Source organism: Haliotis asinina, chromosome 1 (genome assembly GCF_037392515.1).
Source record: "Haliotis asinina isolate JCU_RB_2024 chromosome 1, JCU_Hal_asi_v2, whole genome shotgun sequence".
NCBI lineage: Eukaryota > Metazoa > Mollusca > Gastropoda > Lepetellida > Haliotidae > Haliotis > Haliotis asinina.
The window spans coordinates 20,219,891-20,277,212 of NC_090280.1; the positions used below are offsets into that span (position 1 = coordinate 20,219,891).

A 57,322-nucleotide genomic window follows, 5' to 3' on the forward strand; every position below is an offset into this window, starting at 1 on the left:
CTCACATGTGAGATGGTTATATTACGCAGTATACGCTACCAAGCGTACACTGTGCCAGTCCTTTCCTTTTCCTCTGGAGCAGTTGATTGGGCAAAACAAGTCTTGACCGCCTGACCAGAAGGATCATGTCTGATAACAGAGCCCACCATCCGCTCTCCTCTCTTAATCGTTTATGTGTGCCAGTTAATTCTGAGGTTGGGGCTTGACTAATTTGGAGGCTCTTCATGATAACATTTTATTGTGCACTGTTACACATGTCTATTTAAGAGAATTAGTCACAAACAATAGATAATATGATGAAAGAAAGGAATTCTACAGCTATTTTGAACGCGCCAAGGACATTGGACAGAATCCGTTCATGGCATGACGGCAATGTTCTGCTGGACGGTAGTAAACAAGGTGAAGTCCTTCACCAAGTCTGCCCAGAGTCTGTCATTTGTGGAGGAACTCTCTGAGAAGCCCTTGCATGTTTACATGCAGTGTGTGGAACAGAACAGCAACAGAACAGAACAGAACAGAACGTCAGTTGATTTTGTTACCGTTAAGAATTTACCGTGACAACAATGTAAGAAATCCCCTGTGAACCAGCAAAACAGAACAAAGACAAGTCGTACACGTTCAAATTATGTATTGTTATTATGCAATGAGAGCAAGGTATAAAAAGTCACAAGTATATAACATTGCAGATTTCAGGTACAATTCAAGAGAGACAAAATCTAAGTCAATGAGTCACAAAATACAGTATAGCAAACTCATCAAAGTCTTGATGTGAGAGAGAATCAACTATGGCAGAATGTCAACACAGCGATCGGTGCGACAGCAGATAATGTAGGTCAGGCGTTGACGGGTTTTGATGACCAATAAGTAACTCCAGTATATATGAATGAGTGTGAGTGTCGCCCTCAACACGGCAACCAGCCTTTATATATTTACTAAGTCATTTCCCGAAGGTTCGGGCACAAACGAACATCGTCATCACTGTAGAATGCCCTCGAATAAGTCTCCCGGAAGTAGATACAAAGAAAACTAGGAGCAGATAAATTCCGGAAATACCAGAACTCTAAAAGTGTTGACCAGCTATTAAAACGAAATGTGACCCATGATATCTAATATTCCAAACACTAAATGTTGTGACCCAATATGATTATTACTTAATTAATAACAAAAACATAAAGCAAATACACACTCGTAACAGTCTCAAATGTGAAACTTATTGATTGATGAATTGATCATTGAAATACATTTACAGCAGTTATACATTTATGTACTTCAGTACATTACTTATAAAAACTTAAATCGACACTGTTTTTCAATAAAACAGTGTATAGATTTAACATTTTGCAAATTTGCAGTTTCTGATATTTTAATATTTCCATATAAGACAGAATTGAGGTATTCATTTGTTAAATTATCATAACTTGTAAATTATCGCCACAAATAGCACCAGAACAACAAGGTGGGTCATGAGATATAAAACTATATCCTAATCGAAGGCTACAGTGCATACTTTCACAGAATCTTCTTTCAAAATTTGCATAAATAGCTAGGTGCTTTGTTGTGTATCATTTAGTGAACAATGTTTTACTTTTGTACAAGTCTCCTTTCAGCTGGAGGTAGGAAATTAGTTTCTTCATACAATATGTTACAGCTGGTACCCCATGTTACCCCTCATAGAGTTCCTAAAGCGCCAAGCTGTAATTCTTCCAAACATGTCTATTTTTATGATCAATTGTGCAAGGTAGTATAAAGGATGTATACACAACGAGTATTTCTTGATAAACAATATTTCCAACGTCTCAAGCGCTGTTTATTTGAGAGGTCCAGTTTCAGTCTGCTTGAAGAACGAGTCCTAAATGTTTACGTTTATTTACCTCTTTATTAGGGATACCCTGCATAGTTGATACATCTATAAAACATAATGTGACTGTTGGTTTCTAGGTTTCATAAAATATCACTTCAAAACGACAATTCAGAATCTTCATATATTCCTGTTTAATTCTGTCGACAGACAAGGTATTCGACCTTATAAGTAGATTCTCTGTGAAGATTGACTGCAATACAATCATAAAAATCTGACTTAAGTAAAGACAGTCAGTGTAACATATGAATACAAGTTCATGCTTCTACCACGACAAATACACTTTCATAGTTAGAAACGGAATATCTAATACAAGGAAATGTAACTTATATTACTGGACATGTATAAAATGATAATTTACCGTTTATATGCTGGAGTGTCGAAACGAAGGTCCGAAGCATGGCGAATCGAAAAACGTGTGCAAACAAATCCGAATTATTTCCCTTTGAGAGCTACAAGTATGCAGAGTGCACACCGCTAAGGAAAACTTTGCTAGAACAAGAACAAGAACAAATTCAAAATTCCTACATTCCGACCCACTAATTGTGAAGAATAAACGAAAACAATTACTATCTGAAATTCAAATACAATCTACACAGCTGGATGATGTTTCAAACAGTCACTTCTTAATATCGTCATTTTCAGTGATAACGCATAGTTTGTCCACAGGACGCCGCAGCGTCGCATTTTGTGTCTTCACAACCACAACACGAACGTGTCCCTTTTTGTCTGGGAATACCTCAAGGATTCGTCCCAAACACCAGGCATTACGAGGCAAGTTGTCCATCACAAGAACAATATCATTCACAGCAACGTTCTTCTGTTCACGAGTCCACTTTTGTCGCTCTTGCTGCATTGTGATGTATTCTCGTGACCATCGACGCCAGAAGACGTCTGCTATATACTGAATCTGTCTCCATCTTTTTCTGGCGTAGCATTCATCTTTGCAGAAGAGTCCAGGAGGCATCAGTTGGTTGCCATGTAACAGGAGCAGGTGATTCGGTGTTGATGGAGTCAAGTCTCTGAGGTCACTGGACACTGTTGTGATTGGGCGATTGTTTATGGTCGATTCCACCTCACAAAATACTGTTTGAAGGCCTTCATCATCAGAGTGAACTACTTGGTCATGTAACAGAGAATACAGAATCCGTCTGATAGTTCTAATCATCCTTTCCCATATGCCACCGTGATGTGACCCTGAAGGTGGACTGAACTCCCATACTACATCTCTCTGAGTACACACCTTGTTGATTTGGTGAAGATTCCACCTTTTGATCTCCTCTCTCATTTCTTTTTCACATCCAACAAGGTTTGTGCCGTTATCTGATCTGATGCGTTTCGGATATCCTCTTCGAGCAAAGAAGCAACGGAAGGCATTGATACAGGAGTTTGTGTCAAGAGTGAAGGCCACTTCCAGGTGCACGGCTCTCTCACTGTCAGGCAAGTAAATACGACACCATATCGCTTCATTGTCGCACGACCTCTTTTTATGTAAAACGGCCCAAAGAAATCAACTCCGACATTTGTGAATGGAGGCTCATTTGGAGTAAGTCTATCAAGTGGAATGTCTGCCATCTTCTGTATCTTTTGCCGAGCACTGTACTTTCGACAAACGATGCATCTGGAGATAATGCGTTTCATCAGGTACCCAGCTCCAATAATCCAGAATTGCTGTCTCAGTTGACTTAGCATTGCTGCCTTTCCCATATGCCCAACACATTTATGACAGTCTTTCACAATCAATTCTGACACATAAGAATTTTTGGGCAACAAGACAGGATGCTTTACTTCATATGGGATGAATGCATTGGACAGTCGTCCCCCAACCCTAATCACATCATTATCAAGAAACGGATCTAGTTTTCTAACTTGCTTGTCGAGTTCAAATTGTCCTGAATGAGAACCTTGCAATGTGCGAAGAAGCTGTGGGAAGTGCCTTTTCTGAACGTACTGAATGATGGCTATCTCGGCTTTATGAAACATCAGAACCGAGAAGTAAGTAGCTTCTTTTGCTGGCAAGGTGCAGTCTTCATGTTCGTGTTGAGAATTCAAGTTCTGTTTTTCATGCACTTTCCTTTGCAGAGTTTCTTTCAACAGCAAATACACGCTGACAACCCGTTTCAGTTTCATCCAAGAGGAGCTATAGTTGAGAAGTCTTTCAACTGACTCTATACATTTACTTGTCACCGCAGCATTTACAGTTTTCTTTACTTCGGGATCATCAGGGCTGATCTCTGGTAGTTCAGTATGTGATGGCCACTTACTCTCGGGATTCCAAAGGAATGAGGGTCCATGAAACCACTGATCCATCTGAATAAATTCATCATAGTTCAAAGCCCTGGATGCTGCATCAGTTGGATTCAACTGAGTTGGGATGTACTGCCACTGTCTGGGTTGCGAACCATCTCTAATGACTTCAGTTCTGTTGGCCACAAATGTTCTGAAGCGAGAAGATTCATTCTGGATATATCTGATTGTGCTTATACTGTCTGTCCAGAAAAATGTTTTATTCAGCTCATACTGAAGTTCTTTCTTGATAATGTGAGCCAATCGTACACCGACACAAGCAGCTGTCAATTCCAGTCTTGGGATTGTAACACGCTTCAGTGGTGCTACTCTGGCCTTGGACATAATCAGATATGCAGCTACACCGTATCCTTGATTGCTGGCATCTGCGAAGATGTGTAACTGACTAGAAGTCACTGCATCAAAATCACATGGCTTGTAGCATCTTGGAATACTTATTTCTGTCAGTCGAGGAAGCTCCGATATCCACTGTTTCCAAACTTGGCAGTTGGAACCAGTAACTTGTTCATCCCATCAAAGTCTAAGACGGCACATGTCCTGAAGTAGTATCTTTGCTTTCAGAATATATGGTGAAACCAGTCCTAGTGGTCATATACTGATGATACCACAGACAACACTCTCCTTCGAGTGCACTCAGTCGATTTAAGGTTGACTGTAAATCCAAACACGTCATCGGGTATCCTCCAGGTAATTCCCAATGCTCTCTCTTCAAAACCAGCTGTGAATTTATTAAGTTCAAAGTCCTTAACTTTCACAGCCCTATCTTCAGGGGGAATTTCTCTCAACACTTCTTCACTGTTGCCTGTCCACTTTGTAAGATGGAAACCACCTTTCTGACAGAGAGCAGTTACTTGCTTTACTGTAGAAACTGCTTCGGTCACAGTTGCTTTAGATGTCAAGCAATCATCAACATAAAAGTTATTTCTTATGACCTGTGATATCCCAGGGTTGAAGTCTTTCTCGTTGTCATTTGCAGTTTTCAGCAAAGCAGCATTGGCACAACTGGGAGATGAAGTGGTGCCAAACATGTGAACCTTCATTCTGTACTTTAAAGGTGGTTTGCTGAAGTCCCCATTTGGCCACCAAAGGAAGCGTTGGTAATCCCAGTGACGTGTAGGCACGAGAACTTGGTAGAACATGGACTCTATATCTCCCATTATTGCATAGGTTTCCTGTTGAATCTCATTAGAACACCAATCAAACTATTGGTAAGGTCAGGACCAGACAGCAACTGTTTGTTGAGGGAAGTTCCATCGTATGTTGCAGCACAAATGAATACCACACGCAACTTCTTCTTCTTGGGATGATACACCCCATGATGTGGAATGTACCACTTATGTCCGTTGCTTGGTTCTGGCTCGTCACCAGGAATAGCTTCAGCATAGCCCTTCTCACACACCTTCTCAATGAAGGCAGTGTATTCTTGATGAAACTGTATATCCTTTTCCATCCTTTTCTTAAGTTCAGTCAACCTCTTGTAGGCGAGCGAATAGTTATCTGGAAAGTGTACTTCTTTGTTTTTGAAAGGAAGGTCAATTTCATAGTGTCCATCTCTTAACTTGATTGATTCTGCAACTCTGGTGTGAAGGCGTCTGCAACGTTATTGCCTATCAAGAGTCCAACTTCAGCATCTATTTGAGGGATCTGACTGAATGTCATGGAGATGCGACCATTGAGAAACATCTTCCATGGTGGGAATGTGTGCCTTTGACACAGATAGCTTGTCGATTGTGTACAGAGTTGGCAAGTCCACGTAACTATCCATCAAGAGACTACAAGCTGTTACACCGGACACTGCGTGAGTGTCAACTGTTCTAGGGTGACCCATGCTATCAATACTTATCTTCATTGGTTTTCCGATGGCACCTAGTTGTTTGTTCAAGTCAGTGTGGTACAAAAGGAAGCACTGCTGCAGGGGTCGAGAAAAGCATGTCTCTACTGCATGTATTCCTTCGGTCATCCCCAGCTTCACTGGAACAATCACCATTGTGCAGGCTCTGTATGAGATCTCGCCGACCCCCTTGTCAGGTTGTATGCTGGAACTGAAGGTACTTGCCTGCATCCTTTTAGGTGCTGTTATGTCAAGATGGAAAAGAGTATTATGTCTTCGTTGACACTTAGTACATGTTATGTTTGCATGACAATCCTTACTTAGGTGTCCTCTTTGGAGACATTTAAAGCAAAGTCCTTTGTCTTTAACAAACTGGGTCTTGTCTTCAAATCTTAAGACTCTAAATTCTTGACATCCAGCGACAACATGATCAGCAGCACCACAGTATCTGCAGCTTCGTATTGGATCAGTAGGTGGACCTGTGCCTGGAGGTTCATCAAGCCTGTTTGATGACTTCTCATTCTGTGTCTTGGATGTCTGAACTCCAGTAACCATGGTGAGTTTCGGTTTGGCTTGCCAGTTTCTAGTTATCTTGTTACTTCCCTTGTTTTTTCTGTCATGGATCTGTAAATCATCTCTTCCAAACATGGGGTCATTTGCTTTTCTTCATTCTCTTTTCAGGAGACAGACAAGATTAGCAAACTTGATTGGTTCACCAATATCTCGTAGACTTTGGACCAAGGCTCTGAACTTCTCCTGGTGTGAGTAAGGAAGTTTCATAACAAGCCTTTTCAGGTTTTCCTTGTTATCCACGACATCACTTTCTACAGCATGCTCACACTCTGAGAGAAATACTGTGAATTTATCCAGAGCCTTTGGGTCGTCAGGTTTAATAGTTGGCCAATCCAATGCCTTCTCTATGGGATGTACTGCCACTGTCTGGGTTGCGAACCATCTCTAATGACTTCAGTTCTGTTGGCCACAAATGTTCTGAAGCGAGAAGATTCATTCTGGATATATCTGATTGTGCTTATACTGTCTGTCCAGAAAAATGTTTTATTCAGCTCATACTGAAGTTCTTTCTTGATAATGTGAGCCAATCGTACACCGACACAAGCAGCTGTCAATTCCAGTCTTGGGATTGTAACACGCTTCAGTGGTGCTACTCTGGCCTTGGACATAATCATATATGCAGCTACACCGTATCCTTGATTGCTGGCATCTGCGAAGATGTGTAACTGACTAGAAGTCACTGCATCAAAATCACATGGCTTGTAGCATCTTGGAATACTTATTTCTGTCAGTCGAGGAAGCTCCGATATCCACTGTTTCCAAACTTGGCAGTTGGAACCAGTAACTTGTTCATCCCATCAAAGTCTAAGACGGCACATGTCCTGAAGTAGTATCTTTGCTTTCAGAATATATGGTGAAACCAGTCCTAGTGGTCATATACTGATGATACCACAGACAACACTTTCCTTCGAGTGCACTCAGTCGATTTAAGGTTGACTGTAACTCCAAACACGTCATCGGGTATCCTCCAGGTAATTCCCAATGCTCTCTCTTCAAAACCAGCTGTGAATTTATTAAGTTCAAAGTCCTTAACTTTCACAGCCCTATCTTCAGGGGGAATTTCTCTCAACACTTCTTCACTGTTGCCTGTCCACTTTGTAAGATGGAAACCACCTTTCTGACAGAGAGCAGTTACTTGCTTTACTGTAGAAACTGCTTCGGTCACAGTTGCTTTAGATGTCAAGCAATCATCAACATAAAAGTTATTTCTTATGACCTGTGATATCCCAGGGTTGAAGTCTTTCTCGTTGTCATTTGCAGTTTTCAGCAAAGCAGCATTGGCACAACTGGGAGATGAAGTGGTGCCAAACATGTGAACCTTCATTCTGTACTTTAAAGGTGGTTTGCTGAAGTCCCCTTTTGGTCACCAAAGGAAGCGTTGGTAATCCCAGTGACGTGTAGGCACGAGAACTTGGTAGAACATGGACTCTATATCTCCCATTATTGCATAGGTTTCCTGTTGAATCTCATTAGAACACCAATCAAACTATTGGTAAGGTCAGGACCAGACAGCAACTGTTTGTTGAGGGAAGTTCCATCGTATGGTGCAGCACAAATGAATACCACACGCAACTTCTTCTTCTTGGGATGATACACCCCATGATGTGGAATGTACCACTTATGTCCGTTGCTTGGTTCTGGCTCGTCACCAGGAATAGCTTCAGCATAGCCCTTCTCACACACCTTCTCCATGAAGGCAGTGTATTCTTGATGAAACTGTATATCCTTTTCCATCCTTTTCTTAAGTCCAGTCAACCTCTTGTAGGCGAGCGAATAGTTATCTGGAAAGTGTACTTCTTTGTTTTTGAAAGGAAGGTCAATTTCATAGTGTCCATCTTTTAACTTGATTGATTCTGCAACTCTCTCCATGAACACTTTGTCTTCTTGTGAAAAGTCTTTTTCATCTTCTATGACCCTCTCTGGAAAGTCAGTATTATATGACTGTCGTACCATGTGATCTAGTTTCTGTAGTTATTCAAACTCTTGGATTGCAACTATTTCTGTTCTGTTCACAGTGTATCTTGGGAACTGTGAAGATTCATTGGTCACTCCATGTCTTGGTAGGTTCCACAATGCCCAGCCTAGACGGGTCCTTGTTGCATGTGGTGAATGTTCCTCTCCTATTCTTATGTCCATTGGTGTGTAGGCGTCTGCAACGTTATTGCCTATCAAGAGTCCAACTTCAGCATCTATTTGAGGGATCTGAATGTCATGGAGATGCGACCATTGAGAAACATCTTCCATGGTGGGAATGTGTGCCTTTGACACAGGTAGCTTGTCGATTGTGTACAGAGTTGGCAAGTCCACGTGACTATCCATCAAGAGACTACAAGCTGTTACACCGGACACTGCGTGAGTGTCAACTGTTCTAGGGTGGCCCATGCTATCAATACTTATCTTCATTGGTTTTCCGATGGCACCTAGTTGTTTCATCAAGTCAGTGGTACAAAAGGAAGCACTGCTGCCGGGGTCAAGAAAAGCATGTCTCTACTGCATGTATTCCTTCGGTCATCCTCAGCTTCACTGGAACAATCACCATTGTGCAGGCTCTGTATGAGATCTCGCCGACCCCCTTGTCAGGTTGTATGCTGGAACTGAAGGTACTTGCCTGCATCCTTTTAGGTGCTGTTATGTCAAGATGGAAAAGAGTATTATGTCTTCGTTGACACTTAGTACATGTTATGTTTGCACGACAATCCTTACTTAGGTGTCCTCTTTGGAGACATTTAAAGCAAAGTCCTTTGTCTTTAACAAACTGGGTCTTGTCTTCAAATCTTAAGACTCTAAATTCTTGACATCCAGCGACAACATGATCAGCAGCACCACAGTATCTGCAGCTTCGTATTGGATCAGTAGGTGGACCTGTGCCTGGAGGTTCATCAAGCCTGTTTGATGACTTCTCATTCTGTGTCTTGGATGTCTGAACTCCAGTAACCATGGTGAGTTTCGGTTTGGCTTGCCAGTTTCTAGTTATCTTGTTACTTCCCTTGTTTTTTCTGTCATGGATCTGTAAATCATCTCTTCCAAACATGGGGTCATTTGCTTTTCTTCATTCTCTATTCAAGAGACAGACAAGATTAGCAAACTTGATTGGTTCACCAATATCTCGTAGACTTTGGACCAAGGCTCTGAACTTCTCCTGGTGTGAGTAAGGAAGTTTCATAACAAGCCTTTTAAGGTTTTCCTTGTTATCCAAGACATCACTTTCTACAGCATGCTCACACTCTGAGAGAAATACTGTGAATTTATCCAGAGCCTTTGGGTCGTCAGGTTTAATAGTTGGCCAATCCAATGCCTTCTCTATGGGATGTACTGCCACTGTCTGGGTTGCGAACCATCTCTAATGACTTCAGTTCTGTTGGCCACAAATGTTCTGAAGCGAGAAGATTCATTCTGGATATATCTGATTGTGCTTATACTGTCTGTCCAGAAAAATGTTTTATTCAGCTCATACTGAAGTTCTTTCTTGATAATGTGAGCCAATCGTACACCGACACAAGCAGCTGTCAATTCCAGTCTTGGGATTGTAACACGCTTCAGTGGTGCTACTCTGGCCTTGGACATAATCATATATGCAGCTACACCGTATCCTTGATTGCTGGCATCTGCGAAGATGTGTAACTGACTAGAAGTCACTGCATCAAAATCACATGGCTTGTAGCATCTTGGAATACTTATTTCTGTCAGTCGAGGAAGCTCCGATATCCACTGTTTCCAAACTTGGCAGTTGGAACCAGTAACTTGTTCATCCCATCAAAGTCTAAGACGGCACATGTCCTGAAGTAGTATCTTTGCTTTCAGAATATATGGTGAAACCAGTCCTAGTGGTCATATACTGATGATACCACAGACAACACTTTCCTTCGAGTGCACTCAGTCGATTTAAGGTTGACTGTAACTCCAAACACGTCATCGGGTATCCTCCAGGTAATTCCCAATGCTCTCTCTTCAAAACCAGCTGTGAATTTATTAAGTTCAAAGTCCTTAACTTTCACAGCCCTATCTTCAGGGGGAATTTCTCTCAACACTTCTTCACTGTTGCCTGTCCACTTTGTAAGATGGAAACCACCTTTCTGACAGAGAGCAGTTACTTGCTTTACTGTAGAAACTGCTTCGGTCACAGTTGCTTTAGATGTCAAGCAATCATCAACATAAAAGTTATTTCTTATGACCTGTGATATCCCAGGGTTGAAGTCTTTCTCGTTGTCATTTGCAGTTTTCAGCAAAGCAGCATTGGCACAACTGGGAGATGAAGTGGTGCCAAACATGTGAACCTTCATTCTGTACTTTAAAGGTGGTTTGCTGAAGTCCCCTTTTGGTCACCAAAGGAAGCGTTGGTAATCCCAGTGACGTGTAGGCACGAGAACTTGGTAGAACATGGACTCTATATCTCCCATTATTGCATAGGTTTCCTGTTGAATCTCATTAGAACACCAATCAAACTATTGGTAAGGTCAGGACCAGACAGCAACTGTTTGTTGAGGGAAGTTCCATCGTATGGTGCAGCACAAATGAATACCACACGCAACTTCTTCTTCTTGGGATGATACACCCCATGATGTGGAATGTACCACTTATGTCCGTTGCTTGGTTCTGGCTCGTCACCAGGAATAGCTTCAGCATAGCCCTTCTCACACACCTTCTCCATGAAGGCAGTGTATTCTTGATGAAACTGTATATCCTTTTCCATCCTTTTCTTAAGTCCAGTCAACCTCTTGTAGGCGAGCGAATAGTTATCTGGAAAGTGTACTTCTTTGTTTTTGAAAGGAAGGTCAATTTCATAGTGTCCATCTTTTAACTTGATTGATTCTGCAACTCTCTCCATGAACACTTTGTCTTCTTGTGAAAAGTCTTTTTCATCTTCTATGACCCTCTCTGGAAAGTCAGTATTATATGACTGTCGTACCATGTGATCTAGTTTCTGTAGTTATTCAAACTCTTGGATTGCAACTATTTCTGTTCTGTTCACAGTGTATCTTGGGAACTGTGAAGATTCATTGGTCACTCCATGTCTTGGTAGGTTCCACAATGCCCAGCCTAGACGGGTCCTTGTTGCATGTGGTGAATGTTCCTCTCCTATTCTTATGTCCATTGGTGTGTAGGCGTCTGCAACGTTATTGCCTATCAAGAGTCCAACTTCAGCATCTATTTGAGGGATCTGAATGTCATGGAGATGCGACCATTGAGAAACATCTTCCATGGTGGGAATGTGTGCCTTTGACACAGGTAGCTTGTCGATTGTGTACAGAGTTGGCAAGTCCACGTGACTATCCATCAAGAGACTACAAGCTGTTACACCGGACACTGCGTGAGTGTCAACTGTTCTAGGGTGGCCCATGCTATCAATACTTATCTTCATTGGTTTTCCGATGGCACCTAGTTGTTTCATCAAGTCAGTGGTACAAAAGGAAGCACTGCTGCCGGGGTCAAGAAAAGCATGTCTCTACTGCATGTATTCCTTCGGTCATCCTCAGCTTCACTGGAACAATCACCATTGTGCAGGCTCTGTATGAGATCTCGCCGACCCCCTTGTCAGGTTGTATGCTGGAACTGAAGGTACTTGCCTGCATCCTTTTAGGTGCTGTTATGTCAAGATGGAAAAGAGTATTATGTCTTCGTTGACACTTAGTACATGTTATGTTTGCACGACAATCCTTACTTAGGTGTCCTCTTTGGAGACATTTAAAGCAAAGTCCTTTGTCTTTAACAAACTGGGTCTTGTCTTCAAATCTTAAGACTCTAAATTCTTGACATCCAGCGACAACATGATCAGCAGCACCACAGTATCTGCAGCTTCGTATTGGATCAGTAGGTGGACCTGTGCCTGGAGGTTCATCAAGCCTGTTTGATGACTTCTCATTCTGTGTCTTGGATGTCTGAACTCCAGTAACCATGGTGAGTTTCGGTTTGGCTTGCCAGTTTCTAGTTATCTTGTTACTTCCCTTGTTTTTTCTGTCATGGATCTGTAAATCATCTCTTCCAAACATGGGGTCATTTGCTTTTCTTCATTCTCTTTTCAAGAGACAGACAAGATTAGCAAACTTGATTGGTTCACCAATATCTCGTAGACTTTGGACCAAGGCTCTGAACTTCTCCTGGTGTGAGTAAGGAAGTTTCATAACAAGCCTTTTAAGGTTTTCCTTGTTATCCAAGACATCACTTTCTACAGCATGCTCACACTCTGAGAGAAATACTGTGAATTTATCTAGAGCCTTTGGGTCGTCAGGTTTAATAGTTGGCCAATCCAATGCCTTCTCTATAAAGGCGCTAACAATAATCTCTCCATCCCCGTACCTTTCTTTCAATTCCTTCATAGCAGCAGGGTAGCCTTTATCAGCGTTCAAATATCCATAACTGCTAACAATACTCTTAGCTTCTCCAGAGGTATACTGTTCAAGGTAATTCAAGAGTTCATCACAATCGTCAGTATTCATCATAATCCTGGATTGAACTGTCTCATAAATTTCTGGTACTCCAGTGGATCACCGCTGAAAACCATTACTTCGGACACTGGTTTCTTGAGCTGTTGAACAACTGATGCTATCACCTTCCCTGAAGAGTGATCCACAGAACTAGTTGCTTTTATGGTTGTAACTGGATCAGGTCTCTTGAGTTATTGTTCCTATCTCTAAGGACAGATAGAGGTTCAATATGGATTTTACTTAAAACAGAATGTCGACTACTGAGATCTTCTTCAAAATCATCAAGCACTCTGCGTCGAGCATCTGAAATAGCCATCTCAGTTTTTAAGTTCAGCCTTTCGTCTTCCATTTTCAGCCTCATTTTCTGGATTTCCAATTTCTGTCTCTCTTCAAACACTGCTTCTTTTGCTTTCAGTTCTGCCATTCTCTGCTCCTCTATCAAGCGTGCTGACGAAATCTGCGAAGTTACAGATCTTGATCTTGACGAATTATCAAAGTTTAACTTCACATCATTCTCTCTGGCTTGTTCCTGCCTCTCTAATTCCTTATTTTGCAACCACTTGTCCACTGTAATCTTGAAATGCTGCTCCATGTCAATAAATGTTTCTACTGAGGAAAGTTTTGTATGAAATACCTCTGAAATGTCTACATCAGGTGTCTTAATTAATTTAGACAGATCACCTCTTTCCTTAAGAATTTCTTCAAAAACAGTCAACCAGTCTGTACATACTGATCTGACATGTTCATAGTCTATCTGCTCACTATCAGTTTCTAGCAGTGGTGAAAGTGCCCGTTCTACTTTCACTAGTTTGTCACACAGTTGTTTCAAGTTTTTGCTCTTGATTACTAAATTATACTGTAAGCCTTTAGATGTCAAAGTTCTTTTCCGTGTAGATTTATCTGCATTTGGGCTCAAATGCGAGTCAATGTTCCCTTCCTCTGACATAGTGTAAACACAGCCGTTACAACTGGGTTGAACTGTAGAGCGTCATCAACTGCACTGTCAACAGAGGTTCCGCTCTCACGAGACGGTCGAACTGTAGTGCGAAAAAAGCGTGCAGCACGTGTACACTTCAGATAATGCAAAACGTCAATAATGTTGGTTTCTAGGTTTCATAAAATATCACTTCAAAACGACAATTCAGAATCTTCATATATTCCTGTTTAATTCTGTCGACAGACAAGGTATTCGACCTTATAAGTAGATTCTCTGAGAAGATTGACTGCAATACAGTCATAAAAATCTGACTTAAGTAAAGACAGTCAGTGTAACATATGAATACAAGTTCGTGCTTCTACCACGACAAATACACTTTCATAGTTAGAAACGGAATATCTAATACAAGGAAATGTAACTTATATTACTGGACATGTGTAAAATGATAATTTACCGTTTATATGCTGGAGTGTCGAAACGAAGGTCCGAAACATGGCGAATCGAATTAACTCCCTCTGAGAGCTACAAGTATGCAGAGTGCACACCGCTAAGGAAAACTTTGCTAGAAATAAACAAGAACAAATTCAAAATTCCTACAGTGACGTACCATCAACGAAAAGTCTTACACGATAGTCTATATCATCTACAGGACCATTTATGTTTGTCATCCAAAACTGTGCTCTACGGGGGATGTCACGTGTGTCAGATCATATGATATCTCCTATCAGATATCGCTTTGACAGTAGTTTTTGTACAATGGTATGACATCATGAACTTGATGACGTCATTATCCTGAGACATCGCTGCACTACAAGTCTGATGGTAGTAAAGTGTTGAGATGTACATTTTTCATTGAAAACTAATGACGAATGATTTTTGATGATAAATAGAATCTCACTCTCATGTCCACTGATATCAGTTAAATCAACACTGGTTCATATAGATACTTCATAATAATGCAAGCCTCGGATATTTGTAACTTTATCAACTCGTATCTTTAAGGGCGATGTTGACAGCTGTAACAGCTTGTTCGCCTGAATGTTAAACAGATGAGCTATTGAATATGTTTTAAGAGTACTGTTGGGAATTTTCTTCCCCAAACGAACACGTCCAGTGAACGCCACAGGTGTATGTAAAGGTAAGTTAAGATTGCATTTTAAAATACATTTTGTGAAGGTTGCGGAATGTTTTCACACGTTCACAACACGCCATTCTACACTCTTTTTTTTATTACTCAGTGACCAAGCGAACGATAAGTCTGACTGGCTGTTTGCAGTTGTCATCCGAAAACCATTCGATTTGGGATCATATAAAGTTTCATTTCACAACAAACAAAATTAAAAATGAACAGAACAAATGTATGTATGATGTCCCGTGTTTCGTTGTTCATTATTTACGTTTGTAGCTGGAATATTTCTTGCCTCCATGTACCCGTATATTTGTTTGGTATGTGCTAAACTGTTAAAACATTTGCCAGAGAATAGTGATATTTTCACTGCTGTGACAGAAAGTTAATATTTAAACTCGTTGTTCCTGCATGGCAAATGTCCCTTTGCCATAACTACTTGTCGATAAGTTGATCGTCGAGTCCTTGAGCGACCGTGCCAGACACCACGACGTGCGAGTGAGCCAGTTGGCAGCATTCAAAACTGAAATTTTGTGTTGCTGTGACTTTACATCAGTACCAGCAGGAGAGAGAGTTGCACGTGTGAAAATTGAAACTGAAATTTCACAACACACGCTTGTTGATTACTACTTGTTCCACTAACAAGTGAAAAATAGCGAAAAGTAACGACAAAATAATGATCTTGGGGCGTAGTTACCATTTAGACATGATTCTTTCTGAAAACGTTTGGCGAACCCTGAATAGTTTCTAAGTATAAAGTTTGGCAGCCGATCGGGTTTTCACCGAATCAATTTTAGAGCATATTATCGTTCTCAAATGATTGAATTGGAATCGATGGAAGGGAGATAAATCTGTTTTTCATGTCTCATTCGCAAAATCCAGCAATGGCTATGACTCTCTTTCCTATGAATAAATTTTGACAAAACGGTCAAATGTAGTCCCTGTGAATATTGGCGAGTTACATTTCAGCGACAACACCTGTTGGAAAAAACAGCAAGATGCAAGATTCGAATCTTTTGATTCACAGAAGTTGGTTGAAGTGTACGATCCAACACACATGCTTCAAACAGTTCAAAATTAACATTTAGGTGTTCGGTACGATAAGTACATTGTTCACCGGTCCTTAACCCATGCTCCCATCGTGACTAGTGAACAACTTATAATGTACTACCCATCAAAGATTTAGACTCACTTAAAGCACTCACTATATATTATGTATATGGTAACATGGAAGATGATCCGTACCTTCAATGTAATGCTTACTTAAATATACCTGTCTGTCTTTATGACCGTCTAATATCAGGACACAGATAGTACGTCACACCCAGCGTTTGCCTCACAGCTTATCAAAGTTGTCTCATTTTTCTAACAAAGGTGACACGTCTCACTTATTAGCGGTGATAGCACACGTGACAACTATAATCGTAATTTCAGTATACTTTAAAAGCAAATTCCAGAAGGTTAGATTACAATGAATCGCAAGGAGATTTATTGGAGCGTACACCCTGAGGATTACCGAGGATGCCGTTATATTATTTAATTGTATGTATGTTCCTATTTCAATCTGCCTTTTTTTTATTTTCAGGAATTAAGTGGGTGATGAAAGACTGAGGAATAGGTTTGCCGTATATAAGTATATGACGATGGTCAACAAGGGCCTTTCAATATGTACTCATGTAACCACTGGTAGAATCAGATGGACGTTTGGTTTTCTTCTGTTACTAGCGACCACATCCTTCATTGTAACTATGGGCATGTTGAACAAACACGGAGGCAGTTTCAAATTGAGAGCAGCTGCCACCAAAACAAATAATGAAACCTCATATCCACATCGACATTTCAGTGCTCCCTGCTCAAGAGATCCTCCAAACAGATATCTTCCATTTACGTCTCAAGATCTAATAAATCTCGAAAAGTGGTATTTCTCAGTTGATAATTTCTTTTCCATCAACAACACCCTACCGCTGGATCTACCTGAAGATGTTGGACCTAATTTGTACAAAGATTATGATTTGAAGAAGCCATGGAATTTCACACTTTCCGATCATCGTTCCGAAGAATTTGAAATATTGAATGGCACCGCAGGGTGTTTCATACCAGGTACAACAAGTTCCAAATTACGGGGTACTGAAGTAACGTGCAGATGCACTTCCGGTTATGGCGGCCCACATTGCTCTGTGCCTTCAATAGTCCAGGAGTCTCTACCTCAAGGGCACGTCCCCACACCACGCAATAAACCACGTCGGATTATTCTATCTACAAAATTCAACATGGAGCACCATCTTCTGATGCTTAAGATGTTGCAAGTGCATTCAGCCGTGGATCTGTTTTTGATACTAGAATCCAACTATACTGGACATGGAGATCCACGATCTTTAAGGTTATTACACAATTTGAGACGAGGATACATGAAGCGATTCCACCACAAGATTATGCACGTATTCATTGATACATTCCCATCTAAAGGGCAGTTATATGGAGGTCTTGCAGAGGATTACATCAACAAATATATCACCCCTGCCTTAGAGACGAGAGTTTCAGGACTCAGAAATGATGATCTCTTCATCTACATGGACACTGACGAAACTCCAGATGTGAAGATATTGCAGTTTTTGAAGCTTCACAATGGCTATTCTTTTCCGGTCGGCTTCGTGCTCCAGCATTTTATGTATGGCTTTTATTGGGAATATTCGCCTACGAAAATTATAGGCGTGTGTAGCCTTCAGATGTTCAGAGACGTTTACAACGGAAATGTGTATGCACTTCGAGCAGATAGAGAATGGAAATCATCTTCTCCCAAGTCACATGCATGGTTCATCGGATCACCTGCCAACTATGCTGGCTGGCATGCATCATGGTTCTCCTCGCCATGGGAGGTAATCACGAAGCTGACTTCCGCTATTAATGCTGACTTTCCCAGATGGGGAGACTACCCAGAGAAATGCACATTCGACTATGTTGCTACTCTGTTTATAAAGGGGGGATATTTTGATGGAAAGAAGCAATTCAAACCAATTTGTTTTGATGACATTTATGTACTTAAAGATCATTCTTATCTGTTCAAGCATAAAGAATATTTTAATTTCATGCTTCACAATCCATCGTCTATAAAGATGGATTCCGAGGGCCAAACATTATACACTAGAGGGTAGAGTCTATCCTTTCTGCTCGCCAGTATGTTGCTCCAGTCAGCTTTGCAAGTAGTGAGTGAGTGTGTTTTTACGCCGCTGTTAGCAATGTTCCAGCAATACCACGGACACCAGAAATGTACCCATTTGGGAATCGAACCCGGGTGTCAACTACTCACCGCCACCTTCAAGTAACAGACACCGGGTAGTCCTTTTAGTAAACATAATTTCAGATCCTGCAATTCCTAAGGGCTGTATGTACAGAATATCTGTTTTCATATCAGGGCTTGGAAGGGTGTAACTAATTACACTTCTCTTCAATACTGGTGCCTCCCTGAGACGAAATATGCATTTTGTGCAGTAACTGACATGGGATTCTACCACAGTAGCAAACACCTCTATTTATTCTCCTCTCAGGCTCAAAACTGGAATGGTTTGACAAGTTACTATATTGTCACTATATTAATATCATTCTCCACTTACCTGATGAATTTAGTGAAATTAAATACATTGTATATTGCAAGGACAATAAAATTTGATGACACATTTTCCTGGGATTGGGTTCCGTTGTCCTGGAGGTACATGATGCGCGGCTTTTGGTATGGTTTGATGAGGGTCGAGTACCTTAGTACAGCTGCCGCTCCCAATATGCCGCTTATTATTTGCCGTTTTGGTCATGCGCCACTGCACTTCCGCTCTTGTCGCTGTTTGGATTTGTTTTGGGGTGGTGTTCTTCGGGCGTGTTCGGTAAGTTGCCTGCATGTACGTGGGGATACGTATTGGGATACGTATTCTTTTATTTCTTCCTGAATCAGATATATCAAGAACATTGTCAAGGTACATTTAGAATACGGTCAGTGAACACTATTGTCTTATTTTGCCATATTTTGCTGTTTGGTTGCAGCAGTTTATGCTGGTGTTTTGTTTATCCCAGGATAACCCTAAAAAGATGTCACCATAACATGGAAAAACCTATAGGTGGTCTTGACTTAGTGAAACAGACTAGGAACAAGGGACCATGAGATTCATTACAAATTAGATCAAAGGGGCCTTGGCCTTAATGTCAATTTGTGATATTTCCAGTCCTGACTCTGAGTCACAGCATTTTCACTGACTTTGATGTGAACTTGAGGAAACAGTTCAATAACCTGAAGGATCACACGGTCACAGACGCTAAACATTTACCGCGTGGGAAGGAAAAAGAAATTCTTAACTCTGTTTTGCTTACATTTGAAACCTCTCATCTTCCTGGGCGTTTCACGATGTACTTCTAGTCATTCGAGTTCGTCGTTGTGTAGTCCCAGCTGTGAGATGCTCGAGCTGTTCTTCACTGGATTTTCTGGTCCAGACTCAATTATTTAGAGCCCTCTGCCATGTAGCTGGAATAGTTCAGCGTTAAAAACCGATAACAGCTCAGTGCTGCCTATGACAACACCTACTGAAACAATTCCTCTGGCTAAAGTAGCTAATCAAGGTAGGTCAAAAGTTCCTTGATTTCGTGTTCCATGTCGCCGATATTGTGTAGCTTCCAGCTCAAATCAATTTGCGGGTTAACTGTGAAATTTGCCATCCTGTGAGACTTCATCAGAGCACGTCACGTACAAACAAGAGATCAAATACATGTATATGTCTTGCTTTTAAAACTTTTTAACATTTGTATTCCCTTTTCAGCTCTTTATTAAACAAGCATCATATTTTGGTGGGGGGGTTTCAGTTTGTTTCAAATACAGTTGCTTGCTTGATCTTTTAACCAGTTTTACTAAGGAAAGAATCCTGGCAATTCATAAAATGCTTGAACACCATGAACCTGTACTTTAGTGTGTGATGAAAATAGAATTTCATATAACATGTTGCAACCTTTTTATTTTAATATCCTGGGAGATGTGAGATTTGGGTAATCAATTGATGATAAACGTTACGGTTTATATTCTTTTTTCTGTTTTGTAATGACGACATGTCTACCATGGTTCACGCAGCTTATTGCTTGATGGAACGGATATTACGTATGAAATTCCAACTTCATATTTTATATGATAAAGTACATTAATGAATTACCAAAATGCCGACCCTGAGATTCTGTCGATGTTATCCCATAACGCGCATCGTCATGAACGCAAAGGCCAAATTTTGTTCACCTGAAATAGCGAGTTAATGAGTTTAGCTTTATGTTGCACTCAGCAATATTCCAGTTATGTGGTGGCGGTCTGTAACTAATCATGTCTGGACCAGACAATCCAGTGATCATGAACATCGTTTTGCGCAATCGGGGACGGATGACATATGTCAACCAAGTCAGTGACAACGACACAGGACCGAAAACCGGATACATGCTGAAAAACACAACCGTCCGGATTAACGAGGCTTCACTGTAGTACACCATTGAAATAAAGGGAAATACAGTAGGAAATACACGCTATGACCGGGTTTGCGTATGTTTGCAGATATTTCCTAACCACAAATCTACATCTTTGAAACATATGTTCAAAGTACATTTTCGTATGCACAAGCACCTCGTTCATGTACGCCCTGACCAGAATGTCAGTTATTTCCAAACATGAATTGCAAAACAGATATACCGGTAAATACATGGTCCTACAGTATTTCCAATACATTCCTTTGTATATCAGTAGGGGTTGATATCTGATTTCGTTTATTCGGTTGAAAACGTGAATATACTTAGGTGGGAAACACTTGTTAATTTTCTTAATTTACAAATGTTTCCAAACCTTAGATATTATGTATCATACCAGATTTCAGGGGTCTGTAAATCAACAGTTCATGTATGTTCATATTACCTGTGCTCAAGCAAGATGATCATATGTTTCCATGTGAATTTCGTTGTCACATATCATATTTTAGTGCGTGTGAAATAAACGTTCACGTGGCCCGATTATTCTTATTACTAAACAGCCTGACAAAGACAGCGATATTATGCAAGCTAACACGTCTTTTTATGCTGCAATCGCAACCAGTATCAGTTGTCTTTGGTGTTGGCAAATCTTGTGACTTGCATGTTTCGAGGGATTAAAAGGTTCAGTGGTGAACAAAGGAGGCACACGAAGTTTATTACCTGACGAACTGCAGGATCACAAGTTCGTTCGTGAAGCTGCTCATTACTCTACTTCAGCACATGGTTGTCATGCGCACTACCTTTCCATCTGGTCACTAAATCAGTAAACAAACGAGGCTAAACTGTCAATTTTAGTAAATGACATGGTGTCATTGTATCGGGTGCATACAGCAACCCCTCACAGTTTTGCCATAGAATATTGCTTCTGAAAACCGTTCATTTCAGAGTAGTCATGTCTCGAACACAGCATGTGGTGTCAAGATAAAGAGTCGCTTAAGCGTTTCAGGAGTGTCAATATTCCGTCCGCCGACAATGTGACAATGCTGCTTTTCCTTTGTTCAGTCTTGACAAGCAACAGTTTTTAAGGTCTCAAATATTTCTTTGGTTCTTTAATTATACTGAAAGAATGTCCTGACCATATGTTAAGCAATTCTTTTGTTACAAGAGTGTGTTTTCTGTACATTTTATGATTGATTAAGTAATAATTTATAACTGGGTCACAACGTTTAGCGTTTTAAGTGATAGTTTACATGGGTCACATTTCGTATCTTAAAATGGTCAGTGCTTTTCGTACTTTGGGAGAAGGCTTTAAGGTAGTGCTTCAGAGTTACTTCCCTTTGACTAAGTGTTTTGATTAGCGTACTTCCGGGAGACTTCTAGAACATTCTACGTTAATGGCGATGGTCGTATGTGCAAGAGTGTTCACGAATTAGTGACTTTGTATATAAAAGCTGGTTATTGTGTTGGTACATGGTGCACACACAGATTAACTGGAGTACATAAAACTGCCTGCCTCCGTCAACGATTGATCTGCATAACCGCTGCCTGACCGCTCGCTGTGTTACAATCAGTAAAACTGTTTCTCACTCTCAAACTAAGACTTAGGTCAGTTGACATTATATTTTTTACCATTACTTTAGATTTAACACAGTTGCATTGTACATGATGTGAATCTTTCATATCTTGCCTTTGTTCTTGCTCAATATAAAATTACTGAAAATTTTAGCCTTGTCGGTGTTATATACTGAGTCAACAAATAAACTTCACATTGTTTCTTCAGGGCACTATAAAAGAGCAGCAGATGGTAAGATGGTTAAATTGTTATCATTTTATTGCTGAGATCTGTGGGATGTACTCCTCAATACACTGACAGTGCCACAATCAGTTCTATTAGGCTACACCGCCGTTCAAATACATGGGTATACAGAATGTCAAGTCACAAGAATAAGAATTCTAACTTTCTCAGTTCAATAGTGTGTATGGCCGCCCCGCGCATTCACCACTGCCAAACATTGTCTCCTCATCAACTGCCTGATGCTTATGAACACATGGATTCTGCGCAATTGCTATTGCAAGGCAGCGCCAAGTGCATGCCAATTCTGAGGTTGGTCCCTAAGACCACGAAGCCTTCATCCAAGTGCATCCCAAACCTGCTCTGTTGGATTAAGTTCAGGACCTCGATGGCCAGACCATGACGTTGATTCCAGCGTTTTGAAGGAAATTTCGAGTCAACATCGCGGTATGCAGCCGAGCATTATCATGCCGGAACTGTAGACCTGGGCCATGAGCCGCCGTGAAAGGAACGAGTTAGGGGTGAGTACCTGGTCGCTGAAATCAGCAGCCCGCAACCAATTTCGAATGGTCTGTGAGGACAGTCGACCTCCAAACATCTCAGCCCTGGTTCGTGTAGCCAGCAGATATCTGTCACGTAGATGACGTAGAACGATTTGACGGTCCTCTGCTCTGACGTCACTCGTGGACAACCCGACCTTTAGTGATCAGAAGTGGTGCCAGTTTGTTGTAGACGACCTCGCAAGTCATACACAGTGCTGACGACTGTATTCCATTGCTCTTGCAACGTCAATAACTGGTCTTCCTGCTTGCAAAATGCCAACGTTGCACATTTGACAATCGTGGCATTTAAAGTACGGTTAGAACTGTGGTTTAAAAGGGTTTTTTTTTTAAATTCTTGAGGCCAATGTAAACACGTGCAAATGAAGAAAACTTTGATGCAAAGATCACGTGATCGACTGCACGTGCAAACCCTAATTTTGTACTAACGTCATTTGCACGCCGAATGGAGGTGGTTTGAGTGGGGTTTGCTAACGTTTTTCTAGAGTTGAAAGATAGGGATCCCGTTTGGGATACATAGATGTATCATCACAGAAAAATTATTCATTATTTTTTAAAATTACATTTTGTAAAGTTTCATTTTTGACTCCATATTTTTTACATTTTTGATATTTTGCTGGATCTGAGGGGATTTCTTATACCTTTGTCACGGTAAATTATTCACCGTAACATAACTGGGGGCTCATCCGGGATAGAATTCATTTGACATTTGTGACCAATTGTGAATTTTGCAACAAGTTAATTGTGGAAACAGCAAAATGGTGTTTGAACCTAAGAAGTTTGTATGGTACAGTAAATCAACAGCACAAATCAGATTTGTTGCAAATTTCTTCACATCTCAAACGTGATGCCAAACCTGTGGTGAGGAAATTTCGGATTTTGAAAATTGTGCTGAATCACTATTTGGATGAGGGAGTTTTCTCCAAGAGGAATGTTCAGATAAGTTGGAATTAAAGAAACTTGAAATTCAGTTACAAATTTAAAAAGAAGAAAATAGTAAACAGGAAGAACTGAAAAGTATAGAAAAAGAAATGGAAATGAAAACGTTTGAGATGGAGAAAGAATTGAAAAGAGAAATAGAATTGAAAAATTGGAAGTTGAGAGTTAAATTCAACTGAAAAAGCTTGAAAACCCTTCTCTACCCTCAGATTCTTCCTCTTTTGACACTGTAAGGCATGCTAGACTTGTGCCCCTTTAAATGAGAAAGAAGTAGACAAATATAGTTGCTGATAACCTCAAGGGGCCTAGGGAGTCATGGAGTATGCTACTGCAAACTGTTTTGAAGAGTAAAGCTCAGGATGCTTATTCAGCATTGTCGGTACAGCAAAGCTCAGATTATGATCTTGTCGAGAGTACAGTTTTGAAAGCTTATGAGTTAGTGCTTATCGTCAGTTAAGTTCAGAAATGCTCATAAAAGGGACGATGAGACTTTTGTGGAGTTTGCTAGAGAAAGGAAAACATTGTTAGGTGGTGTGGGTCTGAGGAAGTCACAATTTTTATGGTTTGAGGCAGTTAGTTTTGATGGAAGATTTCAAGCAGAGTGTTCATTCTCTCCTTATGCCTTATTTGTATGAACGAAAGGTTGATGACTTGCATATGGCAGCAATGTTGGCAGATGACTGTTGTTTGATTCACAAGAGTTCTTTTAGGTCTCCGGGTAAAACAAAGTTTAATGGCCAAAAGGGCTTTTCCCCGGGTAAGACTTCAAGACATGCAGATTATATTGGTGTTAGAACAGGTTCAAATTCTAGTGGCAAGCAGTCACATACCTTTCAGTCTAAGCCTACGACTACCAATGGTTCTGATCCTGTATGTGCATATTGCAAAAATCCTGATCATTTGATTTCTGCATGTTGCAAACTCCAATTTAGAAATCAGGCTACAGGTTCCCCAAATGCTTTTGTGTCCATTGCACCTAAGCCTTTCTTTCCGGATCCAGGATGTTGTGGGGAGAGTTTTTGCCCTTTGTTTCTAAGGGTTCTGTGTTGCTCGTGGGAGATAATTCTACCCCACAGCCTGTTATTATCTTGAGTGATACTGGAACACTTCAATCTCTGATTTTGAATGACAGTTTGCCTTTTTCTGATGAGTCTTCACATGTTTTGTTTCAGGGTATAGGTGGCAATTCTTCTGCTCCTCTCCATTTTGTGAATTGGACCTCAGATCTGATTCCAGGTGAGGTGAAAGTTGGTGTTCTTGACTCTCCCCCAGTTCCGGGTGTCGATTTGTTGATCGGTAATGATCTCATGGGGGCCAAAGTTGGTGCTGATCCAATTGTCACTGCTTTGCCGGAGAGTTCATTTAGTACAGAAAAGTTGGAGGATGACTTCCTGGGTATTTTTCCTTCCTATGCAGTGACTCGTTCAATGTTGAAAGGCATTTCTTCCAAGACTTTTTTACCGAATGATTCCATTTATGATTTGGCAAGTACTTTCGTGGATGATTTGTGTTAGGTAGAGACTGATGACTTATCTTCAAAAAGTAGTAGCTCTTCAGGTCTGATAAGTCAGATAGTTTGTCAGGTGGTGAACACATTCTTTGCAGAGAGCAACTTATTAGTGCGCAGGTGAGGATGTTGAAGTGCAGAAGTTGGCTAGTAAGGTTGTTTCTTTTGAGGAGGTTAGCAAGGTTCCAGTTTGTTAATACTACAAGGATGATGTTCTCATGAGGAAATATGGGTCGCCGGAATGTCCTGTGGGAGATGAACAGAAATTGTACCATCAAATTGTGGTACCAAATTATTTCGAAAACATGTACTTTCACTGGCACACGAAAGTCCCATGGCAGGTCATCTGGGTATAAACAAGACTTGTGAGAAAAACATTTCTTTTGGCCCAGTTTGAGACAAGATGTGGCTGAATTTTGTAAGACCTGTTATGCATGCCAAATTGTTGGATAACCAAATCAGAAATTCCTTCCGCTCTCTTACAACGTATACCGACTGATGCACTTCCCAAGCTGTAAATGTATTATGACTTGATGATGCTATATGTATGTATTTGCATCATTGTAATTCTGCAAGATGTTTCTCATGTTATTGGTATGTCATGTTATTATGTTAGTTATCTTGCTATGATTGTAACGGAAAGTTTCTGTGAAACTTTTTTTTTCCTTAAGAGGGAGAGTGTTATGAAAGTGTATTTTTGTAAACTGTATCATTGATTAAGTAAGAAGTAGTATTGGGTGACAACGTTTAGTGTTTTAAGTGATAGTTTACACGGGTCACATTTCGTATCATTAATGTTCAGTGCTTTTCGTAGAGCTTCAGAATTACCTCCCTTTGACTAAGTGTTTTGATTAGTTGAGCGTACTTCCGGGAGATTTCTAGAAGATTCTACGTTGATGGCAGTGGTCGAATGTTCACGAATTAGTGACTTTATATATAATGGCTGGTTATTGTGTTGGTACACGGGACACACACAGACGAACTGGTGTACATAAAACTGCCTGCGTCCTGTCAACACTTGACCTACATAACCGTTACATTCAGTAAAACTGTTTCGGTGACTTCGATGAATTGGCATATTTGTGTCCTATTACTTTAGATTTCATTCAGTTGTATAGTACATGAAACCTCTGTTGTGAATCTGCATATTTATGTACTTGTTTGCGAAATATAAAGTATCAATGAAAAAACCGTAGACTTGTCAGGGTTATATTTTACTGGTTCGGTGGGGATTTCTTACACCTTTTGTCACGGCAAATTTGTAATCGTAATACAACTTTGAGCGGATAAAGAAATACCATTGTTCAGGCACTGTGAGACTTTTAAGGAAGGTCATATGTAGTGCTATAATACATGTATTCCAATTGTGTACTGTCACAAAATTGTTGCAGTAGTAAGTACGAGTTTGTTCGTATGATAAAGTGCTTTTCTGTTTGGAAGCTGGGGACACTTACGTTAACTGCCTGCCTCCTGTCACCACTTAACGTACATAACCGTACCATTCAGTAAAACTGTTTTTCGGTAACTGCGGTGAGTTGACATATATTTGTGACCCATTACTTTAGATTTGACTCAGTTGCATCGTGCAAGAAACCTCTACTCTGAATCTTCTGTATCTTGCCGCTCAATACACAATTATTGAAAACTGTATACTTGTCAGTGGTTATATTTTGCTGGTTCTGAGGGGATTTCTTCTACCTTCTTGTCACAGCAAATACTCACCCTAAAACGTGACAAAGAGTTGGCTACCAGCTGTAACAACTGATTATTCTCGACGTAAACGCACTCATACAAACATGTTATCGTCACATATGGCGTCGAAAAATCGATATATTGATGAATGCTTTCACATCGCGCATCTTTGTTATTCAAAATTGGACAAGTGATATTCTCTTTGGCATCTAAACTAACTCTGAGCAACGTGTTTGCTTCAAATACTACGCTTTGAAACTCTATACAGTGATATTTAGGTAGATATAATGCACATTTATGGATTTAGACACAATTCAAGATACATGTGTGAGGTTTACGTTGCTCTTGACGGCCGGGCCCAAATCAGAATGATCAGAAACTAACCACTTTTGATTGAGGCTATGTTGGGAATGGACAGGGAAAGGACTTCAAGTGACATTTTGTAACATTGCAAAGCGGTGGCAGATATATATTATTCCTAGAAATTACTGAGAAAGTAAAAAAAATATCTAATACGCGTATATAAACCATGGAAGTTTTACTAGAATGAATATGTTCTGATACGATTGTCTTAAAGTCTTTGTGAGACCTCCTTGCCCTACAATACACAACTACGCGTAACTTATTAAGATTCATTGTAAAACACTTTATATTTAGGCTACCTAGAAATACGTAATGTTTACATATTAGACGTAAGTGTATCACGTTCAGGTTTCTTACCATAATTAAATTCACGTAGTAATTGAATATTTCCTGTTCATGTTTCATTAAAGCTCCATTTATGTCATTCTACTGCCATCCGATCCATGGCATCGCATAACAAACAATATATATTTTTGCAATGTTTAGAAACTGGTCCAAGCCACTTATTAAATCGTGGCCTCGACTTATCATCTCATGGCGTCGCTTTACTAAACGTATTTATTTTCTCATCTGATGTCCCCTCTACGGTTTCATACCTAAACCACTAGTTCTCCGTGAACTGGCAACACATGTGATTGAGCGTATGTAGTGTCACAAACCTGAACCAAACATATCCGAGTACATGTAACGCTAGAAAATGTGGCAAGTCTAGATTTCCACGGCTTCGGGAGAAGTCTCGGGGCTCCTTTTCATTATATTTTCTATGAACATTTTTACTGTAAAATATGACCATTTCAGAGACTAGTTGTCAGTGGGACGGGTTGAAGACAAAAGACAAAATGGACACTCGTGCTCTTAAACTTTTGAATAAACTTTTAACATTCGCTCTTTTGTCGGGATAAGTCTATATTTTCCAGTTTGATCCAAATGTGTATTCGTTCGAAGGTTATTGAAATTTAGGCTAAGTTGCTTTAATCACATGTACAATTAAAAGACCCAAACAAATGTCTGTTGTCATTTTGGGGGTTTGGGAGGGGGGTGGGGGGGTTCTTCCACATCTGGTCCCCAGTCTGTATCATAGTCACACCCAACCCTAACTGTAATTCTTACGCCCTAAATGAAGCATGTGTAAATATTCCTAGCTTCAATGTTTTTTATAATCTGCAGGGAAACCCAATGGAAGGTTCTGGTTCCAATGTAAACACATCAAACACCCTTGGCTTGCAGGACCAATATCTCCAATGTTTAATTTACAGATGGTGAAGCAATACGCTATTGAGGCTAAGGTTTCCTGTACCATGTTTGTGAAATACCTATGATGCTTTATATGAAGCCTATAATCTAGTCTAGCAAGTCTTGGTATGCATGGCGTTAAATCACTACTTGAAGAAGTTTAGTTGGTACATGTTAGTACTTCACTAATTCGTTCAGAGTGTCGGATTTGGAGAATTAGATTCACAGTGACTGACATCGGGAATAAGGGTCACAGCGTCTGACAAAAGGAATAAGGGTCACAGTGTCTGACTACAGGAATATGGTTCACAGTGTCCCACATCGGGACACATCAGGAATAAGATTCACGGTGTCCGACATCGGGAATAAGGTTCACGGTATCCGACATCGGGAATAAGGTTCAGAGTGTTCGACATCAGGAATAAGGCTCACAGTTTCCGCACAGTTCTCGAATATCTGTGAGCGAGTATCATGAATGCATCACCATGGTTCAGGAACATGACCCAGTCTCGAACACGGCTCACACTGACAGGGATACGGTTCAAACAGTGTCGGAAATGTGACATAGTTTGACAACGTCTCTAACAATACCAGGTAGTGGTAGTGACTCAACTGCTCTGCCGACCTGGAGCCCAAGGGATCGCCTCACTCTGAATGTACACATATCTTGCAGCGACTGCGGGTTTGTCACAACCGCCTTTACATACGACATCAACGACTCTTTATTTTCACGGTTCAAGCCAGCAACAGAGAACACAAGCCCGCCATCTTCGCCAGTGGACAGGCGAGACATATGGCCGGTGTCCACTAACAATCTAGCGATGTCCAAATTGCCTGACGTAACAGCAGACCAAAATGGTGTTTTGTTTTTCAAACTTTCCATGTTGAATTCAACATTAAGATGCACGGTTAGGTAATAAACAGTTTCGTATGACTGTTTGACTACTGCATAATGAAGAACTGTGTTCCCATCCGTGTCGTTATCATTTGGATCGGCACCACGCGAATACAGTATTTTCATCAGCTGCCAAATCCCGTTTTTTGCCGCGACTAATATCGGGGTCTCGCCAGACTTGTTACGCGCATGCACATCAGCTCCTGCTTCTACGAGTGCACGTGCTGAACTCTCGTCACCCCACACCGAGGCTGTATGTAGAGGTGTGCATCCGTTGTGATCACGCGCTGTGACGTCAGCTCCTTGAGCCAACAGATACGTACAGACGTCTGTATTGCCATATTTCACACTGGTGTGGAGCAAGGATGATTCATCAATCTCATTTCTCATATTTACAAGCGCCCCAGCACCTATGAGATATTTGACAAGGTCAAGGTTAGCGTTCAGCGTATTGATGGCCCAGTAGACAGGGGTATTGTCGTATCCGTCTCGAGTATTCACGTCCACTCTATGCTCTTCTATGAGGCATTTCACCACAGCAAGATGGCCTGCGTACGAGGCCAAGTGCACAGGCGCCATGTGTAACACACGATCTGTTGGACTTGCATTCTGAAAGGAAAATCCCATTGAAATTAAAGTTTTCATTATGCTGAGACGCCCTGACTGAGCGGCTGTGCAAACCGGACAAAATATATCATTCTGCTCTCCTGATTTCATCCTCTGAGCAAAAGAGTCCGCTGTTATGTTGTTGTCTGTCATATATTGAAAAGCCGCCTCCTCTTCCCCTCTCTTTATCATGGATCGGAGTAAGAGGAAGTTCCGCTGGGGAGGCAAATCCTCTTCGTCAGAACTCATGTTTGGAATCTGGAGAACAGAATACGATAAGCATCAACATCCATTCATCAATATACAGACATGCGGTCACTCACACGTATATAATTACACATTTACCCTCACTCACACATAATCTCTCTCGATCGATCGATCGACTTCATATGTTCAAAAAATATATGATTTCAAATATTGGTGACGCACCTATGATCACAATTCATTGCGCGATAGGCCAAATACACATATTTCGAAATCGGAAGATTTTATGAACACTTTCCTCACCTGCTCAGTCCTAAAATTATGAATCATAAACATCGCTACATGTAGGAATAGAATCAATTAACTATGCCTGAGGTCCGTGGCTTATGTTACCTGCATTACTACCTTATTATTTCTGAAACATTCATCCGGACATCCTCACATCGGCTGATATGGGAAGGACATTACTGCGCTCAGCGAAACCATGATGGAGACATGTTCCAAGGGAGGTAACTCTGTTTTGATTTCTGATTGTGATAGAGAGTTGTGCACTTGCTTAAACGGCGTTCAATCCCGTACTTTCCTCGGGCAATTCAAACGGTAACATTTTTTTCATTTTGGAAAGTTTTGATTGTTTCGACAATAAAGTGGCCTTCACAGTTTCAAAGTGGGTTGATATTTCGGCTTATTGCCGATGTAGGATTGAGTGGGTTTAGTTTTGCGCCGCTTTTAATAATATCACGGTGGCGTACACTAAAATCGGCTTCACATATTGTGCCCCATCCTCGATGTCCGACAGGGTGTACGATACATCTCGTCTATACCCTGGATGCATCTACAGGTCGGTCCGATAATTTCATTACCCCAACATTCTCACAGTAGTCAATCAGATAATCAACCGCTTTTACAACCGAACTAGCTAGTGTCAACAAAGATAGCGGTCGCAGCTATGAAGGTTTATTGGCAGTGCTACTCACATTTGGGAAAAATTATACAGACGACTTGTTAGGTCCGAAAATAATATGCAAGAACCCCTTCTACCGCTTTCAGAGTTCCTCTGCATGAACTGCATTGCCATGATTAATCTGTTAGATAATTTAAAAAGCGAAAATAAGTGGTGATTGGTACGCTCATCATCACAGCGTAGACACATGATTGGATAAAAAGGCATCCAAGGGAGATAATAAAATCATCGGGCAGTAGATGCATCCAGGGTATAGTGGGGATTTATTGGAACGCATACTCAAGAGATGTTGAAGATGATTGTGCCCATGCAGGGTGAGTGAGTGACCGGGTGAGTATGGTTTTATGACGAAACACTTTTGCAATATCCAGACGTGAGTGTGTTGTTTAACGATGCTCTCAGTGATAATCCAGCTACATGGCGACGGTCTGTACATACTCGAATCTGGACCAGATAGTCCAGCTACATGGCGACGGTCTGTACATACTCGAATCTGGACCAGATAATCCAGCTACATGGCGACGGTCTGTACATACTCGAATCTGGACCAGATAATCCAGCTACATGGCGACGGTCTGTACATACTCGAATCTGGACCAGATAATCCAGGGTTCAACAGCATGAACATCGATCTACAAAACAGAGATACGATAGCATGTGTCAACCAAGTTAGGGAGCCTGACAACCCGGTCCCATTAGTCGAATCTTTTGACTAGAATGGGTTCCTGAAGACTAAGTCTAAACCGGATCTTCTAATCCAGGCCAACGTGATCCCTAAGTGTGTATTTAAGGAAAGTGAATCATAATTTGATTTTATATATAGACCTCATACGTGTAGTCGGTGTACAATGACGTGTTATGCAATAACTGTTTCACCACCTTACCCATAAATAGGCCTCCACAAAAACATCAATCATGAGCAGAAAGCCCGCTGTTGTCACCGAATATCTCCATCACGGCTTCACACTCAGCTTTAACACAACTCCTTAAACAGCTGTCATATTCATTATCGTCAAATATTCTTTAATTTGGTTTATTTTTTTCTGTGATTCATACGCCATGTAGAAGAGGGCATTCAATGGAATATGCAGGAGTATGCGAACTGAATTGAACAAATGTATCGCATAACACAATGGGCTAGAACTAAGTGCTGTGACATCACACACAAAATCGGGAATATGCGAACAGCATTTAAGACTTATCACATTATAGATAGAGTTTCGGTCTGGGCGACATGGCTGAGAAGGTATTCAACGAGATGTGTGAAATTAAACGGTCGGAATATCAATACACCTCAACCTATGGAGGTGTACGCAATAAGAAAACCGTTGCAAACAGTTTTATGTTTTATGTTTAGAGTAACACTAACATCAGCAAATTAAGGAGGAAGCCATATGCCGAGTGATTTATGTTTTCACTCGTCTTGCTTCCTTGGCGGATGCATGTATTCCGTATCCCAGTCGATGATGATGGCCTCAGTCACATTGCTGAACTATTCCTGAATACAGTAACAAGACACACAGCATATTTTTCATAAAAAAGACAGCATTTATAAATATACCTGTTACTGGGAAAGCTGGGTACTGGTGAAACTGGAATAAATAATATCCGATTATGCTAAGGAAATGCAAATTTGAATGTAAAACTGTCATTTACCCAACACCATATACTGGTGAAACAAGTTAGATATCCTACAACGGCTGTACGGTCTGGTGAGACGAAACGTCATGAGGGATATGTCTTTATAAACGGGACTGGAGACTACCATATGACAGTTTAAAACGTATTGCTGAAAGGGTATGTATGCATCTTTCTATCTTAACAGTCTAGTTGGTAATTCAGAGCCATGTTTCTTTGGTTTCCATCCCAATGTTTAACATTCTAGGTATCGTGAGGTGTTCCTGAGACCTCTTCTATCATTTTCGATGTACCCCGTTTCACATATATGTCGCTGTCTGACTGGCTGACCGCTCTTCTATTATTTTCAATGTACCCAGTGTACAAGCAAGCTGTTCATTCGGTACTTCGTGGTAGTTATTTTTCTATCTCGAATAAACGTAAATGACGCAAGATGCTCGGAAATTACCGATATTTTGCGAATGGAAATCGATGGAAGAGAGATAACCCTAAATCTGTTTTTCTTGTGTCGTCTGCAAAATCTGACTATGGCTGCGAAACCATTTGACGTTTCATTTCCAATAAATATATTTAGACAAAATGTTCAAAGTCGTCCCTGTGAATATTAAGAACGGGAATTACATCGCGTCGACTTTACTAAGACAATACCTACGGGGAAAAACGCAAGATGCAAGATGCAAGATTCGACTGCAAGTAATTCTTATCTCGAATAACATTGAATTGAATCACTTAAGATGTACGGAAATTACCGATGTAATACCAGTGCAAATCTCTAGATAACTCTAAATCTGTTCTTCTTGTAGTCTGTAAAATCTAGCGATGGCTACAAAACGATTGTTGTTCACTGGTGATAAACATGTTTGTTTATGTAACCACAAACACCATCACTACCACCATCCCGACCTCCCCTACCCCCACCCTCCTTCCTCGATACCAGTGGGTAAGTTATGTACCGTGCTTGTTGACTACTTAGCAAAAATTTCAGATACGTGCCACCAGTATGATAACATACTGAGAGCATACTGTATGCTGTATTGTTATTGCAAACAGATTCATTCCTCCGTGTACATGATCCACATGCATGGGTGGATTCATCTCATGATGACTTTAAAAACAAACTAGACAATACAGAATATCCTCAACACTTGACTACCTATAGGTGTGACAAAATCATCACGCAACACAATGCACACGTGAGTTATACTTAGCATATGTGTCGAGTTCACAAATCGTGTTAGACGTGATGACTGATACGCCATATAGAAGATGTGTCGAGTTCACAAATCGTGTTAGACGTGATGACTGATACGCCATATAGAAGATGTGTCGAGTTCACAAATCGTGTTAGACGTGATGACTGATACGCCATATAGAAGAAGGCATTCAACGGAATATGCAGGATCACTTGCGAACTGAATTGAACAAACATATCACATAACACAACGGACTAGAACTAAGTGTTGTGATATCATACACAAAATCGGGAATATGTGAACAGCATTCAAGACTTATCACATTATAGACAAGATAAGAGTTTCCTTCTGGACGACATGGCGAAGAAAGTATTCAACGGAACTGGTGAGAGTAAGTGAAAACAAGTGAAGTGAAAGTCTTATTCTCTCATTGTGATATGGATGTGTATATAGTAATTGAACGAGGAGACAGACGGCATATCGGGAGGTGTTACGGAAACATGCGGGGATTGCCCACAAGAAGAGAGTGACACAATGAACGTAAAACAGATGTGCATGTTAGCTGTCTAACAGAAACGTGTTTAGACTTCGCTACTTTACTGCTGGACATGCTACTAATGACAATGACACTTATAACTTTGTTCAAGAATAAGCACTGTCCCAGGACTGCATTTGTGCTCATGATATTTTCATTCACAGATGCAGAACAACCATCCACGGCATATGAGTTGGACTAAACTATAACTTTACTCATGATCGTTCCAGAATAGCTACGATGCTGCAGATCCGAGTACAACTCCTTGTTGTATTGTTGGGCCTCATCTGCGCTGCTGAACATGAAGTCAATGGACCCGAACCCTCTCAACCTGACGTATGGAAGAGAGTTGTCAAAGTGAGTGCATATTCATATATGCGTAAAAATTGATCTACCACACTGAACATTCGACCTTGCTCTTCCCTTCATATCCTGTATTTTGTTCATTCTTCTTAAACTATTGTTGATTCAGTCACGACTATCAGATGTCCGACTTCCATTTTGTGATAGCCACGATGGCTTAGTGGGTTAGATGGCTGACTCTCTGTGCTGCTCTCTGTCTCCCGTCATCGTTCTAGTCGGCTCTGTTGATCCATTTAACAATGTGTTAATGTGCTAATGTGTTTCAGCCACTGATGATATTGCTCGGTGATGGCAGAAGAAGATGGGCAGGAGGTAATAATTATGACTGCTTGGTTTGACATGTGGCGTGATTGGTTTGACATGTTATTTAACGCCGCAGTCAGAAATATTCAAGCTACATTACGGTGGTCTGTAGTTAATCTAATCTAGACCAGAAAATCCGGTAATCAACAGCATTAGCGTCAATCTATAGAAATGGGATACGATGATATAAACTCAACAAAAATAGAAACTTTACACTTGTTTCAAAGTCAATAATTTGAGCATTTTGGAAAATGGGTTTGAAATAACGATTGTATTCTATTCTTTTGTCATTAAAGATGCTATAGCATAAAGATCATGCTTGTCATGGAATCGGTTCCATGATCAAAAACTGTGAAAAGCAACTTAATGAAATCATGTCAATATCGGGCGTGTCCTCCATAGGCGTTCACACCTGCGATATAACGTCTCCTCATGGATTGGACGATGCGTCTGAACACAGCATGGGGAATGTGCCGCCATATTTGTACCAACATGGCGACAAGCTCCTGCACGTTCTGTGGAGGGTTCCTTACTTGACGGAGCCGCCTGCCTAGCACATCCCACACATGCTGTATGGGGTTGAGGTCGGGAGATCTTGAGAGCCAATCCATGATACTGATGCCAGCGTTCGTTGTTAAATGGGCAGTATGAAGTCTGGCGGTATCCTGTTGGAAAGTCAGACCTGGGCCATGAGCTGCCACGAATGGCAAAAGCTCTGGAACGAGCACCTGATCCCTGTATGCTGCCGCTTTAAGTTTCCCTGGATGACAATGAGTCGGGATCGAGCATGACCGTCGATAGCACCAAAAACCATAACGCTACCGCCCCCAAATCGATCCACTACCTGTACGCAACACTGGGTGTTGCGTTTTCCTCGTCTTCTCCAAACTGTACAAACTCTAACCCTTCCATCAGCAAAGGTTAATGTGAACCTTGATTCATCACTAAATGCAAATTAACGAATAATTAACATAAAACCTTGCTTTTCTGAGATGACACTCTACTCTGCTACCATGAGATCAATTGCACGTGTATCAATAGGTCACGTGACTTGTGCACGTGAAAACACGATTTTAGCAAGGGGTGCTCTCCCCCTTGCTACGTAGGCCCGACCAGAAGAATGAATGTGTGACGTAATGCCCTTGACAATGCATTTAACCATAATCACAACAAGAACTCTTTCAAGAAGAGTTTCAAAACACTTCTGAAAAATAATGAGTGTCAAGTTTTTATTTTTGCTGAGTTTATATCAGCAAAGCCAGCAGTGAATCCTACCACTCGATCCCGTCAGTTGCCTCTTACCACAAGCATGGTTTGCTGGAGACCATGGCATGTTGCTAAAACGGCTTCAAACCTGTAACATGTATGACTTCAGCGCCCCCGTGAAACCCGCGTCATCATTAGCATCGTCACTACAATATGAAAAGAAACGCCATATCTTTCTGGTGTCAGAACATCAGGAAGTAAATGTCAAAAGTGAGCGTGACATCAGTTTCTTTTGGGTCATCAAACCACAAAAGTCGAACAATTAGATTAGAATGACAATGAGTAACAGAGAACAATTATAAACTCACAATAACGATTTACTCAAACTCGAACTAACCAGAGAACATAACCGAAGTCATAAGATTGTATTTATATACTTTACAAGAGGCAGATACAAAAAATATAATTTGATTCACCCACATTGTCACCATCAGTCTTCTGTACTATAAATATATTGGACAAAATAGGTTTATTGGATAAGGATCTTGGTATTTTTATGACTAATATTTTATCAGTATGTCAATGAAGAAATGCATAATTATTCATAATTTCAAAATTTACAAAGTTGATAAAAAGTGTCTGTATCGAAGACAGACAGTTATCGGACCACTGTAAAGTGAATATTGTGCATCGAAGGTCATAGCATGCAAGGACTCATCCAGTGTTCTATACATCTTCATCTTTGCGTTCATGGGCAGAAAAAAGACACTGACTGTTCTCCCACCAGCTAACACTAATAATGTACTACTTGAAAAGTTCAATACCTTTTTCATGGATAAGACTGAAAAATACGTCAAAATTTTCAAGAAACTTTTTCAGTGAATATCTCCGACACTGATCAAGTACCTGCTCAGTTTGTGGGAGAAAAACTCTACATACTTGAGGCATTCACTGAACAAGTTGTCCTCTTTCTTATCAAGTCCAGCAAGCCAACCACGTGCAGCCTTGATCCTATTCCAACAAAGATTGTGTTGACCTACATGGACTTATCTCTGCCAGTCCTCAACAGGATTGTTAACCAGTCAAGAGGCAGTTGTATGTCCGCTTATTAAACAACAAGGATTGGATGACTCAGATTTAAAGAATTATCGCCCACTTTCTAACCTGAAATTTCTGTCAAAATTAATTGAGAGGGCTGAGGAGTTGAGGCTTTCTTCACACCTCTCAAGATATTTCCTTCCTAACAAGTTTCAGTAGGGTTATCGACCAGGCTGCAGTACTGACACTTTCCAATGAGCTACTTAGAACGTGCGACTGTGGTAATGTCGGCCTCCTGGTGTTGTTGGACTTGTCCTCTGCCTTCGACACAATCGACCACCAGAGACTCCTCGGAACTTTGAAGAACTCTATTGCCACTGACGGAGTTGCTTTAGACTGGTTCACGTCTTACCTCACTGACAGGTTTCAATCTGTTGTTATTCAGGGCGTTTCCTCTAGCAAGACTCTTTTGAAATGTGGTGTTCCTGAGGCATCTTTCTTGGTCCAGTTTTATTTACCATCTACACCTCTGATTTGGGAAAACTTATCTCATCTATGAATATTGGTCACAATTTCTACGCTGATGACACTCAGTTATTTGATTCCTTCCTGCCTCAGAAAGCCCAGACTACTGTCTCTCATATGAGTATCTGCATCCGAAACATTCAGTTTTGGATGAACACAAATATGTTGAAAATAAACACTGACAAGACAGAAGCCATATTGATTGGCACACGTGATAAGCGAAACACTGCAAATGTCTCCTCTCTTAGTGTTGGGCAGTCCAATGTTCTTATCACTGACAGTGTTATAAATCTCGGTATATAATCTCGGAGTTATCCTGGACAACGACCTGTCGATGGATCAGCACATCACTATGACCTGCAGAGCTTGTCACTATCATTTCAAGAACATCGGCAGCACCCGGCACCTGTTGTCTACTGCTACTGCTCACATGCTTGTCAGGAGTTTAGTGTTATCCAAGTTGGACTACTGTAATAGTCTTTTATGCAACATCACCAAAGAACAGATGTCCAGGCTTCAGCGCATTCAGAATTCTACCTCAAGGTAGTTACACGATCAAAGAAATCCGTGCACATCACTTCCATACTGATGAAACTGCACTGGCTATTGAAGCACGTGTTCGGTATAAAGTGCTGTCACTGGCCTATCAGCGTTGTTGCCAGTCAGCACCTTCCTACCTGTCAGAACTTACACTACTCTACCACCCATCTAGAGTTCTCCGATCTGCCCAACAACATTTATTCTCAGTTCCAACCCCACTTCTCAAACGATTTGGTCAGATATCTTTTACTTACAATGCCACCACTCTCTGGAACTCCATGATCATCTTAATGGAATCCAAACTCTCAAAATGTTTAAAGACAGTCTCAGGACATTTCTCTTCACCCTGTTCCATAGGCTTTAATGTTTCTAGTGGCAATCTCTTAACCTGGCAATGTTTGTATCTCTCATGTAGCGCTATGAGCATACAATTTTTGTGTCTGGATTTGGTGCATTATAAATGTACTTATTATTTTATTATTATTATCTCTAACTATTTTGTCCAGTATACTAAGATAGAATAAATGATATAAGGCAGCCTTTTTGTCTTTCGTTTTCTCAATGCTCTAAACAACTCTCTTGTAGGCATGCAGGAAACCAAAAACGACCTTCCACATTACAGATGTCTGCGACACTGGTTGCACTAAACGGTCAATAAACGTCGAAAATGAATGTTTCTCGTGTATGTCTTGACGTCTTATTTCTGTAAATATGTTCTTTTAATGTGCTACTTGCACATGAACACACTGTTGTCATGCTGTTGTACAAATTGATGGGGAAAAGTAGGGGCTTTACTGTTTCTCACAGTTTCAGTGTATGACTGCAATATGGAGGGTTCAGCTGATTCTGTCAGGATGAGGGTGGTCAGACATCGGCCCTTGATAAACGGACTTCTCTGCTGAAGTACTGCACAGTCGAACGGTTCTGAGCATGTGAAGACGCTTGATCACTGCAGTCTAGGGCTGGGACAGGTCCAAATTTTCGACCCAGGTACCCCACCCCTATTACCCTTCACTACCCGGATATCCGTTATGTTATATCCTGTCATCAAATTTGTAAGAAATGGCAATATATTCTTCAGCTCCAGTTTCGAGCTTTTTCAATATCTTACCGTGTGATGTATTCAAATGAAGTGACAGTAATTATGTCTATATCTTCAAAGACAACACAACCTTTTAATTATGAAAGAACAAGATATTTGACAGTTTAATCTGTTAATCTCATGATCATAACGGGTCCGGGTATTGAGACCCGCGTCCAGCTCATAATTCACCCATCCATCGTCTGCGTTACCCAGAGTTTCAGAAGACCTCTACAGTTCTCGACACATAACCTCGATGAAGTGTGTCGTTCAAGGGTCTTCTCTTGACACACCCGGTCTGTGTAGATATAAGATAATACCGAGACCGATTGACGCTCATTTTTTCTTCCTAAATGTGTGCAATTCATTGTTTACAAATCTAATATTATTTCGATTGTGTCTAATGTCCGTGCTTGTTTTCGGAAACTACGGAATGTCTTGTTTGAGTTGTAACATGATGCACAGCAGGAAACAGACGAATAATTGTGTCATGATATAGTTGTGCTTGTGTCGAGGGTAATACGGTCTGATGTACACCTCTTTCGAACAGTATGACCTGACCCTGTGGGCGAGGGATAACTCTTTGTAAAACGGCGTACATCAGACCGTATTACCCGCGAGAGAGGCGTACAACGAATTCATCTTACCACCATATTTAATGTACACAATATCTTTTTTTTTCATTTTAAAGATTCGGATTCGGTGGCAGCGGGTAATATTGTTTTAAGTTGTCACCCGAAACTTGCTAAAACGTCCTTGACCGATTAAATTAAAGTATTTTACAGGAATATGAGATAAACTGTACTCTGTCATGAGGAAGATAGAGGTGATCACAACACCCCCGATTATAAGTAATAAGTCTCAACGTTTGAAGCAAGAGTCAGAGTGGCGCCATCTATTGCCAATCATGGCGTCAGCACGAATGTCTTCTTTCGTCCAATACCTGAAAGAATATGAAAGGGTGGACACCCAATGCAGGGTCGAATTCCAACGTTGTCAAGCAGATGGTGCATATGGTCAATCATGAAACGAGTGAATTACAGCTGGTCACTATATCTGATATCACGTGACGCATTCCCCAGTTCCACAGCCGACACAAAGGAAGCAAATCACCTGAAAAATAATGTATATGCCTTTATACAAATAATCTACTCCTGATTTCATATCAGCTCAGGAAGACATCTGTTAAAAATAGTTTAATTCAAGATTAGTTATAGGTTTGTTATCGCAGGCACTGGGAATGGGAGGACCAAGGGTCATTTTGTACATATAGGATAATAAACGACCCATTAGAATTTTGAAGTTTACTATTGATACAATGGCAGTGGCCCATTCAGAAAATGGTTAATAATCCTGAAAATATCCCATTGTCAAATTTCTCTATCCCAATACCTGTTTTTGAATTTTGTAAACATGACATATGAGAATCCATGCTTACACGTTGCAAGTGTCCTGCTTTTTTAATTACAAAAATCAATAGAAGCATGTCAGAAATGATTCATTGCAACGAATTTGGAAATATGAACGTCTGAAACAAACACTAAATTGATTAAATAATTATCCATTTGTGATTGTGAATGTCAACTCATAATGCGTATGTAAACTCTGGAGACATAGATTTATGCAGTCAGGTGAATGAACGGGTGAATGAGTATGGTTTTATATAGCAACATTCCAGCAATACCACGACTGACTGTAGACATCGGCTGCACACAGAGAACCCATGTGGGGGCTACCCAGCCGCCCCTACCATCCATGACGATTCTATTCTGGTGTTTTATCTATCTATTCTCATTGTTTGTATCCTACTTGGGGCCCTTCTATGACTTTCAGGTCCTAACGTTCTCATTTAGACAGTTGTTTATATCAATAGTTACATACTGCTGAGTATCGAACCTTCAAAGGTACATATATTACTCAATACTGACAAATTAAAAGTCATTCTGGATCGATATATAAAAATTGGTTCCAAACAGAAATATATTATATCCCCAATGTATCTTTAACAAATCTACAACCTTTTCTTTATGTATGATTCCTTACGTTCGCTTTAATAAAAACACATACAGTGAAGTTTTTTCTACTGACGTTTTCCAACAACTAGCGCGACAGATGACACGTGACCACCGTTTCCGTCAAAGGTCATGCTGACCGTGTTGGTTGTGTGGACCTGTGATTGAGGGACCATGAACTCCCACACATTCCATTTTGTTTTCCCTTCAATCGTCATAGCATCGAACAGCATGTAACTTGAGGGCAGCGGGCGGCCATTGAACATAACCTGACGGGGTTTGGAATTGGCATTCTTGTCGCGACTAACTCCCACTCTAAGATGGGCAGTGTGATATCCAGAGCTGGGTAGATGGATGGTTGTCTGCGCATGTTCGTTGCTGATTGGGATGACAATGTTCTTGTCATAGTATGTGTGACTAATTTTGAAAATCATACTGTGTTAAATTGAAAAACAAACTTCATTTTAATGAGTTAAATAAAATGTGCATGTTTCATAATAACTGCCACGGTGTTGCTATCACTGCTCTGCACATCCGTGCAGAGTGTGGCTGAATAATGATTGGGAATCACTCCTGTAGAATTATCCTTAATGTTTTGGATACTTTCTTTTCTCAGATCAGTATATTGGGTAATAGGATAATATAGTCCAAACGAATACGTGAAAACATGGAAGTACAAGCATGCCTTTTCCGGATCTTCATCCACAGTGCTCCACAAAGTATGGCAAAAGTGTAGCAACACTTGCTCTTTTCGTTTCCATGAGAATTTGTGATGTGTGAGTTTTGTGAAATGTATAATACACAGCCTTGCCTTCACAATGACGTTTTCCGCTGTAGTTAATTGACAAAACAGCATCCTTTACATAATATCAATTTTATACAAAAGAACTTACAGTCTCTCAAAATTAATCTAAAGGACACGGTATGATAGACACTTATTGGCCCACAACATGTCATGATTATCACATTTTACAGCATGATAATTTTAGCATAAAAAGGGCTAAATTAATCGTTGAAGTTACCTCCAATTGTTTTTGTTTTTTATATTTTTAGTGTTGTTGTTTTTCCTCTTTGAAGATCTCAAAGTTAACATATTTACAATATCTTCTAGAAACCTACGTTTTCTGATTTTCAGAGTGATAGAAAAGTGTGAGCAAAAACATCACCCATCCCAAAAGTACATTTTTTCTTTTCATGAAATTGTCCCATACAACATCTAAAAAAATAAACATTGACAAAAAAAACATCTTGAAAAATGTCCATCACATTTACACATCAATGCCATCATACATGATGTTTTGAATGGTTTTGTGCTCTAAAATACACGTATCAAACATCTTTCAATATCATAAGGCACTCGCAAGCCTGATTTATGTGAGTTAAACATTGATGTTTGGTTATTGGTTTCTGCTAGAAAAGTAAGAAGATTTTCAGAAAATGGTCAAGCATCTCTGTAAATGTGGGAATATTTGTTATTATGTCAGAATTTGATTATAGTTGTTCTATCATCTGTTTATCAAACACCTTTGAGTCACTTGTCATTGTCCAAATAACACTGTCATTCAACAGGATTGCCATATATAAACATAAACATTTTCCAAGAATTTATGTACCTTGATTTTTCCAATGAAACATTAGATTTCATTTAACCAAAATGACTACACTTAACTGTATGAAAAGGATTTTTTGCTAGAATAAGAACATAGTATCAAGCAGATGATGAACACAAGCAGACGTCAAATGATACATTGTTGTAAAGTGTAAGGCAGAGGAATATGTAGCCTAATGTTTGCAATAGTGGACTGTTGTCGTTTTGCGTTATCAGACATGCAGGTTCAAATCCATGTCATTTTTCTCTTTTTTCACAAACTTTGTTTATCAAGTCTACAATGTTTAATTTAACTGATGTTTCACATCAAATCCAAATATTGCAATGTTTTCTTAAGTTTAGTAATCTATGTTACAACACTGTTGAAACAAGCTTTAATTAACATCATGTAAATCTTCCCTTAAGCCTGAAGACACCAACCATTTGACTTTTCAAGTCAGTCTCGTTGCCTTTGTTCCCAATATTTTAAAATTCATATTTTATATACATGTATTTTGATCTACTTTAGGTTTATACACTCTTGAATGCTGCACTTCTTGACAGTGAATCAGAAACTGAGATTGATGACTGTGTGAATGAAGAGTAATAGTGGATGTTTTATATCTTTAAAGTGGCTAAGTTGTGAATAATTACTTTGTGAAGTCTTTTGAATACTGACTCCAACACTTGCATGGTGTTAATATGAACCTGTGCCGACATTGTAATTTCACCCAAAATGGGCCCCTTCGAGGTCTAGACCTGTGATTTTTTGTCCAACACGATTGGTTATTGTAAAAACGTTTGATGATTGAGATGTTAACTGTATATTTGCTAAAACTGGTTGGAAATACTAACTTGTAACAAATACTATTAAAATGAAGCTGTGTCCAAAATTTAGTTTTACCCGAAACAGGCCCCTGTGATTTTTAGTACAACATGATTGGTTATCATGCTCACCTATTGTAAAATTGACCCATGGAATACTTTTGCAAAGAATGTTGTGAATAATGAGTGAGTTTGGGGGACACAGTTCGCAAGTAATTGAAATAGCAATGTTTTGCAACCCTAATTGGGCCCCTTTAGGTTAAAACATTGTAACTGATAGTGACATGTTTTTCAGCATGACTAGCTGTTGTAAAACTGCTGTAATTTGTATGTAAATAAAATGACAGTTGTAAATAAGTCATTATGGCACACTGATATTTCAGACTTCTTGTTATTTTCAGGGGAACTGATAAAACCAATTTTGGGCCCCTCTGCAGTGAAATTACACCTCAGATCATATAAAATACAGCATTTGTAGAGACAAGCTAACTTGTCTCTAAACAAATAAGATGTTTTCAGCCAGTTCTCTTAGTAGGCCAAAACCACCCTTTATAATACCTTGTCCATTCAAATTTCTGTTGCCACAGCCATAGCATTTATTTGAAAGGCTCCAATCACTGTCAAACGCTGAATCGCCCAGCATTTCGCAATGCGGGTAGCAGAATCGCAATACAGTCTATTTGCAAATACACAGCCTTCATGCAGTCCCATGAGGCATATATGACACATTGCTTGAACAACATGATTTACGTTCAGAAACATCATGCAGTACTTTTGGACATTTGTTTAAAGTGAGTGAGTGAATCTAGTTTACACTTTTACGCTGCACTCAGCAAAATTTCAGCTATTTGGTGTTATGACAAGCATGACTTTACAATGGATAGGTTCTTTATCATGTAAACCAACCTTTGTCGGTGAGTGAGTTAAAGATCACATGCAGCCAAAATATCAAACATAATTTAAACACAGTTATCTCTTATTCATGATATATAAAATGCATTGCTGATTAAGAAATTTTTAAGAAAATTAGAAGCGTATAATCGGGAATCAAAAGTGCAATAGTTTGTATTTGACCTCTCCCGAAAGGAAGCAGCCGCGATACTGAACCCAGTCAGAGCCGGAGTGTGTACACTCAAGTATAACGAAGCTTTTCCATTGGCCACTGGTTCATTTGCCTATACGCTTAGCTGGCTCTTTGTTTATGAATTATAAGCCCGATAGGTGTTAATTTCAACGTTCACGTGGTCAATGATTGAATTTGTGGACTGCACATTGAGATTAGTAGACAGGCATGCAGACATATAGGTGTCAATAAAGCTGACATTGAGGTTTTTGTGTCTGTGACAAAGGCTGCTTCTCCCAATCAACATCTTTTGTTGAGGTTTGTTTTTTCCTTGTTTTGTTTTGTTTTTGTCTTTTCACGTTACGTGTTGATTGCTTACTTGTTCCCACTACCAAGATTAGACTACTGCTCACGACCCCACGAGTTGGCATTTTTGATGATTTGTTTCGTGCATAGCGAACGGTATCAGAATCTGCAAAGTTGAAACCACTTTTATCCCCAGCGCCGAGGGAAAATAAGTGAATCGTGAAAACTCCGATTTCAGCTTTTTTCAGCGTTATAGGTTGAACTGGCATTATTTTTTTTTATTTGTGCATACCGAAAGGTATCAGAATCTGCCAAGTTGCGTTTTACGTTGCATATGAACTTTAATATTTAACGTCACATCATCAATATTTCAGCTATATCGTGAAGAACAACCTTTGTCAACATTCAACACATTAAACCTAGACAGTCATAAAGAAGGACATCAGGAAATCAAACGCGCAAGTGACAATGCATTATTACCATAATTGAAAACTAGAAGATATATATATAGAATATCCCTACACAGAACTAACTAAAACATGAAAACGTCACATATCAAGTGTTATCTATTTGAGAAACCTTGACATTACAAGTATGGGTCATATACGAAAAGCATTGTCAGTATTCCAGGTTCAATACATACAACAGACAATCATCGTGTGTCTAACAAGTATTTGTGTATGTCTTGTAACAGTTAACCATCTTGATATATAACAACACATCAGGAAATGCAGTGTGCAAGGGGCAATTCATGATCACTTTGTAAACAAGCTAGACGATACAGAATATCCGAAAAACCCTTAGGTGTGACAAAATCATCACGCAACACAATGAGCTATACTTACTTGTGTCGAATTCACAAAACGTGCTAGACGGCGTGATTGATACGTCATATAGAAGAAGGTATTCAACGGAACATGCAGAGTATGCGAACTGAATGGAACAAATATATCGCATAACACAACGGGCTAGACCTAAGTGTTGGGACATCATACACAAGAGCGGGAATATGGGAACAACATTCAGAACTTTTCACATTATGGATAAGATGTAGGTATTCAACGAAATTGGTGAGATAAAAGGTTGGAATGTCAATACCTTGCAACCTATGAAGTTGTACGCAATACAAAAACATTGCACACAGTTTTATGCTTAGGGTAACTTCGACATAAACAAATAAAAATGGTTATTAGGAAGTCACATGCTGAGTGATTTATCTTTTCGGAACACGGGACTCTGTGTTCACTTGTCTTGCTAACTCGGTTGATGCATGTATTCCGCATCCCAATCGATGTTGATGACCTCAGTCACACTGCTGAACTATTGCGGAATGCAATTAAAATAAGACCACAACATATTTTTGAAAAAAACACACACAATATTTATTAATGCACCTGTTATTGGAAATGCTGAGTATTGATAGCACTGGAATAAATTATTTTCGATTATGTAAAACAAATGCAAATTTGAATGTAAAACTGTCATTTACCCAATACCATACACCAGTAAAACAAGTTAAATATCTTACAATGGGTGCACGGTCTGGTGAGACGAAACGTCATGAGAGATGTCTTTATAAAGGGTACTCAGACTACCATATGGCAGTTTGAAACGTGCTGCTGAAAGGGTATGTATGCATTTTTCTATTTTAAACAGTCACTCTGTAGCTGGTAATTATGAGCAATGTCTCTTTGGCGTTCCATCCCATGTATAACATCGCAGGTATCGTGAGGTATTTATGTACAGTCGAACATCACAGATATTAAATGTTTATTTGTCTCGTTTATCATTTTCAATGTACTTCTTTTACAAGCGAGTACCATTCTATGTACCCCGCGCACTGCGATCACAGAATTCATTTGGTACTTCGTGGTTGTAGTTCTTTATCTCGATTGAATTAATTCACTCAAGATGTACGGAATTAAGGGAAATAACTCTAAATCTGTTTTTCTTGTCGTCTGCAAACGCTAGCCATGGCTACAAAATGATTTGTACCAGTGCTTCAAACAAAAGATTCAAAATAACATTGAGGTGTTCGGTAAGGTAAAATTGTTGTTCACTGGTTGATGTACCAACAATGTTTGTTCATGTACATCAACCAATGCGCCCCCTAGCACCCTCCCCTCCCTCTTGACCAGTGAACAGTTTGTATCATCTTACCTCACTCATAAATGTCTGTTTCTGACTGACTAAGCGCCTTTCTATTACTATCAATGTACTCCACTTACAAGCGAAGTGCATTCGGTAATTCGTTGTAGTACTTCTGAACAATGCTCCAGATAATTTTTCAAGCAACTGGGTATGTACTATCATGCCTGTTCATGTATGAGTAAATACATGTATTGAGGAATAACTAGCATATTGTGTACTCCCACTAGTTTTTTCACCCATTTTCTTATCTTTAGTGGGTAATTAACGCCCATAAACATTTAAATACAAATGCTACTCAATAGGCACAAGTTTTTAGTAATTCTTATACTGCCAAATAGTTGGCAGCCATCTATAAACACTCAACATGTAAGTCACGTCACAACTACAGTCAACTCGCTATGGTTATAACAGTATATGTATATATAGGCATCGCTTAACATTTGCTGGCGCTGTTGTAAAGTTCGGTATCATTATCATTCGCAAACCAATTTAGTTAGTTGAGGAAAGTACGCAAGGTATTATAGATCTTTTGGATTTTTGTACTCCCAGATAATTGATTGAGTAAATGTGATTTTTATTGCGTAAAACCGCAAATACGCGCCTTATCTGGAGCTCTTTACTTCTTTATCTCAAATAACATTCAATCACACCTGTTGCACGGAAATTAGCGATGTTGTGTGAATGCAAATCAATGGAAGGGAGATAACTCTAAATTTGTTTTTCGTGTTTCGTCTGCAAAATCTAGCGATGGCTATGAAAAAGATTTGCCTCGCATTCCAATAAGTAAGTTTTTACAGAACGTTCAAATGAAGTCCCTGTGGATATTAAGAAGGGGATTTACACAGTGGCGACTTTATTAAGACAATAACTAAGAGAAATACAGCAAGATGCAAGATTCGAATTGTTTGATACACACAGGTTGACTGAAGTGTACGATCCGATACCCATGTTTCAAGCAGTTCAAAATTAACGTTGAGGTGCTCGGAAAGATAAATACGCTGTTCACTGGTCCCTCTCGGCCCATGGGTTAATGTACCCCTCGTGACTAGTGAACAACTTGTAATGTAGCATGCTCGTTGGTTACTTAGCAAGAAATGCAGGTGCGTACATAATACCTGTTCCACTGATATCAGAGGGCACAGTGCATGGTTATTGCTTACAGGTTCATTCCTCCATATACATGATCCACGTGCATAGGTGACATCGGTCTCATAAGTCAGGAGGCCTATCAAGTAGTGTTACGGAAGTCAAACACACAGGGATTATCTTCTTGGTATGGCTTGGGTGTGTATGTAGTAATTGAACGAAGAGACAGAGGGCATATCGGGTGGTGTTACGGAAGTTGAAACACACCCGGAATACCCACATAAAGAGACTTGGCTGGGTGGGTGTGTGGGATGTGGTAACTGTCTGTTGAGGCAGAGGGCATATCGTGCCTTGCAAGGGGTGTAATACAGATGAAATGTAGAAAGGTGACTTAGACATTTGCATATTACGGGTGGATTGTATAGTTCTGCAAACGAAATACACAATGGACGTAAAGAAGATGTGCATGTTAGCTGTCTAACAGAAACGTGTTTAGACTTCGCCACTTTCCTGCTGGACATGCTACTAATGAAGAGACTTTTATTACCATGTTCAAGAATAAGCACTGTCCCAGGAATGCATGCGTGCTCATGATATTCTCATTGACAGAAGCAAAACAACCATTCACTGCACATGAGTTGGACTAAACTATAACTTTACTCATGGCCGTTTCAGTATTTGCTACGATGCTGCCGATCCGAGTACAACTCCTTGTTGTTTTGTTGGGCCTCATCTGCGCTGCTGAACATGAGGTCAATGGACCTGAACCCCCGCAACCTGACGTACGGAAAAGAAGTGTTAAAGTGAGTGTATATCCATATATGCATGTGTACATACTGATCTACCTCACTGACCATTCGACCTTTCTCTTCCCTTCATATCCTGTATTTTGTTCATTCTTCTTAAACTATTGTTGATTTAGTCACTACTAGACTACCAGATGTCTGACTTCCATTTTGTGGTAGTCACGATGGCTGAGTGGGTTTGGTGGATGACCCTCCCCATGTTCTTATTTGTCTCTCTGTCTCCTGACATCGTTCAGTTTCAACTCTCATGGCCACTTCGTCCCTCTTGATCCATCTATCAATTATTCCTATGTTAATGTGTTTCAGCCACTGATGATACTGCCCAGTTATAGAAGAGGAAGATGGGCAGGAGGTAATAATGACATGAAAAGAAACGCCATATCCTTTTAGCGTCAGAACACCAGGAAGTAACAGTCAAAAATCAGACATCAGTTTCTTTCGGGTCATGAAACCACAAAGGTCGAATAATTAGATTAGAATGATAATGAATAACAGAGAACAATTTTCTTTTAAACTGGGCCACTGAGGTAGCAATGTGGTCAAAGAAATGGCTGATTACGCTGAAAGTCGAGATAAACAAGACTGACAGAATTATCCATTTGGTAAATCCCTGACTTGGCAGGAAACACGAGTAACCAATTAGTAGGTACCCACTGAAAGATACAAATGGTTCTTTACGGAAGCGTAGTAGGGCCACGGTGAAAGATCTTTTTTCAGCCTCATTATCTCCTACGTAGGAGATACTAACTCCTACGTAGCACTTTATAACTCCTACGTAGGATCTTCTACGTGGGACTCATTATCACCTTCGTAGGATTTATTATCACCTACGTAGGACTTAGTATCACCTGCAAGAGATGCTCGATATATGTTAAAATACATTAATCTGAAATGGTCAGCCTAATTCACCCCGACAGAAACCATTTCCTTTTTCACTGTTTCAGTCACTGTTAGACTCTATAGCCATGCGTTTCATTTATGTTTATGTTTACAGCTATGTGTTATATTTACCATTAGAGTCAACTATCATGTGTTACAATTATTCTAAGAGTCTACTGTTTCCTTCACCATTAGACTGTTGTGTTCAACTATACTACCCATCAAAGGTTTAGACTCACTTGTGTAACTGTAGCCGCATTAGAGTCTACTATCATGTGTTACAGTTATTCTAATAGTCTACTGTTTCCTTCACCATTAGACTGTTGTGTTCAACTATACTACCCATCAAAGGTTTAGACTCACTTGTGTAACTGTAGCCGCATTAGAGTCTACTATCATGCCGCCTACTTCAGTCAACTGTTTTAAACTAGATAGTATTCGATACAGTTTAAAGGTACGTATAGTAAAACAAATTCGTAAAGTTGACAAGATAATTGTCATCCGTTCAACAAATGATGAAACTCGGCACAAAAACACAGCAGTTCACATGCACAACATTCGCACATACTTTTCAGCAATTTGATGAATCATCCTCGTGCAATTAATCTGCATACGGTTGCTACAGTTGTCTCCCCCAAGTTGGTGGAGAAATTCATCTTCGTTGTAACCATGTGTACATATCTAACACATAGTGGGTGTTTTAAGCGTTTTAAGTGAGTTTACACTTTTGATGGGTAGATTAATTGTTTCATATTACTTTCATGTGTTGGACCGACTTTTGTGCTTTACCGCCTCGCGTTCAGTTTCCCTGTTGTTACGAGTTGCAGTTAGTTCACTGTTACATGTTGCACTTTGTTACATTTTTCTATTATGCGCTGGCTATTTCAGAGGTCGTTGCACATTAGTCATAATCTGTGTGCACAGAAGTGTCTATCGGTGGCAATCTATGCGTACTCATTCCCTTATATTTATACAAACAACTATAATGACAATCTTTTGCCTGTTTTAATTCTGTATTGCTTTACGTCGCATTCAACACTTTTCCACCCGGGTCAAATCAACTTGCTAAAAAATCACAAAAAAACAAACCGCAAACGAGCGTTATATCTGATCCAACCTAGCCTCATATGAAGACGAGCAAAATTTTCGTGTCAATAATTTCGTATCAGAAGCTTCTCCCTCCTCCTCTGTCTGTGTGTTTGCGCGCGCGAGTGTGTGTGTGTGTGGTGTGTGTGTGTGTGTGTGTGTGTGTGAGAGAGAGAGAGAGAGAGAGAAAGAGGGAGAATACCCATGCCTGCAATTAGATTAAGGTCCACGTCACCCAAACGTAAAGGTAACAAACACACACGCACACACACGCACGCACACACGCATGCACACACACACACACACACACACACACACACACACATACATACATACATACATACATACATACATACATACATACATACATACACAGAATGACACAGTGTTGTAACACTGCCTTAGTGTCATGAATACACACTGACGTGCATTTATACTATCTAACGTCCTGCATAACCAAACATTTCTCAATATAATAGTCACACTTCATAATTCGAACCTTTAAAAGGATATGTTAAGTACTAGTATATCCTACATTTTTCAAGGCGACTCAGCTTGTCGTAAGAGGCGACTAACAGGATCGAGTGGTCAGGCTCGCTGACTTGGTTGACACATGTCATCGGTTCCCAATTGCGCAGATCGATGCTCATGTTGTAGATCACTGGATTGTCTGGTCCAGACTCGATTATTTACAGACCGCCGCCATATAGCTGGAATATTAATTGCTGAGTGCGGCGTAAAACTAAACTCACTCACTCACTCACTCTTACATTTTTCACTGTGACTCTACTACGCTTCCGTAGTTCTTTGCAAGCGGTATATTTTTCAGCAACATGTACGCCAAGTTTATCCCTTGGACTACAGTGTTCTGTCATAATTTTCTGCTTTCATACATGGACAGATAAGTGGAAAAAACGATTATAAGAAACTCATAGTAAAGATTTACTGAGAATCGAACTAACCAGAATATCAAGTTGAAGTCATACGTTTGTGTTTATATATATGAAGTAACAAGGAAATAGTCGAAGTTAGGAACATGGTATGAAAGTAACGACAGACAATTGATATACTCTTAAAAAAAGTAGGTGAACCTGAACTTTGAAGTCTGGTAGAGAGTAACCCCATTGAGGAACGTTACAATGACATTCATGTTGTGTATTCAGCATCATTTCACGTTATCACCACACGCAAACACAATGCACGGGAAGCACGTGCACAACGTAGGAGCCTCCTACATGGGGTCTAATTATGAATCTTGACGTTTTTCAGGCAGGTCGATAAATCACTGTAGACCATTTTTTCCGATAATATTATTGCATCTGTGCATGGTCAGGGTTTCCAGGGTTAAATCACACACTACTAACTGAAAATTGTAGACCTGAAATTTTCAGATCATACTCCAGTCACCTAACAAGGGGGATAACCGAATGAACAGCTGCGCTTTGAATGGAATCCGTGTGGTGATGCATTCTCAAAACATCCAATATCTCTCACGTTCGACAATCGTACATTGAAAGTACAGTTCCCCTACTTTTCTGAAAGAGTATATTTGAAGTTACAAGAATTCCGATTTAGGTACAAAAAATATATATTGATTCTACCATATTGTTTTTTGTACTATAAATATACTGGATAAAATAAATAGTGATAGTGGTAATTTTATGACTGATATTTTATCAATATGTCAATGAATAAATACATCATTATTCATTGTTTCAAAATTTACCAATATCGCTTGCTATTTTTGTCTACTTTTTGATACTAATTTAGAATAAATTATTTAAGGCAGCCATTATGTTTCGTTTTTCTTGGTGCTCAAAACAACAACTCTCTTGTAGGCATGAAGGAAACTGAAGAAGACCTTCCCCACTACCCGCGTCCCTTGTGGTAGAAAACGGTCAATAAACGTCGAAAATGAACGTATGTCTTGACTTCTTATTTCTAAATTCCTATTTCTGTAAAAGTGTTCTTTTTAAGTGCAACTTGCATGTGAAAACACAGTTGTCATGCTGTTGTACAAATTGATGGGAAAAAAGAAGGAACATTATTGTTTCACACTGTTTCAGTGTGTGACTGCAACAAGGAGGGTTCAGCTGATCTTGTCAGGATCAGGCCTCTTTGGATCAGTGTCACCTGAGCTGGTGGGCGAGGAGTACCTCTGTGTGAAGAAGGCGTACACCAGACCGTGTTACCCGCGAGAAAAGCGTGCAACGTATCCTTCTTATCCTCATTTTAAATGTACATAATATCTACTTTTGTCATTTTAAAGAACGCGTCGAGAGTTTGGTGGATACGGTGGAAGCGGGTAATATTTTTTTTCCAGTTGGCACCTTTCTGGGAGAGATGGAAACTTGTTAAAACGTCATTTGGCCAATTAAATTAAAGTATTTTACAGGAAGGTGAAATAAGCTGTACTCTGTCATGACAGACTGAGGTGATCAAAAGACCCCCGATTATAAGTAATAAGTCTCAACGTTGGAAGTGCCACAGACTAAATAAGTTTCTCTCTCTCTCTCTCTCTCTCTCTCTCTCTCTCTCTCTCTCTCTCTCTCTCTCTCTCTCTCTCTCTCTCTCTCTCTCTCTCTCTCTCTCTCTCTCTCTCTCTCTCTCTCTCTCTCTCTCTCTCTCTCTCTCTCGAACTGCCGAACTGGCATTTTGGATGATTTGTGCATACTGAAAAGTATCAGCATCTGCAAAGTTGTGTTTTACGTTGCATGTGACCTTTAATATTTAACGTCACATCATCAATATTTCAGCCATATCGTGACGAACAACCTTTGTCAACATTCAATACAATAAACATAGACAGTCATAAAGATGAACATCGGGAAATCAAACATGCAAGTGACAATGCATGATTACCATGATTTCAAACTAGTAGATATTTGTAGAACATCCCTTCACAGAACTAACTAAAACATGAAAACATCACGAGGCAACACTGTTGCTTGTTGCGTGTTATCTATTTGAGAGAACAAAGTTCAAAAACCTTGACATTGCAAGGAGGGGTTACTTGTCATATACGAAAAGCATTGTCAGTATTCCAGGCTCAATACATGCAACAGACAATCATCGTGTGTCTGACAAATATTTGTGTATGTCTTGTAACAGATAACGATCTTGAAATGTAACAACACATCAGGAAATGCAATGTGCAAGGGACAATACATGGGCACTTTGAAAACAAGCTAGAAAGATACAGAATATCCTAGAACTTGACTACCAAAAGGTGTGACACACGCGAGCACACGTGAGCTATACTTAGCATATGTTCACAAAACGCCTTAGACATGGTGGTTGATACGCCATACAGAAGAAGGAATATGCAGGAGTATGCGAACTGAATTCAACAAATATATCACATAACACAATGGGCTAGAACTAAATGTTGGGACAATCACACACAAAAACGGGAATATGCTAACAGCATTTAAGACTTATCATATTGTAGATGGAGTTTCGGTCATGACGACATGGCCAGGAACGTATTCAACGGGATATGTGACATTAGTCGGTCAGAATGTCAATAACTCGCAACCTGTGAAGTTGGCCATTAACATCAGTAAGTGAAAGTGGTTGTAAGGAAGTCACATGCTGAGTGATTTATGTTTTCGGAACACCAGATTCTGTGTTCACTTGTCTTGCTAACTCGGTTGATGCATGTATTCCGTATCCCAGTCAATGATCATGACCTCAGTCATATTGCTGACCTGTTGCTGAATACAATAAAAAACACCACAACATATTTATTTCTACAAAAAACACAATATTTATTGATACACATGTCACTGGAAATGCTGAGTACTGATAGTACTGGAATCAATTATTTTCGATTATGCTAAGGAAATGCAAATTTGAATGAAAAACTGTCATTTATCCAATACCGAGCTGAGGCAAGTAAATATCCTACAACGGCTGTACGGTTTGGTGAGACGAAACGTCATGAGAGATATGTCTTTATAAACGGGACTGGAGACTACCATATGACAGTTTAAAACGTGCTGCTGAAAGGGTATGTATGCATCTTTCTATTTTAACAGTCTAGTTGCTAATTCTGACCAAAGTCTCTTTGGCGTTCCATCCCAGTATTTAACATAGCAGATATTGTGAGGTATTTATGTACAGTCGAACACCACTGAAATTAAATTTTGATTTGTCTCGTTTACTTATCGAAGAAAACTTGGGTCATTGCGTATTCCTCATGTAGACATTATTTTGCGGCTGTCTGGAATATGTGGATTACTCAGAGTATGTATGTACATTTTGACTATCACACATGCTCGGAAATTACCGATGTTTTGCGAATGGAAATCGATGGAAGGGAGGGGGTTGTATCTTCTGCAAATTCTAACTATGGCTACGAAAACATTTGACTTTCTTTCAAATGTAGTCCCTGTGAATATTAAGAAGGCTGACTGCGTACTATACTAAGAAAATACCTACGGGAAAACAGCAAGATGCAAGATTCGAATCATTTGATTCAAACAGGTTGGCTGTACGATCCAATACCCATGCTTCAAAAAGCTCAAAATTGACATTGAAGTGTTCGGTAAGATACATAGGTTGTTCGCTGTCCCTGGGGTGGGGGTGGGGGAGGGGCGGGGAACTATGCCCTCCTCCTGACCAGTGAACAACGTATAGTTGCGAACGCCGAACCCATTTGGTACTTCGTGGTAGTAATTCTTTATCTCAAATAACATTGAATCAGTTGAGATGTACGAATATTACCGATGCATTACCAATGCAAAATAACAGAAGGGAGATAACTCTAAATCTGTTTTCTTGTCATCTGCAAAATCTAGCGATGGCTACAAACAGATTTGTACCAGTGCTTCAAACAAACTATTTAAAATAACATTGAGGCGTTCGGTAAGGTAAGGTAGGTTGTTCACTAGTCACAAGCCCCAGTGTTTGTTTATGTTCATGAACCCGTACATTAACCCATTGATACGCCATATAGAAGAGGGCATTCAAACAAATATGCATGAATGCGAACAGGCTGAAAGACATAAGTACGCTCTATTTAATAGATTCAGAAAAACAAACAACATATTGCATTGTAGACACTATATCTGACGACAAAGAGTGATTTTAAGACACTTTGTGATAAAAAGAAATCAGATTATGAAAAAGGTATTTTAAACGAAATTGTTGATTGTTTGACTATTTTGAAAACCTCCTCGCTGGAGATACGAACACACCATTGATAATCCTTTTGGGGAACACGCGCAAAACTGTGTAAATAACAACAACTTTAACGAATGCGAGGATTGTATTACGGTACCTTGGTGATCGTATAACTGATAACTGGATAGTATGTGCAGAAAATAGGTTGAAATGTGGAAAAACACCCGGGGAAGATGGTTTTCCAGTCGAAGTTTTTATAGAATGTATTTCTTTACTGCTTCCTCTTATGAATAGTCTGTTTAATCGAGTTCTAGGTAGCAGTGTTTTTCCAGATGTCTGGTATGAAGGACTTATAGTACCTCAGCATAAGTCGGGAGAAAATAGTGACCCAAACAATTATAGAGGCATTGCATTACTGAATACACTAAATAAGATATTTACCACTGTGTTAGATAATCGCATTACGTATCAGCGTGCCAAGCAGGATTTCGAGAAGCACATTCAACTATTGACCACATATTTACTATTAATAATATTACCCATAAACACCTACGGAAGAGAGCGGGGGGAGGGGGGAGTTATTGCCTTTTAGTAGACTTTAAGAAAGCGTTTGATTCTGTCCACAGAACGAAGCTGTTATATGTTCTACTACAGTCAGGAATACATGGTAAACTCCAACGTCTT

At 39.9% G+C, this 57,322-nt stretch overlaps 4 protein-coding genes across 4 annotated transcripts; 1 reads left to right on the forward strand and 3 right to left on the reverse strand.

Annotated features, from left to right (window-relative positions):
* Positions 1-2,477: 2,477 nt before the first annotated feature.
* LOC137256463 (uncharacterized) lies at positions 2,478-6,551 on the reverse strand. Its single transcript, XM_067794333.1, has 4 exons — positions 6,370-6,551; positions 5,445-5,757; positions 3,810-4,633; positions 2,478-3,291 (listed from the first exon to the last, which is right to left on the reverse strand). Exons 1-4 carry the CDS (start codon positions 6,549-6,551, stop codon positions 2,478-2,480), a joined length of 2,133 nt encoding a protein of 710 aa, XP_067650434.1.
* Positions 6,552-12,574: 6,023 nt separating this feature from the next.
* On the reverse strand, positions 12,575-13,003 carry LOC137256550 (uncharacterized). The gene has a single exon (XM_067794448.1). It carries the CDS (start codon positions 13,001-13,003, stop codon positions 12,575-12,577), a length of 429 nt encoding a protein of 142 aa, XP_067650549.1.
* Positions 13,004-16,802: 3,799 nt separating this feature from the next.
* LOC137256632 (beta-1,4-mannosyl-glycoprotein 4-beta-N-acetylglucosaminyltransferase-like) lies at positions 16,803-18,206 on the forward strand. The gene has a single exon (XM_067794558.1). It carries the CDS (start codon positions 16,803-16,805, stop codon positions 18,204-18,206), a length of 1,404 nt encoding a protein of 467 aa, XP_067650659.1.
* Positions 18,207-28,604: 10,398 nt separating this feature from the next.
* On the reverse strand, positions 28,605-30,829 carry LOC137288521 (putative ankyrin repeat protein RF_0381). Its single transcript, XM_067820795.1, has 2 exons — positions 30,729-30,829; positions 28,605-30,377 (listed from the first exon to the last, which is right to left on the reverse strand). Exon 2 carries the CDS (start codon positions 30,366-30,368, stop codon positions 29,160-29,162), a length of 1,209 nt encoding a protein of 402 aa, XP_067676896.1. The 5' UTR covers positions 30,369-30,377; positions 30,729-30,829; the 3' UTR covers positions 28,605-29,159.
* Positions 30,830-57,322: the final 26,493 nt, after the last annotated feature.

Coding starts and splice junctions, on each gene's coding strand:
- LOC137256550 (XM_067794448.1), bottom strand. CDS start 13,003: ATGAATACTGACGATTGTGATGAACTCTTGAATTACCTTGAACAGTAT.
- LOC137256463 (XM_067794333.1), bottom strand. CDS start 6,551: ATGGTTACTGGAGTTCAGACATCCAAGACACAGAATGAGAAGTCATCA. Junction 4,634..5,444: donor AGAAGAAGAAGTTGCGTGTG/GTATTCATTTGT, acceptor GTTTGGAAACAG/TGGATATCGGAGCTTCCTCG. Junction 3,292..3,809: donor GCCGAGATAGCCATCATTCA/GTACGTTCAGAA, acceptor CTTGCCTGACAG/TGAGAGAGCCGTGCACCTGG.
- LOC137256632 (XM_067794558.1), top strand. CDS start 16,803: ATGGGCATGTTGAACAAACACGGAGGCAGTTTCAAATTGAGAGCAGCT.
- LOC137288521 (XM_067820795.1), bottom strand. CDS start 30,368: ATGAGTTCTGACGAAGAGGATTTGCCTCCCCAGCGGAACTTCCTCTTA.